General features: G+C 47.3%; 1 long non-coding RNA gene across 1 annotated transcript; it reads left to right on the top strand.

Moving 5' to 3' along the window:
• The first annotated feature begins 9545 nt into the window (after positions 1 to 9545).
• LOC149856546 (uncharacterized) lies at positions 9546 to 35791 on the top strand. The gene is made up of 3 exons (XR_016438371.1): positions 9546 to 25787; positions 27202 to 28715; positions 30249 to 35791. It is a non-coding gene; the product is annotated as an uncharacterized LOC149856546 (long non-coding RNA).
• Positions 35792 to 69935: the final 34144 nt, after the last annotated feature.

Below are 69935 nucleotides of genomic sequence, written 5' to 3'. Positions count from 1 at the left end.
CCTACATAATGGGTTTGTGCAGTTTGGTTCAGGGTGTCCTTTGGCTATTGCTAGCAGGTGCTAGGCCCCTCCAGGCACATGGTGTGAGCACCTTCAGCAAAGATTCTGTATGGAATGGAATAGAGGGCTCTTTTTCGGGCAGCACTGCTCTGTATATTGGTGACCACCCTGAGTGCAGACATGCCCTGCAATACCTCTAGAGAGCACATAGCTGTCCCTGAGGAAGAGCCAGGCCACATGTGAACTGATCACAGCAGAAATGAGGGCTCATGGGCACAAATGTGACTGGCATCAGATCTAGACCATGGCTGAGGTCTTAAAGATGTGTAAAGGAGCTCAAGATATCAACTGGATTTCAGGTGTCCATCGTATGACCTGCCTTTATGGTGAGGAGCTCTTACGGATACTAGTGGGTCATGATTCCATCAAAACTTGCTTAGCTGCTGACCCAGGGCTCTCCAATGACATGAATCTGGAGAACTGTGAGGAGGTTCCAGAACGAGCCCTGGCTCAGGGACTGTGAGAAGCCAGGGTAGCCAAATGGATAGCAGGCTAGCCAAATTGCCACAAGGTGGCATTGGTTATCTGCGCTCACTGGGTTGCCAGTGGTAAAAGTATTCACATCTGGTCCCAGTTGCCTGCTGGGGGTGGCTGCCTGCTTCTAAACAGAAGCCTTTTGAGTGTCCAAGAGGCTACTCAACAAGTCAGACACCTCTCTGTCTAGCACTGGGCTTTTGAGCAGTCTCTAGTTTCTTTGACATGCCTGTTTGTTTCTAGTGTCTTTGGTTCTGCTCATTTGTTCTTGTTTTTCCATCCCCTGGGTTCTGCCATTCGACTTCATCCTTGTTCCTGGTTCCTGCCTATCTGTTCCTGGTCCCAGACTCCAGCCTCGACTCTTGTGCTTCCACCCTGCCTTGCCAGCTCTTTGACCCCTTGTTCCTGATTTCCAGTCCGTACCCTTGTACTCTGATAGCCAGCTCATGGCTTAGCTAGGCAGTCACCCATATTCTAGTCCCACATAACTATAGCTGCTGGTTCCAGACCCCCTACCTGGTTATACCAGTCTGGATCTTTGTTCCCCCTACCCCCAACCTGTAGCTCTGCCCACATCCTACTCCTTTACAGACTGTGGCTTCCTAGCCCCCTGGGTTGTGACCCTCTGGACCCAATCCCTGAGTACATATAGCCTAGTCATGCCTTTGACAGGGGCCAGCCCAGGAGGGACAGGGGGATACTGAGGTTACCCCCCCGCAACCCCTAATCTCCCTGCCCCTTATTTAGGACTGTTGAGCAGGAGGTACCCACAGTGAGGACAGGACTACTTGGATGACATGAACACTGAGTAGATCCAGCCAACCATCCTGCCATCATTCCACCTGACTGCCTTGCCACTGTCCCATGCAACCCTCCCACACACCCAGGGCCCAGCTGCCTGGAGAGAAAATCTGTGCAACTAGAGACCAAGCTAACGGTGAGTAGCAGTGCACCTGTGCTTTGGGAACATCACTAATTTCCTTCCTCACTCTGCCCCTCAAAACAAGCCACTAACCTTTCCCTGGCATCCAGCCTTCCTATTGCCTGCTCCCCACTTAGTACTGCCCCTGGAAAAGCTTCAGCATGCCCCTGACCTCCAGTCACCACCCCCTCCCTCCAAGCTTAGGGGGCAAACAGGAGCCTGGGGGTTTGAGGCTTTTCTGTTTCCTCTCAACTGTCCTCAGAAACCTCAGTGGTTGTGGCATGTTGGGAACCCTGCTTACCCCACTCCCCAACTGTGGAGTGGCACAGGAGCATCAGCACTGTCACATGCAGAGCTGCTTGAGCTGGGAGGGGCCTTTATGTTTGTACTGTACCGATTATGCTCCAAATCAGAAGCCCTTCAGATGAGGATGGGGGATTTGAAGCTCTTCTACATGGGTATCTCTCCATACCTCAACTAACAGCTGATATAGGTTCTTCCTCCCATTTTAAATGGGCAGCTAGAATTATGCAGTGTTACCAGAAGTTATGCAAACACACGCAACTTTCTGGTTACCTTGTATGCTGCCCAGATGCTTCTGCTTGTGTTTTCACTTCTTGTATTCTAACATAATTCTGTATTGCAGCTTCTCTTGGGAGCTGGTTTTGTTCTACTTTTTTTTTTTTAAATATATCTCACAATGGAGCCCTGACCATTTATTGGGTCTCCAGATTCATTTTTGTTTTTGTTGTTGTTACAGTTGGTTGAAGGTACCTGTTGAATATATTTCAATGGGATATGATTTTTATATAAATACACCAGAAAAGGTAGACGGCAGGCCAGAAATGAAAGAAGAGAAGAAACAACATGGGAGGATACTGTTTGATTTTTCTGGGATGTGCATGTCTTGCTGCAGAGATGGAAATGTTTTGAGGGTTCGTGTTGGTGAGAGAAGTGATGATAATGGAACGTTTGAATTTGGGGGGAAAGCTGATGGGACTGGATGAAGTATGATATTATGGGGAGTTGAGCTCTAGTATAGTGGAGCAGTGAAACAATTTGTCTTACAGCAACTTGGCCACAGGTTTGCTGAAGACGGAACCTAAATAATACCATGGGAAAACATGGTGTACAGAACAGAAAAGAAAAATAAGCAAACCCTGTATTATTGGTGCAGGACCACTAGGGAGCAGCACGGTGCAAAGGAAAGCCAGGTGTGTCTGAGCAGTCTGGGTCAGAATTGTTGGGAAGGGAATGCAGCTAATGACATATGCAATTTCCTCTGAACTCAGGACTCTCTCTCATTTGTGGTCTCTAATTGATTTAAATGACCAGGTGTTTCCTTCAGAAGGCTGTACTGTTGGTTTTAACCACATCATAAAACTGCTCCAAATTCAGCTTTGTTTCCTTATATTTGAATGCTTCCTGGAAACATGCCCTGTCTCTAGAACTTTACAACTGATGGGCTATTTAGAGATGAATATCTTGGACAGAATCTTTCTGTTCCACCAGGGCAGGCCCTTGCCTTTATTTTGATTTCTTCTCATGAGCTTCTATAACCTGGGTGCACCCAAGTCTGTACTCCCTTCTCCAATTAGAAAGGATAGGTGGCCAGGCAGGAGTGCTGTGAGACGGATCTGTGATATTGCCCAGATCCCTCTATTCTCCATAGTCAGGCCAGGACAAAAATGGTTTAACTATATACAGATGTATTTAATATACAATGACAAATATATACAAAATACAAACAGAATATTATTATTGATATATACAACATATGCTCTACATAGGTGATTATATCCTATGATTAGTGTCCAGGAGATGATATCACTAGCCAAGGGCCCAGAGCCCAGCAGAGGTAAGTATCTGGTCTGAAACAGGTAAGCACAGGTAAGTCCATAAAACAGTTGAAATATAGGCAATTGGCAATAAATCTTATCAAACCATAAGAAGAGTATTAACAAGGAATTAACAGAACAGGTACCTATATCTAGCATATACAAGGTGTGTGTGTGTGTGTGTGTGTGTGTATTTATTTATATACAAATAAATAACATTTAAAAAACAAAATATGAGGTGTGCGCACACACTGTACAGTGTCACCACTCGAGAGTACCAACTCCCTGGTGTCACTGTGGGAACCTTGATACCACTACCAAAGCGGGGGGAGGGGGGGGAAGGAAAGGAGTCCCCAACACTCCCAGCCCCTCCTGGGCCTGACTGGGACCCTTTTCTGTCTGTTAATTCCCTCCAAGTCCAAGGGCTGCCTCCCTGTGGGAACCCTTTCCCTGGTAACTCACAGATCCTCTGTGTGAGGTGGGTTCTGCCTCGCGCAGCTGGGGGTTCCTCCTGCTGATGCAGACACAGGCTCTGGCTCTTGCAGCGCCGCCTATCCCCTTGCTGCCTGTGCTCCACTCTGGGCACCAAGGGCTCTGCACACTGCTCGCTGTTGGGGTCTTGGGTCACCTTCTGCGGCTCCAAGACCCAGGTCCCTGCCTGGGACCAGCTGTGCACTGGGCATGCATAAGTGTCCTGGCCACATGCCAGGAAAGGATTAGATATGAGCTGCCTTGTGTGGCTCCCAGGGTCTGGGTCCTGCTGGACTGTGCCGTGCTGCACTGCCAGCTCTGGATCCTGGACGCATGGTGGGAGGGGGGTGCTTACAGATCCGAGCCGCCTTGTGTCTCACCTTGTGTTGCTCTGTGCACTGCCAGGGACGGATGCTGTCCACCACTCTGAGTCCAGCGAAATGCCCCTTTTGAGGGGCTCTTCAGGGCAACTGGAACTACCCTGCTGGCCTGCTCACACCAGCTCTTCTTTGCCCCACTCTCTTCTCCATCCCACAATGGATCTGCTGCGTGCTGGGCATGCTGCTCCTTTTTATTTGCTCTAGAGGCTCCACCCCCAGAATGCTGCTGGACCTGCAAAGTGCAGCCGTTAGTCGGGTCTGGGGCTCTTTGCCCCCCAACCCCCTAGCAATTACCTGATCAGTGGATGTGCTCCACTAATCACAGTGGAACTTCTCCAAGCCCGGGTGGGCTGGGCTGCATCAGTAAGTCCACCACACTTCAAAATCATGAAATGAATTCAAACTGGGGTGATCATTTCTTGTCTTTTGCCTAGACAAAGTTGTGTATTGGGTCTTACTGGTGTGGAATAGAAAGAAGCTGAATGGTGCCAGATTGGGATACATGGAGTTTGCCCTACCACATGGAAAAACTCTTTGGAATTCTATAAACAGTTATCACTTCTCTACTGTTTTTGTTGTTGTTGTGTTTTTGTATTGTAATAGTAGCATGCAACAAAGAATAAGGGTCCATTGCACTAGGCATTCTAGGCAAAGACAGCCCTGCCCAAACATCTAAAGTAGTGGTTCTCAGTCTTGTTAGACTCAAGTCACCCATCAGAAAACACCAGCTCTCACTTTTCACTAGTTGTTGTTTTTTTAATCTAGAAATATCACAGAACAGTCCTTCTGTTGTAGGTAACTTAGAACAAACAGGGCAGAATATTTCTTACTCTCTGGCTTCCTATTTGCAGTCTCTGGGCTTATCCTGTGAATCATGTTGGTGTTCACATGCCTAAATGTGCTATGTTGTACAGAACCCTGAGATGCCCTTAAAAAGATCTCAAGGCACCCTGTGGTGATGCCATGGTACCATAGTTGAGAATCGCTGGTCTAAACAGACAAGACAAACGTTGGGTGGGATGGAGACAAAGCAACTGCAAAGTGACTTGCCTAAGGTGGCAGACTGAGGCAGAAGCCAATTCTCTTGTTAGTCTAGCCACAGCTATATTCATGCAGCCATGCTATTTCTGAACAAGCCCACAGCGGTAAAGGACAAAGTCTTGCCATTCTACAGAATTCTACAGGCTGCTCCAAAAATCCCAAGGAAAGGGTCTGTGCTGTTCCAAAGTTGTAGTGGTTTGAAGTGCTGCTGCTTCTCTGGTATTTTTCTCTTTCTGGGCTGGGTATCGAGACTTGAGCAAATCAACAGACTTTCTTGGATGAAGTGAAGAGCCTACTGCAAGTGCTTTTGATGGGGCAATATGTAGTTGCAGTAGTCTGGCTGCATCTTGACCCCCAGCCCTGCTAGTGCCACTCGCTCCCAGCCTACAGCCCCTGGCCCTGCCAGTGCGCCTCCCTCTGGAATACAGTGTGAAGCTTGGTTCCCCCTCCCTTGTGCACAGCACAGCTGCAGCGGAGCATGTGGGGTGGGGGGTGGAATGCAGGCTGCCTGCTTGGGCTTGGGGTCCCTGCCCTGCTTCCCTGCCCCCCGAGCCTCCATGGCCCAGCATGGCAGGGCAGAGCAGGGTGGGAAAGCTCAGTGCCACCACCAGGAACCTTGTGCTGCCATGGCAAGGTATCCTCTACCCACTTGGCAGTAGTGAGGGGCACAGCTCCACTCTACTGCCAGGCAGGCAGGGGGTGCCTTGCCATGTCAGTACAGGGCTCCTGGGAGCAGCACCAAACTTTATCACCCTGCTCTGCCTTGCTGTACTGGATCCCACCCACTGGGCTGCAGAGACCCCCAGGGGGAGGGCAGCAGGGCAGGAAGCCCTGAGACCACAGTGAGCTGCCTGCATCTGCCCTGCCTGACGCACAGATCTGGGGGACATCTGCCCCCCATCCTCTTCCCCTCTTCCAACCCCCCCCCCCCAGGGGTGTGAAGAGCAGTGGGAGATTGGCCCTCTGCCATGCCATGGAGCCTGTGGCTCCATCCTGCTTCCTGCCTGGGCCCTGTGGCCATGTATTCCCAGCCCAGCCCTGGGCCTCAGGCATTGCCCTGGCTGGGCTATGCCCCCAACCCTGCCCAATTCCCTCCCTCACTAAGGGGGCTTCAGTCCTCCCCCCTACCTCCCAGACTTACCTGGAGGGAGCTGCAGGAGCTGCCCTCCATGCTTCCTGACTGCTACATGCATGTTTGTGCATGCACATGTCTGTGGTGCCACCTGCCTAATTCCCCTCCTCCCTCTCCCCCCAGTCCCATGCAGCCCCTTGCAGGCTGGAACTCTACCAGCCTGCAAGTGGAAACCTGTGGTTCCCAATTTTTTTCCTCCTTTAAAGGGGAAAATGTGCATTTTTCCATGGTAAACAGAGAACCTGGATCCCTGGTAATGAGCAGGATCCAGGTTTTCCATTTCCCATGGAAAAATGTGGGTTTTCCCATCACCCAAGGAAAACACGGATTTCTTATTTTAATGGAGAAACCCGCAGATTTTGCAGTTTTACCACAAGCTTTCTGCAGTCTGGCAGATTTCCAGCCTGCAAAGGGCTGGGAGGGAGCAGGAGGAGGGCAATCAGGCAGGGGGTACCATGTGCATGAATATGCACATGGCCACCAGGCAGCCTGGAGAGCAGCTTCTGCAGGTAAGTAGGGGGGATATAGGCCCCCATAGGAAGGGAGGGAGGGAGGGTGTTAGGCAGGGCTGGAGTGGAGCTGAGACTGCTGTCCAGCTGGGCAGTGTGTGGGGCTTGGGGCTTGGAGCCGCAATGCGCGTCCACAGGGCCCCAGCAGGAAGCAGAATGGGGCTGTGGGCAGCTCATGGGGGCAGGGGAGGTGGGGCCAGCTCCCTACTGCTGCACACCACTCCTGAAGGGGCAGGGGGGACCTGTGCCCCCCAGATTTGTGTGGGGCAGGGATGGGCTTCTGCCCTCCTGCTCTCCCCCAGGGCCTCTGCAGCCCAGCAGGTGCAACCCAGCATGGCAGGGTAAAGCTGCATGGAGAAGCTGCTTGCCACTGTGACCTTTGTGCTGCCTTGGCAGCACATCCCCTTTGCACGCAGCACCAGCAGAAGAGGTGGCAGTGCAGGGTTGTGTCTTTTGCTGCTACTGCATTGGCAGGGGGCATGTCGCCAGGACATCATGGAGCTTGCAGCAGCAAGCAGCTTCCCCATGTGGCCCTGCTCTGCTCTGCTATACTGGGTCATACCAGCTAGGCTGTGAAGACCCTGGGGGAGGGCAACAGCGCAGGAGCCCGAGCCTGCAGTGGGTAGCCCACACCCACCACTGTCTTGCACACAGATCTTGAGGGCATGCCCTTCATCCCTGCCCTCAAGGAGTACATGCAGTGGTGGGGAGCTGGCCCTATCCCCTGCCTGAGCCCACAGCAGGCAGATAGTTGGCGGGGGGGGGCAGGTAGTGGAGAAGCTGTGCTCTGCTCCACTTCAGGAGCCACCACATCCTGCAGGGGGGCAGGGGGCTGTGGATCCAGGTCCCTAGTCTGGTAGGCCTGGCAGCTGAGGGCCCCCTCTGGCAGAGCTGGGGTGGCAGGGTGCTGTGGGTGGGGGGCAAGGGGCATCAGTAGGGGTGGGGGTGGGGGCTGGGGGTGGTGTCAGTGAAGGGCACAAGCAGGACCAGGGAGCTTTGGGGGGAGGACTGAGGGGCACATGAAGGGGAGTGAGAGGCCTTTCACTTTAATCACAGATTTTTGGGGGGTTTATTAGAGAATTTGCAATTTTTTTTATCGGGGAAAACCAGGATCCCAGGTGATGAGGGTGAGATGTGCTCCAAGTGGTGTTAGCAAATAAAAAGCTAGGATTCCAGACTAGCCCAGGGATTGACACAACACCTCGTTCAATGAATGACAGAAAGGCTTTATTTACTACAAGTATTTAAAATCAAGTCAAGTGAGCCCAAACCAAATCAAACTCCAGTAATTGGCTATAAGGTGATAATTTCTCACCAAACAGGCAAGGATGAGGTGGTCTGTTTCTCTTCAACTTCAAGTAAGTCCGGTGCATCAGCAACCAGTTTCAGAGCGATTTCTCACTCTTGAGGCGTGCACGTTGTTTGCTGGTTTACTGCCTTTTTATACCCTTAGTTTAGTATCTTCAAAGCATTCTTTTAGTTGTGTAAATCAAGAGAGAGTGCCAAGCAGTAATTGACAGGAAAAACCTGCTCATTACTGGCTATCAGAAATTCCTAATTTGAATGAGTTTCCTTCTTTAGTAACAAGAGGTTATCTGATTTGAAACATATCAAGAAACTGATTAACAGCCAGGAAAAACATACTAAATCAGGAGAAGACATCTATTATATATGGAGAATGTCTCTTCCTAGACATAAACATGAGCTAGTCGCAAAAGAAATATTTACCAGACTAATTAATCAAGGATAGACATTTCATATGGTTACACACCAGACAACCAAGAGCCTGCCTGAAATCATCCTGAATATAGCATGATCAGCTGGAAGAGAGAGTTCATTATTCCTTCTCAGATGGCCTAGCCATGAACTCGCATCCTCTTGCAATATGCAGTTAGCATCAGTATTCTGTATTTTAACTTTTGTGAGTAGGCCCAAGCTTAGGATGAGTTTCAGAGTCATCAGTGGTAAAGAGATGAAGTTTTTGTACTAGTGGCCTTGTGTGCCACAGCAGTGTCTGACTCCAAGACAGTGTGCTCTGGGTTCACATCACACCTAGAATACTGCTTGTAGCTATAACATATTTTGTTTTCCTGCCCTGCACTCTACCTGAGGTTCAGGCTGCTTCCTTTTAGTGTAGGGTGGGCATATTTGTGGCTGAGGGGTGAATATGAAAGAACAAACTAATGCAAGGTAGAAAGGTGGGTGGTCTACTACATGGTAACATAATCTTGTTTTACTCTTCCATTTCTACCTGTCCTTAGAAACATCGGGTGCAACTCCTAGCTGTAATTCAGAAGGTTTTTTGCACAGCGATCTGAGTTGCAACATTACCCCAGACCAAACAGAATTTCACTGTTGGTTCCAGGCAGGTGGGGAATGTAGCTGGGGCTGGGAGCCTGCAGCCAGTTTCCCATAGCAATGGCCAGGGCTCTCTGCCAGTGCTTTCTTTTTTTCAGAATGGGAGGGGGGAAAGGCAGTGGAGGGAGCTTGTGCTTGTGGCTCCTCAGTTGATGCTGAAGGTGGGGTGGGTAAATTGGACCCCTCACATCTTGGGCAGGGGGGGGACAATACACCTGCCCCATCCTCTAGGGGGTGCTGAAAAACCCACAGAATGAATGCCTTCCACTCCCTTTCCCCCCTCCCGTTCTGAAAACAGTGACAGGTTCCTAGGCAGACACAAGTTTACAAGTTACAGAAGATGCTACATTCTGAAATGAGTTTATCTGATACCTCATGCAATGGGGGGTCAGATTTTCATCCAATTGGCCATTTTTTTTTTTTTTTTAAGTGCACTTGTTCACTTGTGTTTGGTCACAGCTATAGACTGCTTTCCGTGGCCAAATCAGGCAAAAGTTGTCACTTCTGTGCCATTGTGCAGCCAAGGCAGTTGATTTTGATTAGGGTGAGCCAGTGTTCCTGCTGGGACTTAAACCCAGAGGTTCCTGGCTAAAAGGTCTTGCCCCTCTGCTCAGGATCAGACCAGTTGCCACATTTGTGGTCAGGAAGGATTTTACCCTGTGGCCAGATTGGTGTGGACGGTGGGAGTTTTTGCTTTCCTCTGCAGCATGGAGCATGTTGCTCTTCCTGGGATCTTTTGAGAGGATTTTAACAACTTCTGTAGAAGGAGAATGTTGGTTGCCATGGTCCACCTGCTTTACGTGTGGCAAATTAGAGTCTTTTGTCCTGTGGTGTGTTGTGTCTTGATTGGCTATATAGTTTTGCAAGGAGATTAGACAGTGGATGTGTATAGGATAGTTTGGATAGGGATAATCCTGCTTCAGGCAAGGGATTGGACTAGATGATCTCTAGAGGTTCCGTTCAGACGAGAGAAGCTTTGTTCCAATTGTATGGAGTCTTCCTTTGTACTTTAGTCAGCTGGGTTTCATAGTTTCTAGGGTCGGAAGGGACCTGAGTAGATCATCAAGTCCAACCCCCTGCCATGGCAGGAAAGAGTACTGGGGTCAAACGACCCTGGCAAGGTGTTCATCTAGCCTCCTCTTAAAGACCCCCAGGGTAGGAGCCTGCACCACTTCTCTTGGAAGTTGGTTCCAGATCCTAGCCGCCCTGACAGTGAAGTAGCGCTTCCTGATATCTAGCCTAAATCTACCCTCTACCAGCTTGTGACCGTTATTCCTGGTCACTCCTGGCAGTGCTCGGGGGAACAGGGACTTCCCCAGTGCCTGCTGATCCCCCCTGACTAGTTTGTAATAGGCTACTAGATCTCTCCCTCAGCCTTCTCTTCTGGAGGCTGAACAGGTTCAGGTCCTGCAGCCTCTCCTCGTAGGGCCTGCCCTGCTGTCCCCTGATCATATGAGTGGCCCTCCTCTGGACCCTCTCCATGTTGTCCACATCCCTCTTGAAGTGTGGCGCCCAGAACTGGACGCGATACTCCAGCTGCGGCTTGACCAGTGCTGCATAGAGGGGGAGGATCACCTCTTTGGACCTGCTTGAGATGTATCTGCGGACAAGGTACGGTTGGCCTTCCTGACATGGTGGCTTCCCCATACTGCTGACCCATGTTCATCTTGGAGTCAGTGATGACTCCAAGATCCTTTTCTGCCTCTGTACTGACGAGAAGGGAGTTCCCCAGCCTGTAGGTATGGTGCTGGTTGTTCCTCCCCAGGTGCATCACTTTGCACTTGTCAGTGTTGAATCCCATCCTGTTCTCACGTGCCCACCCTTGTAACCTGTCTAGGTCCGATTGTAGCCTATTGCTCCCTTCTAGAGTGCCCACATCCCTCCACATCTTAGTGTCATCAGCAAATTTGAACAGGGTGCTTTTTACCCCTTCATCCAAGTCACTGATGAAGATGTTGAACAGTGCGGGCCCGAGGACCGAGCCCTGTGGAACCCCACTGCCCACGTCCTTCCAGGTTGAGAAGGACCCATCCACTACCACCCTCTGGGTGCAGCCCTCCAGCCAGTTGGTGACCCAATTGACTGTGTGGATGTCAACACCACAGTCCCCCAGTTTCTTAATGAGAACAGGGTGAGAGACAATGTCGAAGGCCTTCCGAACGTCCAGGAAGACTATGTCTGCTGCTACCCTTGCATCTAATGATTTGGTGATCTGACCATAGAAGGCCACTAGGTTGGTCTGTCAGGACCTGCCACTGATGAACCCATGTTGGTTGCCCCTAAGCATGAAATCCCCTGCTGGCCCCTCATGCATGTGTGCCAGCATAATTTTCTCAAACAGCTTGCCTAGGATCTAAGTAAGACTAACTGGCCTATAGTTTCCCGGGTCCTCCTTCTTCCCCTTTTTGAAGATGGGAACCATGTTGGCCCTCTTCCAGTCCTCTGGCACCATACCAGAGCACCACGAGTGCCCGTGCCAAGGGTCCTGCAATGACCTCAGCCAATTCCTTTAGTACTCTAGGGTGGAGATCATCCAGAACAGCTGACTTGAATACGTCCAGCCCCTCCAGAAGTTCCCTAACTAGTTCCTCGCTAACCCTTGGCCCAGGTGTGCCTCCCCTGGGGCCTGAGGGGGACCCAGTGGGTGACAGAGATGTTCATAAATTTAAAAGTAAACCTGGCAATCAGTGGAAAATAATAATGAAAAAGCTATTGCAAAAGTAACCCACAAGTCTAGGACAGAAAGAAACTACTCCCTCGAATTTGCAGAAGGATGATATGTAGCCAGCATACCACTATGCTGCTTGCTAACATGCTGGATCTCTGGCTAGAGAACTGAGAGACATGGGATGATATGTTCCCCTTCATCTGCTAGATTCAATTATTCAACCAGATATATGATGTCCAAACCTACAGCCTTAATAAAGGGGCTCCTTCAGTGCTGTAGTCCTTAAAACTCTTCCCTGGAATCAACTCAAGGAACTTCTAATTATGAAGCAAGGGCCACCAAACTACACAGACCAGAACACAGATACCTACATGTTTGGGGAAGTATTCAGCTGATGTATTCTGTTTAGCTTGGACCTTTCTCTCCTGTCCCTAAATTCCCTTGTCCTCCCTGTCTGGCCAGCTTCTCACCTCCACAGTCTCTTGTAAAGATTCAGTGTTAACAGAAGCACCTGTCTGGTGCCATGTACCAATGAGTATAAGGACATCAGGGTGGAAGACAGTTAGAACTCTTTTGCTTGTTGTTCGTGAGTGCCAGATGTCCTGAGATGTGACTGGTTTCAAAACTGATGGAAGTCAAGGGTGCTCAGATCTTCAGAGTGGTGATACTTTATTAGAAGGAAGATACTAAATACATAAAGTAGGTTTGAATCCTGAATTACTGTCCCATGTTTGTGGGAGCCTCAGGTAAGGGATTTGACCTCTCTCTGCTCTGAAGAGCCTTGGTGATATGCTGTAGTTGATAGTATAAGTGTCTGGAGACTATTCAGTCAAAAGCACAAGTGGAAAGAGGGAGTAAAGGAGGGAAGTGACTGAGAGATGTCTTTCAGGTTATTAATAGGAGGCAAGACTGTAACCCAGGGCTTCAGGAGTATCACCAACCCCAAGTGAAAAATGTGATTTTTATTTGCCTTATGTTTTGTTTTTAGTCTTCAGGGTTCATACCTCTCAGTTTTTCCTGCAGTCCTGATGAGTGGAAACGTCCCTTTTTTAGCCAAAACTTGAGGTGCTTCATAATCACATGATTCCATGTCAATGAAAACAACTAATAGCATGGGACTTACAAAAAAGCACAAGGGTTTGTGGTGCTGCTATAAGCTTTCCCAGCCTTGTGCATAGGCTGTGTCCAGGGAGTTGCCATCTTGGACTGTTGCCTTTTTTGAGTTAGACCAGCCTCCTCTATCCTTGTTTAAGAAGCAGTAGAAGGAAGTCACCATCTGATTGTGTAGGCCCATACACTAGTGACAGACATGCACACTGTCTCTATACTTGGCATGTCTGCATGTGGGCTGAGCTTGCAGTATGTTATCATAGAAAGAAGGACCAGAAGGGACCTGTAAGATCATCAAGTCTGATCCCCTGCCATGGGCAGGAGGTAATTGGGTTCAAATGAGCTCAATGAGGTACTTGTCCAGCCTCTGCTGGATGACAACTGCACCACATCTGCTGGAAGTGTTCCAGATTCTAGTTACCCATATGGAAAAGAAGTTTTTCCTTATGTCTAGCCTAAATTTTTCCTCAACTAGCTTGTGTCCATTGGTGCTCATCCTAACAGGGGATGCTTTTCTAAAAAGTTGCTCTCCCAGATCCTGGTGTTCTCCGTTGACATATTTGCAGGCCGCTATCAAGTCACTCCTCAGCCTTCTTTTACTCACGCTGAACAAACCCAGATCCCAAAATCTCTCCTCATAAGGCCTATCCCCCAGGCCCTTGATCATGTGGGTAGCCCTTCTCTTCACCCTTTTGAGCTAGTCCACATCCTTCTTGAAGTGCGGTGCCCAGAACTGGACACAGAACTCCAGCTGTAGCTTTACCAATGTCAAACAGAAGGGGAGGAACGCCTCTCTGGATCTATTGGCGACGCATCTGCTGATACATGCCAGAATTTTATTTGCTGTATTGGCAACTTCATCACACTGGTGGATCATATTCATCCTCTCCTCAGTTGTCACCCCCACATCCCTTTCAGATGCAGTGCCAGCCAGTGGACCACCACCCATGGTATAAATATGCTGAGGTTTCTTCCTTCTCAGATGAATGACCTGGCACTGTTGAACCTCATCTGATTTCATTCAGCCCACAGGACCAGACTGTCAGGGTCATCCTGGATCTTTTTTTGTCCTGGCCTCAGACATGCCTCCTTGTCCCCACAGTTTGGTATCATCTGCAGACTTAATCATTGCACTTCTCACTACCTCATTGAGGTTATTGATAAAGCTGTTAAATAGCACAGGACCAAGCACTGATCCCTGGGGGACACCACTGGAGATGGCCCTCCAGCATGAGGCCATACCATCAATTACCGCTTGCTGGGATTGGCCACTGAGCCAGTTGCCAACCCACCTCGCTGTAGCCTGGCTTAGGCCAAGACTCTCCAACTTAATTGAGAGGATTTCATGGGAAACAGTATCAAAGACCTTGCTGAAACCTAGGTAGATGACATCCACCTCCTGTCCAATGTCCAGCTGGTTAGTTACCTGGTCATAAAAGGACATCAGGTTTGTTAGGCATGACCTCCCCTTGACAAAGCCATGCTGGTTGTTTCTCAGTACCCCACCCATGAACACCATGTGCCCATGGATGGCTGGTGCCTCTTGAGTCAAGGGGGCACGACTGCATTAGTTGGAGAGGGGAGGGGGTCCCCCACGGCCAATCTCACTTGCTGAGAAAGCAGCTGTGCCACTCCCAGAACTGTTGGGGCCACTTCTGGAAGTGGCGCGGCTGCTTTTGCTGGTGGCTCTGCTCCCTGGCCGGCACTTGCAGCAGAGGCACTGGTGCTCTCACCTGCCTCTTTGCCTGCTGGCTAAACAGGGAGAACAGCCTGACGGGGTGCACCAGGACTCTCAGGGGGTGCACATGCACTCCTGTGTACCCCCTACATGTTGCCCCTGAGTGTGCCCCCAGAGGCTGGGGAGGCAGGGTGACCACCCGCAGGCAGCAGCAACGGTGTTGGCAGCAGAGGCATGGCAGCGGCAAATAGGGAGCTCCCACAGGCAGCCACAGCGGTGTTGACAGCACCGGAGGGGAGGGGGGGGCTGGTCGGCTGGTCAGTGACCACCTGCAGATACCACTGGCAGCATTGGTGGCCAGTGGCAATTGGGGACCACCCGCAGACAACACCAGCAGCGTTGGCAGTGCTTTTCACAGGGGGTGCACCACCAATCTCAGTGTGCACCTGCATGCATCCCTTATGCATCACCAATGACCTCACCAGTTGCGAGCTTGTGGTTGATGGCTGCCTTGACAATTTTTTCAATAATTTTTCCTGACTGGTCTATAGTTAGCAGGGTCATCCCTCTTCCCTTTCTTAAAGATGGGTGCCATGTTAGGCCTCTTCCAGTCATTTAGGACCACTCCTGAGTTCCATGACTCTTCAAACAGCCTCACCAGAGGTACTGCTGTGAGCTCAGCCAGTTCCTTCAGCACTCTCAGATGCGGGTTGTCTTGCCCAGCCAACTTGAAAATGTCCATAAGATCTAAGAGTATCTTCACCTATTCGGGACTGATTTTATGTGGACTGCTGTCATCGCAGTATTCTCTACGTCCCCAGACAGGTGATGAGTTTTCACCTGGCTTCAGGAATACTGGCGCAAAGTAAATATTAAGGATCTCTGCCTTTTCACAGGGGTCAACTGTGGGCTGCCCCTCTATATTCAGTAGGGGTGCCACAGTGGAGCTTGATATTTTTTTTTTTCCTTGCTCCCTATGTACCTATAGAAGGATTTTTTGTTGTCTTTAACTTGGGTTGCCAGCTTGATTTCCATGTATGCCTTGGCTTTCCTTGTCTCATAGCTGCAGACCGTGACTGCATAAGTGCGCTCTTCTTTGGATGCTGAACCATTTTTTTCATTGCATGTACACTTCTTTTTTCTTTTTGAGAAGTTCCCTAATGTGTCTGTTGAGCCAGGCAGGTCTCTTGGCCCCTTTCCCTCTTTTTGACCACATGGGGATGGCCTCTTTTTGAGCAGTGAAAATAGCCTCCTTAAGGAAGGACCATCCAATCACTGGCTGTGAAGGGCCTTACCAGCTAGACTCCTGAGTTTACCAAAGTCTGCCCATCTGAAGTCTAGGACTTATGTTCTGCTGGTAGAATTCCCAGGCTTTCAGTGGATGGTGAATTTAATCAAATTACGATCACTGTCACCCGGAGCACGTCCAACCTTCAGGTTACCTACCACATCTTCCCCTTTGGTCAGCACCAAGTCCAGAGTGGCTTTACTCCTAGTCATCCCCTCCACAGCCTATGTCAAGTTCAGGTCATCTATAGTTGCCAAGAAGTTGGTTGGGGTAGAGAGGATTCCCCAGCTCATCTGACCCTCCAGCCGCCATCCCATGCTACTCATCCATGTGGACATGAGTGATACAGCATGGAGCAGCTTGAGCCAGGTCATGTGCAACTACAGGGCTCTGGGGGCTGGGCTTAGGGCTGGGGGTATGGATAGCTTTTTCTTCAATCCTCCCAATCACAGGACATGGGCTCTGGAGGGAAAGGTGCATTGGTGAGGTGAATAGAAGATTCTGGTGAAGGTGCCATCACAGGAGGTTTGGCTTTCTTTACTATGGTCCGCACTGCAGAGAGCGGAGTGTTGGGAAGAGATGGCCTCCACCTCACCTGGATAGAGAAGAAGCTCTTCTAAGCCAGAATGGCTGACCTTCATGGGGCTTTAAACTCAGACCACTGGGGGACGGGTGGTCTATTAACAATTCCAGCCCAGGTCACGTCAGCTGCATCAGTAATAATGCATCGGGCCAGGTGCCAGATGACTGGAAGATAGCTAATGTGGTCCCTATCTTCAAAAAAGGGAAGAGAGAGGACCCGGGCAGCTATAGGCCCATCAGTCTTACCTCTCTCCTTGGGAAACTATTTGAGAAGATCCTCCAAGGAGCACATCTGTGATAGGCCGGCTTCAAGGATGATGCTCAAGGGCAACCAGCACGGTTTCATTAGGGGCAGGTCATGTCAGACCAACCTGATTGCCTTTTATGCTCCGGTCACAAAGGCAATGGATGCAGGTGCCGCCATGGACGTAGTCTTTCTGGACTTCAGCAAGGCCTTTGACACCGTCTCCCACCCCATCCTCATTAAAAAACTAGGTGACTGTGGCATTGATGCCTACACAGTCAGATGGATTGCAGATTTGGCCCAAGGGTCATACTCAGAGGGTGGTGGTGGATGGGTCATATTCAACCTGGGGGGAATTGGGCAGTGGAGTCCCCCAGGGCTCGGTCCTTGGGCCTGCGCTGTTCAATTTCTTCATCAGCGATTTGGACGATGGAGTGAAATGCAACCTGTTTAAATTTGCTGATGATACCAAAATTTGGGGTGAGGTGAGCACGCTAGTAGGGAGAGAAAGATTGCAGCTAGATCTGGATAGGTTACAGGAGTGGGCTGACATAAAGAGGATGCGTTTCAATACTGACAAGTGCAGGGTGCTGCACTTAGGCAGTAGAAACCAGCAGCACACTTAGAATGGGAAACTCCCTTCTAGAGAGCACGGAGGCAGAAGGGGATCTTGGAGTCATTATTGACTCCAAGATGAACATGGGCCGACCATGCGAGGTCACAGTTGGCAGGGCTAACTGGACCTTGTCGTGCATTTACAGGTGCATCTCAAGTACAGCCAGGGAGGTGATCATCCCCCAATATGCGATGCTAGTCAGGCCACAGCTGGAGTACTGCATCCAGTTATGTGCACCCCATTTCAGGAAGGATGTGGACAACATTGAAAGGGTCCAGAGGAGGGCCATCTGCATGATCTGGGGACAACAGGGCAGACCTTACATTGAAAGACTGCGGGACCTAAACCTGTTCAGCCTTCACAAGAGAAGGCTGAGGGGGGACCTGGTGACTGTCTATAAACTCAGTAGGGGGGACCGAAAGGGTTTAGGGGAGACACTGTTTCCCCTAGCACCCCCTGGCATGACAAGGAACAATGGACACAAATTATTAGAGAGTAGGTTTAGATTAGACATCCGCAAGAACTACTTCACAGTTAGGGCGGCTAGGAGCTGGAACCAACTTCCTAGGGAAGTGGTGCTGGCTCCTACCCTGGGGATCTTTAAGAGGCTTGATGACTACCTGCCTGGACTCATTTGAGTCCAGTCTTTTCTCCCGCCCAGGCGGGGGGTTGGACTTGAAGATCTACAAGGTCCCTTCTGACCCTACTTCTATGATTCTATGATGATACGAATAACTTGGGCAGCCCAAGGAATCCGCTCTGACAACAACCCAAGGAAAGGTCCCACTTCACCCCATAGGGAAGCATTGGGCTTCTCATGGCAGACTTAACTGCCTGTACACAAATGCCAGGAGCTTGGGAAACAGACAAAAGGAACTGGTCCTTCTCCTGTGTGAAAATGACTATGACCTATGATTGGTTTCTTGCTTTAGAGGGTTACACCTTGTATAGGAGAGACTGTGTGGGGAAGAGGGGCGGGGGTGTTGCTCTTTACATCAAGGATAAGTTCACTTCCCTGCAAATTGAATTTTCTAACCAGGAGGGGCATCTTGAGACCCTCTGGGTCAAAATGCGGGGAGAACACAGGGAGGATGACATACTTGTAGGAGTCTACTATAGACCTCCCCACCAAGAGGAATAACTAGATTGGGAATTCAATAGAGAACTTGTTGAGGCTGCATGCTCCTGATGCATGATAGTCATGAGGGGCTTCAACTTCCCTGACATCTCTTGGGATGAGTGCACAGCCAAATCTGACAGGTCGTGTAGCTTTCTCACTTGCACTGATGACCTCTACCTAACGCAGGAGGTCTATGGGCCAACTAGGGGGGAGAGGCATTGTTTGATCTGGTCCTGGCCAAAGGGGAGTACCTGGTGAGCAATGTGAGGATTGAGGGAAAGCTTGGTGACAGCGACCATGAGTTGGTCACCTTCTTAGTTCACTGAGGAGCAGGCAAACCTGGGAGTACACAAGGAACGGGCAGCTCTCAAAAACATAATACTTGAAGCACAAGGGAAAGCCATTCCATCTCACAAAAAATGTAGTCAATGGGCAAGGAAGCCCCCTTGGCTGAACAGGGAACTGTTGGACCTCATTAAACTCAAAAGAGAAGCCTACACCAGTTGGAAAATGGGAAGCATCACAGAAGAGGACTGCTCAGCATTCACCTGTACCTGTAGAGAGCAGTCCAGAAAAGCCAAAGTACAAACCAAACTCAGGCTAGCTACGGTAATCAAGGACAACAAAAAGTTCTTCAGATATGTGGGAAGTCAAAAAAAAGAACAAAGATAGCATTGGGCCCCTGCAAGATCTAATGAGGCAACTGACTTCATTGCTCAAGAAAGGACCAATCTCCTAAATGACTTTTTTGCATCAGTTTTTCACCCTCCCAAGGGGATCACACTGTCAGAAAGGACACAAACATTCCTGGGAGCAGGTCATGGGCCCCAAATTGATGTGGATCGGGTAAGGGAACACCTCGAGAAACTGGAGATTCACAAATCCACAGGCCCAGATGGAGTGCACCCAAGAGTCTTGAAGGAGCTGGCAGACATCATTGCATCCCCCTTGGCAAAGATATTTGAAAACTCGTGGTACTTGGGTGAGGTCCCAGAAGACTGGAAAAGAGCCAACGTGGTCCCTATCTTCAAGAAAGGGAGGAGGGATGACCTGGGGAATTATAGACCAATCAGTCTGATGTCCATTCCTGGAAAAATCTTGGAGAAAATTGTGAAGGCATCCATAAACACCAGACTAATGGAAGACAAGCATCTGAATGCCAGCTAACATGGCTTTGTGCTGGTGGGTCTTGCCTAACCAACCTCATCTCCTTCTATGACCAGGTAACACATGCCCTGGACAAGGGAGATGATGTGGATGTCATATATCTGGATTTCAAGAAAGTCTTTGACCTAGTTCTCTGTGATGTCCTCATGGTTAAGCTGGGGAACTGTGGCCTTGATCATCTTATGGTCCGATGGTTAGGTAAATGACTACAGGTTTGGACCAAAGAGTACTAGCTGATGGGAGCAAATCAGTGTGGTGCAGGGTGACCAGTGGAGTCCCTCAGGGCTCGGTATTTGGGCCAGTACTCTTTAACATCTTCATTAATGATCTGGATTCAGGAATCGAATGCGAACTGGCAAAGTTCACAGATGACACCAAATTATGGGGGAGGATGGTCACACTGCAGGACTTCTGGGGATACAGGCCAACTTGGATATGCTCTCAAGGTGGGCTGACCTAAACCTGATGGCCTTCAATGTAGAGATGTGTAAAGTGCTGCACCTTGGTAGGAAGAATTTCCAACATACTTACAGACTTGGCAACGCTACACTCATTAGCACCATGACCGAAAGAGACTTGTGGGTCTTGATTGACCACAAGATGAATATGAGCAACCAATGCAATACTGTGGCTGGCAAAGCAAATCAAACGCTGGTGTGCATCCACCAACACATCTCAAGCAAAACCAGGAATGTCATCCTCCTGCTTTACTTGACCCTGGTGAGACTGCAGGTGGAGTACTGCATCCAGTTTTAGGCCCCCACTTCAGGAGGGATGTGGAAAAACTTGAGAGAGTCCAGAGGAGAGCCACTCATGATCCAAGGCCTGGAGGACAGGGTGTATGAGGAGAGACTGAGGGATTTGGGACACTTCAGTCTGGAAAAAAGAAGGCTCAGGGGGGACTAGCAGCCTACAATTACATAAGAGGAGTACATTATGACCTGGGAGAACAGCTGTTCACCAGAACTCCCCAAGGGATAACAAGGTCTAATGGCCATAAACTCCAGGAAGGCTGATTTAGACTAGACATAAGAAAACAGTTATTTATGGTGTGAGTGTCCAGGGTCTGGAACAGATTCCCCCAGAGGTGGTGCAAGCACCTACTCTGGACTCTTTCAAAAAACATGTGGATGTTTTTCTTTCTGGGGTCACTTGATCCCAGCTGACTTCCTGCCTATGGCAGAGGGGGAGGGGAGAGGCTGGACTCAATGATTTCACAAAGTCCCTTCCAGCCCCTAATATCTATGAAATCGATGGTTCATCTGCTGGAGTTGGCTGAATGGTCTTCCCAAAAGATGTCAGGGTAGTTGAAATCACCCATGACAATCAAGTTTTTAGTACCGGCTGCTTCAATCAGTTCACTGTAGAATGTCTGGTTGCTCTCCTCTTCTTGGTCCCCTTCTCCTGAGCCCCCTTGTATCTTGGCCCAGAGGTTCTCAAGGGACTTCCCACTGCCATCAAATGTAACCTGCAGGGTAGGGTACTGTTCTTTCACACAGAGGGTCACCCATCCACCCTTCTTCCCAACCCTGTCCTTCCTATAGTCTGTATCCTCCATATCCACTGCCTGGTTGTATGTATTGTCCCACCAAGTCTCCATCAGTCCAATGAGGTCAAATTCCTCATCTGCCAGAAGGCGTGCCAGTTTGTCCTGTTTGTTGCCTATGCTTCTGCCATTCCAATAAAGACAGCTGAGCTCATCCCTAGTTGTCTCATGTTTCCTGTCCCTCTGCAAGTGTCTCTGGGCATTGGTAGTTATCTGGATGTCCCCTATGTGAATACCCTCCTCTGGGTCCTCTTGGTCAAAGGATTTATGCCCAGCAGTGGATTTATGCTCAGCAACGGAATCTTCCCCCACTCCCCTGGGCTTGTCTAGTTTAAAGTCCTCTTCAGAAAATCTACAATTCTCATGGAAAAGAGTTTCTTTTCTCTGCCCGTGAGGTGGATACCATCTCTTGCATGCAGACCAGTGCTGTTGAACTACATACCAAGGTTGAAGAATCCAAAGCCAGCACAGTAACACCAACTCCAAAGCCTTTGGTTGACTTCTTTGCTGCATTCCTTCCTCTGATGGCCTCTGACTCTAATTGGGAAGATTGAGAAGAAGACCACTTGCTCTCCTAGTTCCTGGAACTTCACCCCCGTGGTCTTGTAATCACTCATGATTCTCCCAAGGTTGTTTCTTGCTGCGTCATTGGTGCCCACATAGACAAGGAGCATGGGGTAGTGGTCAGACCAGTTTTGGTAACCTTGCCATTACATCTCAAATCCTGGCTCCTGGAAGGCAGCAGACCTCTTGAGCAAAGGGGTCTGGATGACATATGGCACCTTCTGTTCCTTGCAGTAAGGAGTATCCCACAACAATTACCCTACGCTGCTTCAGTGGTGCTGGCTGTTCCTGTCTTGTCCTTGGTGTGTTGAACATGGATGCCTCTTCCGTTGATGGTGTGAGGGCTGCATAGTTTTTGTGTACAGCTATTGGTGGAGCAGCTGAGGCACATCATGGCTTTGGGCCTGATGTGACCAATCTCCACTGTCCATCATTAGGGGCATCTCACTGAAACTTGTTCTTCTTTCTGATCTCCGTGTCATATTTTTTCTAGGTGCAGTGTCTGGCAGTAAGCATTGATGTCCTCCTCATGCTTCCTTGTCTGCTCACATCCTCCCGGAGCTCCCTCACCTGGCCCTCCAGATAGGCTAGCCATTTGCCTAGTTTTAGAGAGGACAGTCTGGTTTTCTTGTCCTTTGTCCCCTGTCCTCTATTGATATGAAACCTGATGCCTTTATGTCCTCTATTTTTCACCTCTCGGCACCCCCTAGCCCCCACTGCCAACACTGCCTTGGCTGCCTGCAGGAGCTCACTGCTGCCACACCCCCACCACCCACACCTCTGCCGCTGCCAGCTGTGGGACCTTGCCATGCCCCCCCAGCCTTGGGAGGTACACAGCATTCATGGTGGTGGGGACAGTTGCACTAAATGCAACTGTCCTCTATTTTTGCGGTACTTCGATGGCCACCCTACCTCCAGAGTCTCCACCAGTGAGCACATCCCACAAGTGGGAGTGCCTGTACAGCAGGTCCCAGCCTCCAGCAGGTGTGCCAGGCAGCTCTCACAGCCTGGAGTCAAGGGCTCAGTTTGCATGGAGGCTGGGACAATGGACCTTATCTGGGTAGAGGCTCCAGAGGTACCAGGAGTGGGAGATCCAACCAGCTCAGGAAGTCTCAGGGTGTGGTGCATGCCTATCACCATGTTCCTGGGTGGGCCCTATTTGCCTGGCTCCTTAAGTGCTTGTTTGAATAACAGTCCAGGTGGGTATGATTACCCCATGTGGCCTTCTCCAGCAGCTGCTGCTGCTGCTGTGGCCTGGCAGAGAGGCTCAGGTAGCTGCCTAAAGGGGGTCTTCTGGCTTCCTGGCTACAAGAGCAGTCAGCTTTCTGGCATCTCGATCAGTTGGGGGATTCTCTGGGTCCCTTGGTGTCTCCCTGGAGTGGGAGTGTGTGGAAGGGCACCTTTGGTGCCTGCCACTTTAAGAACAGCAAACAGGCAGCAGCCAAGTGCCTGATGAGGGCAGCCATTTTGGCCCAGGGATATAAACTGGGCTGCAGTTTGCTGCAAGAAGGAAACATCAGGCTGAGAGGCTGCTGCAGCCAGAGTCAGGATGTAAGGGCAGGGGCTACAGGGAGGAGGTGACCCCTTGTCCTGGGCAAACTGCATCCTGCCAGGGAAGGGTGATCTTGTGGGGCTCCTACTGGCATGGGAGCCCCCAGGAAATGCCAGGCCTTTCCCTGGTGAAAGGCAGGTTGGGTAGCCTTAAGATTCCCCAACCCCACTTCCCTGGTGGTGTTCTAGTGAGCAAGGGGAGCCCAGAGCTCAGTTACAGAGCCATGAGGCAGAGCTCAGGCTGGAGGGGGGACCTAGGGCTGCACACAGGTGGCAGAGGAAAGCCTGGGAGCACAAGTCAGACCCTGTGTGAGAGGGGCAACGAGTAGAAAGACCCTGTGTGAGACAGTTGATGAGTAGAGTGGTCCATGAGTGTGAGCAAGTGAGGAGGCCCAGTGCAGGCATAGTGGCCAGTGAGGGACTAGGAGCAAAATAGGCCTACAGTTGTACAATCACTCAGTCAATGCTCAGGTGAGAGTAGCAAGAGATACCCAAAAGACTGCACTGGGGCCAACCAAGGTGAAGACACCTAAACCCGAAGCCAGGTGAGGCTGAGAAGGATGAATGTGGACCCTGAGGGAGGGCAGTTTGAAAGAGGCTGGGTGACAGCCAGTGGAGTGAGTGGAACCCCGGTGAGAGGTGTAGTGGGTAAGTGGCCTTCTGGGGCTGTAGAAAAGAGCTACAACTGTGTGCCCAGTTTGCTACGGCCATAGGCTGGAGAAATAACAGCAGAATAACATCTACAAGGCATGGGACCCATGGAGGGGAGGTCGGAGCCATCAATGTGATGCTGCAGCTAGTAAAGCGAGCAAAACACTGGCTTGTATCCATAGATGCTTCTCAAGCAAATCCCGGGATGTCATTCTCCCACTGTACTTAGCCTTGGTGAGGCCACAGCTGGAGTGCTGCATCCAGTTCTGGGCTCCACAGTTCAAAAAGGATGTGGAGAAGCTTGAGAGAGTCCAGAGGAGAGCCATGCTCATGATCAGAGGTCAGGAAAACAGACCTTATGATGACAGGCTGAGAGCTATGGGGCTCTTCAGCCTAGAAAAGTGCAGGCTCAGGGGTGATCTGGTGGCTACCTATAAGTTTATAAAGGTTGCTCACCAAGATCTGGGGGAACATCTGTTCACCAGAGTGCCCCAAGGGATGACGAGGTCAAACAGTCACAAACTCCTCCATGACTGTTTCAGGCTGGACATAAAGAAGAACTTCTTTACTGTCTGAGCCCCCAAGGTCTGGGATAGACTGCTGCTGGAGGTGGTTCAAGCACCTACTTTGAATGGCTTCAAGACACATTTGGATGCTTATCTTGCTCGGATCCTATGTCCCTGCTGACTTCCTGGCCCTGGGGCAGGGGGCTGGCCACAAAGATCTTCCGAGGTCCCTTCCAGCCCTAATGTCTATGAAATCTATGAAGTGGGTTTTAGGTCCTTGTCAACAGGGTATGTAATGGGTAGCCTGCAGCCTTTGTAATAACTCTCATATTTTTCCATCAAGGAGTGGCAGGAGAGCAAAGCAGGTAGTTACCCCAGGAGCAGGGCAGCCAGTGAAGATGTGATGAGGAGGCCACCCTGTTACAGGGGGGCTGATCCCTTGACCCCTTTACCAGGGTTCCAGTGCCAGAGGTCTATCTCATGGTGAGGGGGCCCTGGCTGCCCAGTGGTGCAACAGGCATGGGGTGTGCTGCGTACCTCTGCCAGGGGATAAGTTGGAGCCAAGAGCTTGCTGGTAGTCCTTCCACACACCCTCCTGTGCAAATTCCAGTGCTAACTCCATGTGCCAGAGCAGAGTATGCCTGTTTGCATGGCTCCCTAGGGGGCTGGGCTGGGCTAAGTAGACGCTGGTGTGACCACCCCCTCCCCTTGGCTCCTCTCAGCTGCATCCCACTCCTAAGTAGGGCCCTCCCACCATGGGCCCACTTACCTAGCAGCTCTGTAATGGAGGGGAGATTGGAGTCTGCCAGAAGGGTCTGCTGAGATCTTTGGCTTTGGCTCTCAGGGATGTGATGGGCTTGCACCTGTGCATCTCCTCCAGAGAGCTGTCCCAACTCTGCAAAATTTTAATAACGAAAGCCAGTGTGATGTCCTCTATGCTTTAGATCAGCAGGGGCCAATATTTTTGGTAGGAATGCCATAAATTAGCCCTGCACCCTCCCTAAGTGCCACTTGGATACCTCCCTCTGTTCTATCTGCCTCTCTGCTGTCTGCCCCCTGCCCTATCTGTTGTTGTACTGCCTGTCCCACAGAAGCTATCTCTACCACTAGTTGGCCACCTCTGCTTTAGATAGTTTCTCTAGGTTTACAGTCCGTGCTACGGCACATTTACTAGCACGCTGAGATATGGGTATAAATAATTAAACCTACATAAAAACTGAGATGGTATATAAACAAAGAACTCCTTGCTTTTCTCTTACACTTACAGAAATCATGATGAGAATGCTGTACAGCAATGTTCTGCCTATCCAGGTACTTTCATTGCTCGTATTTCTATAAGATTTGAGTACCTCACAGACATTATTGTATTTAAGCTCCCAGCATTCTTTGATGGTCAGTATTACTATTCCCAGCTTATGCATGTAGAAACATAGTCACAGAGAGGTTAAGTCATGGACTGTGTGGTACAGACAGAAGCAGAATGCAGATTTCCATAACACCCTTTTGGCTGTTTCACTGCTGCTACCTAGCATAGCTCAGTGCTTTGGAAGTGGTTGCTCAAATATGTTCTTTTTCCTGCAGCCTCTGAAACCCTTTGTTTATTCATAGGGAGATGCTGATCTTAAATGTTTTTTAAGTGAAAAAAGTTACAGACATTGGCTGTTTGCCCTCATCCCCAGCAGGAATATTTCCCAATCTGCTGCTTTTTTCTGTTTCAATTTTTAAAACAGTTCATACATCACAGAATGATTCTTGTAAAGCAGCATTTCCTTTTGGCCTATGGAAATAGCACTGGGCATCTTAACAAATCTAATTCTCTGTTCTGCACAGCCACCAAGTCCTTAAGTTTCATCAGGATCTCTGAGCTCCCCTCATGCACACTCTCAAGTAACTATTCAATTTATACCTGCGTGGAAAGATTTAAATGAAAACAGATCTATTATCATATCACTTCAGCAGCTGAGAACTGCTACTGGGGAATTTATTTTGCAGCAAACAAATCCCATGAAGATTTTCATGAAAAATAAAGGCTTAACCCTCAGTTTGCTGCTGCCTCTCATTGATCTTCAGGTTACCTTCCAGGGGAGGGGGAGTAGTGATAACTATGTTCAGTATGAATGTACACTGAGAACTAACAAAAATGAACTTGGTGGGGCAGTAGGCAATCTTACCAGATCCTTTGTCTGGGTATCACTCTCATTCATTCACTAGCTCCCTAACTGAGGGATCATCTCCCAATTACCAGCTTTCTTAGTCTTAGAGTTTGTTTTTGGAGACCACGCCCACCTCAGCATAGAGATGCTGTGTTTGAGGGGGTTTTATGGAGTCATGGCATTACTGGAAAGAGTTGCAAAGTTGCAGGGTGAACTGTTATTGGAGGGAGGTTGAATGCTTGTTAAGTGCTAGTTAGGGTGCAGCCAGCATTTCTTGTAAGAACCCCACCCACCTCCGGCTGCAAGCAGGCAATCTGCAAAACATCTACAGGCATGGACCTCCCAGGGCCTTTAGTCTTTAGCAAATCTTTAAAGACTTTAGCAAGTCCTTAACACCTTATAATGCATTTCATATGCATGGCCGCTGAGGGAGGTGTGGGGTTGGGGTTAATGCCTGCTGCCACAGCTCCAAAACAGCTGCTGCTTTGTTTCTGAGTGTTTTTCTTTGCAGGATATACTGTTATGGGAGGTGTGATGCAAAAATTATTTTCTTTTCAATGCTTTCTTTGCAGTGCAATGTTTTCTTTACAAAATCCTGCATGCAGCAACTTTTGTAGCCAGATTTGCAGACCCCCCTCCTCAAGCCCGCTGCAACCCATTCGCCTCCTGGAGGGAGCTCATCAGATTTTGTTCAGGACTGCTTTGTCCTCCCTTGCCATATTTCTCCTCTCAGTCTTCTCAAAGGACAGGGAGAAGGTGAGAGAGAATGAGGAGCCAGTCTCAAGGCAGCCCAAGGTAATGTGTTCAGCTACCTCTAGGCCTCTGCAGAATCAAGTGTATACAAAGAAAGCATCATTGTGGGAGAACTTCTTTCCATCCAAATTCAAGAAATTTGTAATGCTTCCTCCTACACTAGGTATTGACATTTCCTCATCAGATGAGTCTGTGCTAAGGGGGGAACTACTAATCAGCCATGGTCAGGGTTTCAAAAACCACTGCTCTCTATAGAAAAGCCAGAAGTGGCTATCCGCAGACATATATTATTGAGGTGCATAGAGGGGACCAGCTTTCTGTCCAGCCTGGGAAGCTACTGCACTCCCACCCCTGGCCAGCTGCAAACCTGTCCGCCACTCCCAAGTCCATGCCCTGAAATCAAGCAGGAGGAAGTACAAATCAGAATGTTTTGTTCCTCATATTTATTTTTTCACAATAAATTGAATTGCAATCAATTTGATTGAGAAATCACAATGAAGCTAAAACAGTATACACATTTTTGTTTTACACAACAATGCCATTGGTAATGGTGGTAATACCTTTTTTTTTACAGTACAGTTATTGCCAGAAAATGCAATACAATAGGATAAAACACTAATTCACAATATGCTCCCAAGGTCCCTTGAGTAATCCCTTCATATTGTTGGTGTCACTGGGCATAACCCTAGGTAACTCAGAGGGATGGAAGACCATGAGTGTTGATGAAGCCAGGGCCCCTCCCTTGCCCAACCTTTGTAACCCTTTCTTTGGCGCCTGTAATCTCCTGTCCTTCTGGAGAACAGGTAAGCTAAAACTGTTACCTGTGGAATGCAAGGGCACCGCTCGGAGAGAGAAGGGAGGAGGGAAAGGGGAGGAAGAGGGGGGCCAACTAGTGGAAAACCACTGCAGAAAATTGACCAGGGTATAAAAATACACTGTTGCAGGGCTAGGGGCACAGGATTTGAGACCATACAGTCTCCCTGCGCCTTTTATTTGAGCTCAAATAAACTCTGTCTACTTCTCCCCCCAGTGTGTTTATTGGCGCGACGCACACCAGGCAACGAACCCTATTGTTGCCTCCCTCGGGCACCCTGTGCTGGCAACAGTTTTTGGCGCCCAATGTGGGGCTCGAGGCTAATATTTCACCTTGCTGGATCCCTCCTGGGGTCAACAACTTGCGGCAACAACCGACGCCCAGCGCGCACCGGTGGTTTCATCGGGGGCCTCGGCAGAGACGTGGTTTGATCGACTCCGGAGGGCACAACGGTGCAACGCGCTCAAATAGTGGAGAAGCGATCGTGGGCGACGGTGTGGAACCAGTCCCTCGGACAAGGTAGGATAAGCTCAGCAGTCTGAGCATTGCCTGTTAAGACCTGGGGACACCCAGTGTCTCCCTGTAGGACCTGGGGACGCCCAGTGTCTCCCTGAAGTATAGGGCAGGGACAGAATACGGTTGGCAGGGCACGGTGTACACCCTTAGAATGCATTCTGACTAATTGGAAACTGTTTAAGTCAGATCTAATGACTAAAAATAATCTTAAAAGGTTCTGTACAGTGGAATGGCCTCACTATCAACTGGAGGATCAGGAAAGGTGGCCTCCGGAAGGGTCAATTAACTATAATACAATCCTCCAATTACTCCTGTTTTGTCAGCGGACGGCTAAGTGGAATGAACATTTGTATGCGCAATTGTTTATGGCTTTACAAAATAAGACGGATATTTTGCAGAAGTGTAATTTGACTCCGACAGGATCAGTAGTTGTCAGTGTTGAGTCTCAGCATTCCCCCCCCCCAACCACTGTAATGCTAGAGTCGGTGTCCCCTTCGGCTTTAACACCTCCACCATATAAAGATCAGATGCCCCCGGTTCCAGAGATCCCTCCCTCAGTGGGATTTTACCCTTTACTTACTGAAACTGTAATAGCCCAGCCTGGGGCAGATAGGCATGCAGCCCAGACCATGCAAGTATACACCCATGTACCTTTTAATCCGGTGGACCTGGCAGCTTTTAAGGCACAGGCTGGAGAATTTTCAACTAACCCGAGTAAGTTTATCTCTGTCTTTGAGGGATGTTTAGCTAGTCACAAGCCTGATTGGGACAATTGTAATATCCTTATGCGAACCTTATTATCTGAAGTAGAGCGGAATCAAGTTATTTCCAAAGCAAGGGAGGAAGCACAGTGGAGGCATGAAAGGGATCCCGTCGATGTTCCTGGTCCAGCAGATGTGGTTCCCCTAGCAGACCCTAGATGAAACCTAACAACCCTGAGGAACATACCTGTCTTACCTCTTACAAAAAAAGGAAGACTTAGTGGGTATGTCTGTAGCACAAATCCTGGAGCCTGCAAACAGGGCGTATACCCTCAGAAAGGAAGAAGAGGAAAAGAGACAAGTTAGAATGCTAGTAGCAGCAGTACAGGCTGGAGTCAGAGAAAGGCCACAAGAAGGTGGGAGAGGCAGGAGTACAAGGGGTCTTGGGCGCCCTGGCCCAGAAGAAAGATGCCTGGGACGGAACCAGTGTGCCTTATGCCGGCAAGAGGGACACTGGAAGAATGAATGCCCAGAGAAAGGGAGAGACTGTATTCCTGTAATGGCAGTGGAAGGACAGGGGTAGGGGTGTCGGGGAAACGGACCACCCCACCCCCGGAACCCCGAGTAAAAATGCGGGTGGGGAATTCAGAAACTGATTTTTTGGTAGACTCCAGGGCAGCACGGACTGCTGTAAATCAACCTCTTCAACTTTCTGTAGCAGACTCTCTCACCGTGGTGAGTGCCATGGGAAAAAAGACTCAGTGCCCAGTGTATGCTCCTGCAGAATGTGCTCTGGGAGACCGGGCTCTTTCTCACAAATTGGTCTACCTTCCAGATTGCCCAACACCCCTGCTAGGACGAGACCTGCTTTGTCGGTTAGGTGCATCACCGCATTTTACCCAGGATGAAATAACCCTCGCATTGCCCCCTGAAAATGCATGGATAATGACCCTCGCGATTGAACCCTCGGCTATGAACGCTCCCCCAGAGTGGAACCAGTGGGAAGACCAGGTATAACCTTTGGTGTGGGCAAGGGGGGTCCCTGGAAAGGCTACACATCAAACCCCCATTAATATCCAACTACAGCCAGGAAAAGGTCTGGTACGAATCAAGCAGTACCCAATCAAAAGGGAAGCCAGAGAGGGACTGCAAGAGACTATAGACAGTTTCCTAAAGTACGGCATACTGCGAGAGTGTCAGTCAGCCTGGAACACTCCTATCTTGCCTGTACTAAAGCCTGATGGCACATATCGACTGGTGCAGGACCTAAGGGCGGTTAACGAACGGGTTAAAACTATTCATCCCCTCATCCCAAACCCGTATACCTTGCTGGCCTCCATAGGGGGGGCAGTATACTCATTTCTCAGTTCTTGATTTGAAAGACGCTTTCTTTACGATTCCAGTTGACCACCACCCCCCCAGGAGATATTCTCTTTTGAATGGGAGGACAGAAAAAGGGTTAAGAAACAACTTTTTTGGACAGTATTAGCCCAGGGATTTAAGAACTCTCCCACCCTTTTCAGCCAGTCCTTAGCTAAAGACTTGGAGGAGTGGAATAATGAGCGTGAAGTCCTCCTGTTACAATATGTGGATAATTTATTAATTGCTGCTGTAGATTTAAACTCTTGCCTTAACGCCACTGTAAGCCTCCTGAACTTTATTGGACTTTGAGGATATCGGGTGGCTCAAAATAAAGCTCAAATTGCTCTCCCCGAAGTACGATTCCTGGGATTTCACATAAGACAGGTGGGCACCAGCTTTCAAGTGAGCGAAAGGAGGCTATGTGTCAGGTTCCCACCCCAAGCAACCGTAAGCGGCTCGGGGCGTTTCTCGGCATGGCAGGTTTTTGCAGAATATGGATCCCTGAAATTGGACTATGGGCAAAACCACTATATGACTGTGTAAAAGGGGCAGACCATGACCCCTTTTATTGGACTTCAGAAGCCAACAAGGCATTTAAAATACTAAAAAGGAAACTAATGGAAGCCCCCGCCCTGGGTTTACCGGACCTTTCTAATCCTTTCCAATTGTATGTGCATGAATAAAAAGGGATGGCTCTGGGAGTGCTTACTCAATTGTTGGGGGCATGGAAACGTCCTGTTGCTTATTTCTCCAAACAGCTTGATCCAGTTGCCAAGGGATGGCCAGCGTGTTTACGAGCAGTTGCGGCAACTGCCCTAGTACTTGAGGAAGTTGAAAAGTTAACGCTGGGAGGAGTCGTGCAGGTGTATACCCCTCATATGGTCCAGGCTCTGCTAGAAGCGAAGAGGGGTCTCTGGCTCACCCAGGCTCGGGTGGCTCAGTACCAAGCTAAGCTTTTAGAGAACCCTGAAGTGACTCTGCAAACCTGCCCCTCCCTTAACCTGGCTACTCTCTTACCTGAAACGGAAGAACGAGAGCATGATTGTTTAGACATCATAGATGCACAGTACTCCAGCCGTGCAGACCTACAGGATCAGCCATTTCTGAATGCTGATTGTGAGTGGTACACTGATGGCAGTAGCATTGTTGTAGAAGGGCAAAGGAGGGCAGGTTATGCTGTTGTGACCCTCTATGATGTTGTTGAGGCCAAGGGTTTGCCCACCGGAACATCTGCTCAACTTGCTGAACTGGTGGCCCTGACCCGGGTGCTAGTACTGTCAAAAGGGAAACGGGTCAACATCTATACCGACTCTAGGTATGCTTTTGGAGTACTGCATGCCCATGCTGGCCTATGGAAACAAAGGGGACTGCTGACAGCCCAAGGCTCCCCAGTGAAGCATTGACCCCAAATTCTCCGACTCCTGGAAGCTGTTCAACTTCCCTCGGCAGTGGCAGTAATGCACTGTAAGGTGCATCAGAAAGAGGATCAAGACGTAGCCAGGGGTAACGCCTGGGCGGACAGAGAAGCTAAAAATGCTGCCACCCTGAGGACGCCGAGACCTGCTGACATCCCTATGCATGCCCTCATTCCATCAGTGGGGGAGCTCCCGGATCCCCAGTACTCGTATGAAGAAAAAGAACTAGCCGATAAGCTTGGTCTCCAAGAAAAGAAGGGATGGCTCTGCTCCACGGACGGGAGGATCCTCCTACCAAAGAGCCTGACCCGGCTGGTGCTGCAGCGGCTACATCAAACTACTCACGCCAGAAGAGACACTTTCACTCAGTTAATGAACAAATATTTTCTAACCTCTGGACTTCGACCTCTGGCCTCCCAGATACAGGCCAGCTGTTCAATTTGTCAAAAGAATAATCCTCGACCTGGTCTCTCAGTACCTCCAGCCACTTTGGAACCTATCCCAGGCCCAGGACTAGTTTGGCAAATAGACTTTACTGAGTTCCCCCGAACTCAAGTGTTCAAGTATCTCCTCGTTATAGTAGATCTATTCAGCGGATGGCCTGAAGCCTTTCCATGTCTCAATTGTACAGCCAAAACTGTAGCTCTAAAATTCGTCCGGGAGATTATTCCCCGCTTCAGACTTCCCCAGTGGATGGAATCTGACAACGGAACACATTTCACTTCAAAGATCATCCAAAACATCTCAGATGCCTTACAGATCCCCTGGAAACTCCATACTGCATGGCGACCACAGGCTAGTGGTGTAGTAGAACGTACAAATCAGACCCTGAAACGTCATCTATCAAAGATCTGCCAGGAGGCCTCTGTGCGATGGCCTGATGCTTTGCCCCTTGCTTTGCTTCATATCCGTGCCCTCCCCAAGGGAAGATTAGGGCTTAGCCCCTTTGAGATTATGTCTGGAAGGGCATGGCCTATGAACGGGATGCCGGTTCCAGCAGGGGAGTGGGAAATAGGATGTAATATTTTGTCACGGTATATGTGCTCTCTGTCTGCTGTTCTTTCTTCTCTCCATAGGTACACTAAAGACTTGCGGCCTCTTCCGCTGGATGCTCCAGTCCACTCATTACAGCCGGGTGATTCCATGCTCGTCTGTACCTGGAAGGATGAGCCCCTCCAAGAGAAGTGGAAAGGACCTCATACTGTCCTACTAGTTTCCCACACAGCGGCAAAGGTCGACGGACACAAGAACTGGATTCATCACGAGACAGATTTGGCATGATCTTTCTCCCGTCGTATGGAGTGGGCCGGTTAGCCAAGCTGTATCGTCAACTTTCTGCGTTTCTTACAAAATTTGCCAATGACACTTCAGCTATTGAAAAGAGCCTTAACTCCGAGATTTATCAACTTCGTTTATTATCTCTTCAAAACCGTCAGGCTCTAGATTATGTTTTAGCATCTTGCAGGGGGGGGAGTATGTGCTCTAATTGGGAACAAATGTTGTACTTATATTCCAGAAAATTCCCAAGATATTAACAAACACATTTTGTCGGCCGAACAGGCTTTTAAGCAGTGGAAAAGTCAAGAACATAAACCCACTGTTTTTGATTCCCTCTGGAGCTGGTTGCCCATCCTCGGAGGCCTAGGAACGGGCATCCTTCACCTCCTGGTCACTGGTGTTGTGTTGTGTTTAATTACCCTCCTCTTATTTGCGTGCTGTAATGCCCTCCTGCGCAAAGTCTGTGTATCCTCCTCCCCGAGCGCTTCACTATACCCCTGCATTGAAGATCCCAGTTCCCAAACACTTAATCGTCTTTTATCTTCAGAATATGAGAAAACTCAGCCAAAACTTTGTTGAGTATTCTCAAAGCGGGGAGTTGTTGGTGTCACTGGGCATAACCCTAGGTAACTCAGAGGGATGGAAGACCACAAGTGTCGATGAAGCCCCCCTGCTCTAGGCCCAGGTGAGCCAGGGCCCCCCCCCCACCGAACTTTTTGTAACCTCCTGTAACACTGGAAAACAGGATGGGTAGCAAGCAAGCTGAAACTCCCTAAAAACTGTTATCTGTGGAATGCAAGGACACCGCTCAGCGAGAGGAGGGAAAGGGGGGGTGGGAGCCAACTAGTGGAAAAATACTGCTGGAAGTGACCAGGGTATAAATATACACCGTTGCAGGGCTAGGGGCGCAGGATTTGAGACCATACAGTCTCCCTGCGCCTTTTACTTGAGCTCAAATAAACTCTGTCTACTTCTCCCCCCAGTGTGTTTATTGGCACGACGCACACCAGGCAACGAACCCAATTGTTGCCTCCCTCGTGCACCTTGTGCCGGCAACACACCCCCAGTGATAAGCATGGACCTCCCAGGGCCTTTAGCCTTTAGCAACTCTATAAAGACTTTAGCAATGCATTAAAATGTCCTCCACCAGAACCTGGTTGGTTGGGTGAGTGGGGAAGAGGGACGGATGGAGGCAGGCATCCTGCACCCCTTCCTGTTTACTGAACAAGTCTCAGCAGGAAGACAGCTGGGTTCAAGGGGGGGCAGTCACAGTCCCCTAGGGGCCCCCCTCAGGTGGAGATGTATGGCCTTCTGGCCCAACTCAGCTGGCTGGCCACAAAGCTTAAGTAGAGAAGGAGGAGTCCCCTGGGGGGGGGGGAGGAGGGAGGGCAGGGGATTTCTACTTTCTGTTATCCTTATTTATTTAAAATCTTCCGTCCTTCCACAAGTCAGAGAAGAAACTCAAGGAGACAGAAGCCTCAAAGAGACAGTGTGGTGGGTGAGTGTCAGAAAACCTGTTCCTCAGTCCGAATTTACTGGGACATGACCAGTAACCAGGCAGAGGGAAAAAAGACTATGAAATGGGCCTGCAGAATTTGTGCAACTTGAGCTGATGCTCAGGCCAAAGCCAGTGAAGAAAGCTCAGCTTCTTTTTTGGCCAGCAATAATTCCAAAGTTACAAGGGTGCAATGGAGAGGTGTAAGACAAAGGTGGGCAAGTGGGGCGAAGAGCCCACAGGCCTGGGCCTACTACCCAGACCCCGGGAGGGAATTGCTGGAGGTCTTGGCCAGCAAGCAAGAAGAAAGCCTCCGCCTTTGTGGCTAGCACCAATCCTCTAACTACAATTCCATAATACGCTCAGTAGCCAGCAACCAGAAGGAGGGCTAGAATAATATGAAATGGACCTGCAGAACTTGCACAACTCTTACCATACTCAAGCTGATGCTCGGGCCAAAGCCTGCAAAGAAAGCCTCCACAATTCAAGTAGTACACAGAAGTATTGCTACTGTGCAGTAACACAATTCTACTACTATGCATTAACATAGATTTTACCCACTATGCTAATGTACAGCAGAATTAGCCTACTGCACTTGAAGCTTCATGTACAGGTGTGCTAAAGGAAATCTACATTGAATACTAGCAAGAACTTGAAAGTATGAGGGTGGTCAACTATTGGAGTGAGTTGCATAGAGATTGTAGAACCTGTGGATTGAGTTGCATAGATGAGGAATTGAACCATTATACATATTATTGACCATTAATAAATCATCATTAATATTACTATTCCTACAAACTCTTATTAATATATTACTATTGGAATTAATACTATTATTGACTCCTATTATTAGTATTACCTGTTATTACATTATAAGTCTATAGGATGAAAGGCAACTATAATTATAATGCATAATAGTTCAGTTGTTGAGAGAATCCTGAAGGAAGTGTTGTCATTCTCTTCATTTTTTCTTTCTTCCTTTCTCTTTCTGCCTCTTGTCATGCCAACAAGGATCAATCAGCCGACAGCTGGCAGTGGGATGGGATCTAAAAACCAGAGGGAGGGAGAATAGAAAGAGTACCAGAATTTGTATTGGTGCCTCTTGTGTACCTCATGTACCTTCCTTCATGCCCATAAAATTCCACCAGCCCCATTCATAGTAAATTTGTTTGAACTAAACAATGCATCCCTCACAACCAGAGATGACCCTATCAGAGTGCAAGGCAGTGACGTACTGATGGTGGCAGGCGGGCTGGCCACCCCAGGCATGGACGCAAATGGGACACTATTGGCAGGTGCAAAGGATCACTCTGGGCTCCTTGCCCTCTCTCCCTCCTCCCCCCTTGCCACCAAAAGCACCGCAGAAGGTGGCTTGTCTGGGGCATATGGGAGCGAGGGCAGTGGCACCCTGGGCTTGTCTCCTGCACCCTGGAGACCCACAGTATGCCACTGGTGCAGGGTCTTGGGCAAATTAGCGCCCCCCCCGCACGGTACTGATCCCACGTGCCATGGTGGTGGTGGCAGGGGAGGGGAGTTGGAAAATGTCTGGATGCAAGGTTGGCAGCAGCACTGAATCACCCTGACTGCTTTGCCCATCTCTGCAGGGCCCCCACAGCACTGAGTCTGAGGTGGTTGTATTCATGCCCCCCTAGGGATGACCCTGCCACCCTCAGGGCATGGTTGCCCTGCCCAGCCCCAGCATCCTGGCACTTTAAGAAAAAAAAAGCCTCGCCGGCTTCTGCAGTTGCCATTGGGCCTTCTGGGGGATCATTACAGAGCCTCCCATGCAGTGGGGGGCAGTGGGGATCAACCCCCACCTGACAAGAACCAATGAGTGCAGGACTTTTTTTTTTCTTCTTTTTTTTTTAAGAACTGGGAGCTGGGGCCAGGCAGGGCAGGCATGCAGGGGAGGGGGTCTGGGAGAGTAAGCGGAGGATGGAGGCTCATGGCAGAGCCCCCCAAGCAGCATGGGATAGTGGGGAGCAGCAGGGATTGCCCCCCGCACCTGGCAGCAGCCAGTGAGTATTGGGGTATTTTTTTAAAGAGCTGGGTCACTGGGGCTGGGTGGGGCAGCCATTATGTTCAGGGGTGTTCAGGGGGGCTAGGGGAGTAGGCATGGGATGGGACCATGGTCCCTTCCTCCATTCCCCTCCCCGCCCCCTACTTATTGGCACAGAGTCTGGGTCCAGCTCCCTGTGACGGTGAGTGGGGACTACCCAAATCTCCGAAATTCTCTGAATCTTTTCCGAATTGATTCAGAGAGCTTTAAGTTCAGACCTTTTTATTGGTCTCTCAATTTGATTCAGATTTGGAGGTTTGGTCACCAAATCAGGCTGAATTGCCTCCAAGTTGAAGCATCACCCAAAGCTTTGCACAGCCCTACAGGAAATCATGAGGTTTTATTGTTTGCAATACACTATTTTAGTTACTTGTGCTTCTTTGCCTTCACCTCACCATGACCCTGAACCACCCCTATCTCCCTGAAATGCATTGGTGCCCTGCTGGCAGTAATACGGCCCTCCTGTGACCCCACCGAGTTAGGGGGAACAGGCTTGGCCATAATTCTCTGTCTGAGTTTTTCCTGCACAGAGACAAATTGAATGGACTGACTTTTCTCTTTCGGATATGGTACCCATTTATTTAAAAAGTACTTCTGCATACTCTGAAAGACATCACTGAAAGTGTCCTGTGACCTGTAATTCAATATGGGACTTGTTGACCACATCTCTGAAATTCCATATGGTGTCTCGCACTTCCTCGAGGATGGGATCATCCTTACAGAGACTCACGGAGTTCATCCTGCCAGGCATCTGTGCATTCCACTCTGGCTACTGAGGACTCTGCCAAAAACTTCAGCTCAGTTTTGTGGTACCGTCTCTGCTTGCTGCAAAAACCTCTGCAGCGCTCTGCTGTAGTGTGAGTGGGGTGCAGTTCCAGCTGGTCATGGGTCATGGTGGCTGATAACGAAAAAAGCAATGGTTGTCTTCTCCCCAAGAGGAGGAAAGTACACACTCCCACCCTCACCATGCAGTGCACAAAATGCTGGCAGGCACAGAAACAGACCCTGGAACAGTGGGGCACCACTCGTACTGCCCAAAACGTACAAGTACTAGCTTTGGAAACAGGTCCATGGTTGCCACTGTCCGTGCTAGCTGCAAAAAATTAAAGCAAATTAGTTTGGCATCTGTTACATTGTGAGCTATCCAACCCATCATGCACCAGGACAAGAAGAACATGATGATCCACCTACAGCAACACATGAATTTCTCCCCTTCTCCCCCGGCCCCCCAAACCCAACCAACAAAAACCCAAGAGTTGCCTGTCAGTGGCAAGAGACACATTGCAAAATACTTACCAGGTCCAGCATGCTTTTGGGTCTCGGTAACAGTAGATGAGGTATCAACCGTATGGGTTTCTTTCTGACCCTCCACCTACTCTGCTTCATCATTTGTGCTAGTGATGTAGAAATTCAGACAGCATCAGTGTTTGGCTATCAGAAGTGCTTTATTTTGTGAGGCCATGGGAGAAAAAGCAAGGGGCAGCTAATTCTCAATGAGAGCAAAGCACAGACCCCTTTATATATTAGTAAGCTACGTACAGGTCAACCTGCCCCATAACATACTCTTGGCAGTCTGACAGCGACTCATCCTGTTGTTTGCTGAACCAAGCACAGTTTTTTCAAGCTGTCTCCTGATAAGGTTATCCTGAAGTCCGCCTTGTTGTTGCCACTCAGCCTTCACCCACATCCCCCATCCTGTCCTGACACATATATGCTTCTCCCGGTACTTTTCCATTCCTCATCACTAGTCTGTGGAATGGGGCTAAGTGGCACTAAGTGTATGGTGACCAACAGTTCTTCCTGACACTCATGGTCATCAAGGAGTGGTCATACTTCTGAGACATGCTGCTCATGGTTTCACCCTCAGGAGGAGCTGCCACCACCTCCTCCTGCCCAACTCTGGTGCTGAAAGTCTCCATACATGGGTTGTCACCCCCATCCTTGGAGAGAATGATGGACAGTTTGTCATAGAAGGGAGCAATTGTGCGACCTGCCCCAGAACTAGAGTTCACAACTTTGACTCTGTAAAACGCTGATCTCAGGGACTTGATCTTGCACCGGACCTGGATCCAGTCACAATTGTGCCCTCATGCCTGCATGCCTTTTGCGATCTCAACATAAACAGGCTTATTCCTCCTATTTTCAAGCCTGTCTATGATCCTTTGCTCTGACCAAATGTCAATTAAGTCCACCAGTTTTTCCCGGTGGTTCCACAGGCATTGGGCCTTCAGCACCATAGTTCTGGCCTTGGCTTTTTGAGACATGCTGAAGCAGTTCATGGTCAACAGCACAAGTGATTTGTGACAGGCTGTGCTTGCATGAGAGTCTGGGAAAATTCCAAGGATTGTGAAGTCATTACCTGTAAGTGTCAAAACACCCAAAGGTGATGAAGCACACCAACAAAGACCTGGTGATGGAGTAAATAAGGCCATTGTACTTTGGGATGGCTGCTCAAGAGCCCAGAATGTTGCAAAAATTGATACTTACCTGCCTGCTTGTGCAAAATAATTTTATTACAGAAGCACAGCCTGTTATTCCTAAAGTGGCAAAAGTTTTTAGTTGCCTACATTACTAGGACAGCAAACATTTTTTGTTTGCAAGCTTGATTACATCAGAACACCAGTGGCTGCTAAGCTCAAGATAAAAGGATGTAAGGATGTGCAAAGCCCCAATGCCCAAGGGTGAAGTGTTGAAAAAGCAGCTACACCAAGCTCCAGACCACACAACACCCCATGGTCACCACTCTGTATAGATACATTGGAAGTATGCCAGGGTAACACAGTTCAGATCCCTTCTCTTGCTCAAAATGCAGTCAGATCTTTAAGAGCCACTTATGGTCAGGTTATCAGTTTTATCTGGGAGAAAGTAACTCCACCAGTCAGTAGTTTAATTAAAATGGGGTGGCTGGGGCAGCTGGGTCTCAATTTAAGGGCATGGGGTGAAAAAAAATAAAGCTGCTGCTACAGCTGCAGCTGCAGCCAGTCGCTTACGCTGGTCGCACAGTGGCATCTGGAAATCACTGCTCCCCCAATGTGTCCTGCTGCCCCATATGCCCAACTGCCTTGTTTTGCCTTTGCCACCAGCAGAACTCCCCTTAACACTGCACTAGCTCAGGATTAGCTCAAAGAAATGAATGGCATCTCACATGGCACTGACAGGCCCCCATGTCCATGGCTCACAAGATGTGCTGAGGATTTCAGAAGGTGACAGACAGACCAGGAGCATGCCTACTCTACAGCAAACTGTTCAGCAATGCCAAGGTGACACACTCAAAAAAAAAGGAAGGACCTTTTTTCCCCTCCAGTATTTGTCAGAGATTGATGGCCTCTGCAGGATGCTGCTGCAGCTGCTCACTGAGATTCCAGGTTAGGCTTTTATTAACCCCTGGGAAGAATGATGCTGCGAACACAAAGGACCAAAGCTGGAATGGAGTCAAAGCCCTGTTCTCTTTCAGGTAAGAAAAGAAATCAGTCTGTTCTCCTCTAATATCATCATGGGAGTTTAATTTCCTAAATGCATTCAAAAAATAGGGTCTCCTGTACATTCTGCTACTAACTTGACCATCAAGCTTTGCAAACCCTGAGGACACCTGTTCTGAGCATGCTCACTGGGGCCTGTCCCCCCCCCAAAAAAAAAACAAACAAACAAAAACAAAAACAAAAGGCTGCAAACAGTAAATGTTCTGAGGAACATGTTGACTGTTTGGGACTTTACAAGGGCTGCCTGTTTGGGATCCTTCATATTCCAGGGAAACTAGAGCATAAATAATACATCAACACTCCTCTCAGAGAATGCTTTGAGTCCTTCAGACTATGAATATCCAGTATCATGATCTTCCTTTCCTCCCTGCGCTCACCATGCCCTCCAAGGCCTCGGAGAACAGCAACACTTCTCTGGTTGAAGGACTGGAAGGAGCTTCTTCAAGATGCTACCATATTTGAGTCAGCAAGAGGAGACATGGAACCTTAGTTCTATAGACTGAAAATACTGCTTGTGTACTTGGGGTACGGTTGAGGTATTAGAGGCCACTGCACCACCCAGAGGATCCAGATAACAACTAGCACAAGTAGGCTACCCATTGCATTGCTTATGTAGAGCTAGATGCAGTGAGAGACAGGTGCATATTACACTACAGCCTGTAATAGCCATAGCAGGCAGAAGGAGTCCTCTGCCTCTGCCACCAGAGTGCCAGATTCTTCTCTCGCTCCTGCTGACGTAAGGCCACGCAAACCAATAGGGTTCTTCCTGCAAGATGGCGGGAGCATTCCCTGGAGCTGATGAACCACAGCACCACAGGCTGTAGATGGCTAAGAAGAGAGCACAACTGTCAGCTGAATCCCTGAAGTAATAGCACCCCTCAGGGGATCCCAGAACGCTGTGTAAACCAGAAGTGACCATGCCCTCCAGCCCTGGGCCAACAGGAGCCAGGGGAAGTGTGATTTACTACTGGCAGCTCTATTACCTGAATCTGCTCCTCTCCACCACCCATGTATCACCCATGTTTGCCTTTTTTCACCCCAGTCCTTCTTTCTCATCCTGCCCAGGCTGCTACTAGAACCTCTCTGGTCTGTCTTCCTGCCTACTCCCTGCCTGGGCCATCCCCTGCAGCCACCCCCCTCTCTGGACTTTAGGACCAAGCAGCATACAGTAACATAATTCACCATCATGACATTTTCATGATGACTTGGGTGCACACCTTGTTTTTGGCAAAGCTGAATTGCATTTTTTAATGGTAAAACAAGATTCTCCATTAGAGAAGCTCCCCAGCAACACAGCACATGGCCACGTAATGCTAGCTACCTAGGTGAATTGATATGCTAGTATCAGTCCAGTTCCCAGTGTGACACCCTTTAAACCATCTTCTCAGTGCTTTGCTTCCTTGTTGGCATTCTGAGCTCTGACTGAATGGTGCTGTGTGTTTGGGTTTGCATGACATGACATTCATATTTGCATGAGCAGCACTTTTGAGTTAAGCCTCATGTGTCATTCCCTGCAGATTTCAGTAGGGCAAGTCAAATACCAGTTTACCCCCTGTAATGTCTTTCCTAATGTATTACAGCAGGAGGTGCATGTAATCCACCCCGCCTTCCCAGTCCCCTCTGGGCAGACTCTCACTGGGCAGTCCTGACTCTCACTGGGAGTCTCCCCTGGGCATAGTCGTGGTCACCCCATTTGCCAACAGAGTTCAAATGGTTGTTTCCTCTCCTCAGTCAAAAGAAGAAAGGTGTTTTCCCAGATACCTCTGCATGGTGATTACTGACAAAGCTTGATGATTTGATGGTGGTTCTTGATCCACGTTATTCTCTCTAGTTCCAATGGCTCTACTATTATTCAGTTCTTCCCCTATGTTGCTCTACAGTCTTGCTGTGTTCTGTAACTTTTATACTTCCTCCCCAGGAGTGGCTGGTTTTTTTACACTGAAAGATAAATATCTTCTACATATGAAGAGACAGGTCCTGAGCAGGTGGAAACTGGAAAAGCTCTAGGGACTTGAGCTGTGCAGCTTCGTACCAGCTGAAGGTCTCGTCCAAAGGCTCTGAAGCACTTTCAGTTCTTGGGGAGACTCAGCAGCCATTCACTTGGTGGAGTTTAGAATTAATTTGTGGTGCTGAGAAAAAGATCCTCAAATCATGTGATAGAAAGCTTCATCTGATTCTGCAGACTTTGGGCCTTGAAACTTTTTTGCCTGCTTTGCTGGGGGGCTGGGTGGCCTGGGGCTTCAGCTGTTTTGTCACCTTCCAGTGGAACCGATTCTCTCCAGATGAATAAGAGAAGTCCGTGTCTTCACCAACCTACCATTTGGCAAGGTTTCTGCTGCTAGTATTAATTAACAGAGCAAGTTGGTGACTACAGCAGGTTTGTTTGATTGCCTTATTTAAACAGGATTACAGTAATCATTTTGTGTACATGTAATCAGAGAGCTTCCTGCTGCTCCCTTGTATCCTCTGCATCCTCACAAATATTAGAAAGGTGTCTCCTGGCACATGAGGTGAATTCAGGGCTTTCAGGTGTGGGGACCCACAGTAAGTGAGAGCCATTTAACCTCAATAGTGCATGATAATCCTGGCACTTGAGATGGTCAGAGCAATGTATAAATTCTATTTATCTTCCCAGCATCTGCACTGTCTTCCTGAAGCCAATATTTAACAGGTACATTATCTTAATTTAAACATTATCTAACCCAGAACAATAAGCCTATTGGAAACTTCAGTCTTCCATGAAACAAGAACATCTTTTGAGAGGGATAGAGATAGAGCACTGCACACCCATAAGGGTGGAGAAATATCCTCATTGTAGATGGGAGAGAGACAGGCCCTGATGAGACCATCCATCCTGTCCATCACAGAAGATTCAGGTTCCTCCTCCTGTCTTCACTCCTCTGCAGTGTAGAGTCTTCCCACCCTATCTGTCTGAATGCAGCTCAGTACAACAATGCAAAGAAATGCCACCATTTAACTGCTGCTCAGTAGTATGTATACAGTGAATTGGTGGATCCCAGGGGGTATCACAACATCACCATTCATAACTGACTGGCTAGGACAGGTCCCAGGCAGGCCAAGTAAAGCTGATCCTTCAGGAGCCATGCTGTGGCAGGTTCACATGAATGGGAGCGGGGGAGCAGCACATGCTTTTGCTTTCCAAGCTGGACTGAAGATTTTGTTCTCCAGAGCTGTCGGGCCAGCTGCTTTCTTTAAACCGACAGTCTCTGTAAATGAGTATAAATAAATAAGACAAGGTTCTTTGGGTGAATCTGATATCTTTTATTAGGCCAACTTAAATAGTTGGAGAACAATTTTTAAGCAAGCTTTCGGGTTCAAAAACCCTTCATCAGGCTAAGGAAGTTTCAGCAGTTGGTGTGTGCTCTTCTTGGATGGAATGAAAAGTCATTGGGAGTATGCAACAGTGCATTTTGTAACTTACCACCTGGACATGAGAAATCAGGTTGACATTGTATACCTTGACTTCCAAACGGCCTTTGTTCTAGTATCCCATGATGCCCTCACAAGAAAATTGGAGGATTGTGGGCTTAACTTGGAAACAGTCAGGTGGGTGAGAAACTGGCTTCAGACTAGTACCCAGAGAGCCGTAGTGAAAGGATCTCTGTCATCCTGGCGAGAAGTGGGCAGCAGTGTCCCACAGGGGTCGGTGCTTGGTCCAGTACTTTTCAACAGCTTATTAATGAGTTGGATGTGGGGGTGAAGAGCTCACTGGCCAAGTTCGCGGATGACACCAAGTTATGAGGAAGTGTGGTCATGCATGAAGATAGGCTATAGATACAGGTGGACCTAGACAGGCTAACAAGTTGGGCGGATCAATATCTGATGAAGATCAATGTTGAGAAATATAAAGTACTCCACCTTGGGATGAGCAACTCCCAACACACCTACAGGCTTGGTGGCACCAAACTGACTAGCACCATGAATGAAAGGGACCTGGGGGTAATAATAGACCACAGCATGAATATGAGCTGGCAGTGCAATGCCAGTAGGGGAAATAATACTCTGGCAGCAAAACCAAGGAGGTGATTCTTCCACTTTACTCAGCACTGGTGAGACCTCAGCTGGAGTACTGCATTCAGTTCTGGGCACCACACTTCAACAAGGATATGGACAAGCTTGAGAGACTCCAAAGAAGAGCCACATGTATGATCAGAGTCTTACATGCCAAACCATATGAGGAAAGGCAGAGGGATCTGGGGCTCTTCAGCCTGAAGAAAAGAAAGCTGAGAGGGGACCTGGTAGCATCTTAGTGCTACACTAGAGTACATCAAGGGCTCAGTGAGCAATTGTTCACCAGGACACCCAAGGGGAAAACTAGGAATAATCTCCAGAAATTCCTGGAAGACTGATTCAGGCTCAACAATAGGAAAAACTTCTTCAGAGTCAGAGTGTCCAGACTGTGGAATAAGCTCCCTCCAGAGGTGGTGCAATCACCTACCCTGGCAATCTTCAAAAGGAGACTAGACAGTCACCTTGCTGGGGTCACCTGACCCCCAGTTATCTTTCCTGCTTGGTGCAGGGGGTTGGACCCTATGATCTTCCAAGGTTCTCTGTGGCCTTACAATCCGTGAATCTATTGATCTATTTTATTATTGTCTGGTAGCTTTTTGGCCTCTGGTGTGAACTGAGTTGATCTTAGTCTGGATCCAATTCTAGTATCCAGAATTGATGAAGGCTATTAATGCAATTGAAAGACGGAGGATTTGTTCAGGAATATCTTTTACAGGACAGATGACACAGTTGGAAGACATGTTAGACAGTAGGGCTGTGTGAAGCTTCAGTCCCTGATTTGATTTGTCAGAGATTCGGCCCATTTCGGTGGCCGAATCTTTGAATCCAAATCGAATCAGAGGGCCCTTTAATCTCTTCAAATTGAATTGGAACCCTCCAAATCAATTTGGAGAGATTTGGAAAGATTCAGTGATTCAGACATAGACACAGCTTTAAATGTTTTTTCTACCTACCTCTAGGTACCAGGTGGCTCGTGAATGCTGCGATGCTGGGGCGCATGGATTGTCCCAAAGAAGTGTGGGTGGCTCCCCACTGCACTCAGCAGCAGACCCAGAAGTGGACCAGAAGCACTTCTGGTCCACTTCCGGGTCTGCCGAAGAGTGCACTGGGACCCCCCCACACATCCCCCTGGCTTGGTCACTGGTGCCTCCTGGGTCTGGGGAGGCACCCGGGGCCCCCCACCATGGCTGATTGCCGAGCCAGGGACGCAAGGGGGGGAGGGCAGGGCGCTTCTCAGTGGACGCAGAAGCGGACCAGAAGTGCTTCCAATCCACTTCTGGGTTCACCACCGTGCATACAGGGACCACCCCCCTGCACTTCTGTGGGATGCTCCATCTGCCCCAGCATCACAGCGTTCATGAGCTATGCCTGGTACCTCAAGGTATGTAGAAAAAACATTTAAAGCTGTGTCTATAACTGAATCTCTGATTCTCTGAATCAGCATTGAATCTTCAGATTTGGATTTGGCCGAATTGAATTGGGGACAGTGATCCAAATCGATTAATGGAATCACTGTCTCCAATTTTGACTGAATCTGAATCGAATAGGGCCCATTTCGCACACCCCTATTAGGCAAGCTGCAGACACAAAATGCCCAACCTAAGGAAAAACATTTTGTGCCCAGAAGCTTGTCTAAAATGTCTCCCAATTATATAGCTGGAACAATAAAAGATATTACCAAAAAAAAAAAAATCCTGTTTCTCACATATTCCCTGGACTATGAAAGCTACAATACAACTACAGCAGGATAAATTTGGGAACACACAGAGAAAAGCCACAAGAATGCCCAAAGTGTGGGAAACAGCCTTGTAGTAAAAAACCCAAGCAATTTGATCTGTTTAGCTTAGCTAAGTGAAGTTTAAAGGTGGCTTAATTATAGTCTGTAAACCTCTATATAGACAACACGTTCAGGGGCTCTACAGTCTAGCAGATAAAGGTGTAACAGGAATAAATGACTGAATGTTGAAGCTAGACTAATTAAAACTAAAAATAAAGCACAGCTTTTTAATAGTGAGGGTAAAGAAATATTGGGACCATTCACCAAGGGCTGAACTGGACTTTCAATCAAAGGAAATATTTAATACATGATTGAACATTTTTCTAAATGATATGATCTAAATCAATGACATTCAACATACAGCCCATTAATCAGATCTACCCTTTGGAGTTGTATCATCCATTCCCACAGATCCAGAAACTTGGCAGTGGGAGAGAGGTGTCGGTGCTAATTGTGGTAGAAGCTGTGGCAAAAAAGGCTGCTATCGCTCTCCTGACACCTAATTTCTGGATCTGTGCAGAGACGTGCAGGTGGGATGAGAAGCACCAACACATGGAGTTGCTTCATGGCTGGATCCAGCATGTGGGGCCAGCACACCAGATCGCACCCAAAGACCATTTGCCCCACACTGCGTGTGTCTACACAAGACACTGACTGCATAGTAACGTCTCATGGCAAAAACTGTGCCAGGATGCTACTGTGCAGTAGTATTAGGTTTATACAAGCACTAAATAAATGTGCAGTAACCTCTGTGCCGTAATATCTCATGTAGATACACCCACTGAGCCTGAGCTAGATTAGGTCCACAGACTGACCTCACACCATTCCTCTGGCCTACGGGGCCAGATAGGTTGAGCACCACTGCTACAGATTAAATGCGGATTAATGCTGGAAGCTCCTATGACACAACTGTACTGTGTAGAATGTCAGACTAGATGTTCACAGGGTCTTTCTGCCTTTGGAATATAAGGCTTCCTACTGGAAAGCAATCCATATCACAAGCCATAACCTTGTTGACAAACTTGGCTGGCAGGCCAAGGGCAGGATGGGCCACAGACACTTGGCATGCCTCTTTTCCTCAGTTCCCAGCTACAGTGTTGTGGAGCAATCTCCCTGCCCCCCCCTACACTGAACAAGGGCTCCAGGACTAACCGTCCAGCACTTACTTTCCTTCTGTTTTTGTTAGTACTGCTCACCTCCTGTTTCTGCATGGTTTCCTGCTTGTCATTGTTTAAATAGGCTGATAAATATTTTACTCCAAACTCCATTACATAAACCTCACAATGCTGCCCTGGGTTTTACATCTAATTGGAGCCCTAATTTTTAGTCTGATGTCTAATGCACTTACACAGCCATGTTGCCTAACAAGTGTAACTGGGAGGGACAAAGCAATGGTAGCTCTCTGAAGGCCCATGTTTGAGTGTCACAGTTATGTGGGGAGCTGGCATGGTGGTAAATCCCTACTATCAGCCAAGAGTGGGACTGGTGGTGTGTGCGGTATGTGCTCTTGCTGGGGATGAAATGGCTGGGAGCAATTCAGTGGTTTTGAACCCCCCACTGGGGGAGCCTTAGTGCATCTGAGACATCTGAACAGCAAAACACATGGGACCTACTGATGGGAAAATTCTAGGGAAAGGCTTGAGTGTCATATCTTGCTCCTTGCTGCTTGCACTATGGGAGAGATGGGGGTTATGGAGCTGACAGTTACTTGCAGTGGTTAAAAGAGATGGCAGGTGAATCAGGAACAACTGCAGTACTCATATCTCTTGTTAAGCTGGCCTTGAGTCCTGCAAAGATAGTTTAGAAATCCCTCTGATATAGAAAGGGAGACTTTCCACCGTGAAGGGTATGGAATTGTTCTACAGACTTTGGGAACAAGGATGTCACCTCCCATAACTAAAGCACAGCCACTTCTGGGGTAGAGACATGGTAACAGTTCTGTAGCCACAATAAAAAGGGCCAGAATATTCAGCTGATGGATATTGCTGTAGCACCACTGATTTATGCCTGCTGGGGATCTGGCCACTTTTCTGCATCTATTATAAGTGAGAAAAGGCAAAGGAGACTAGGTTTGCAAATCAGCACATGGTGAATTTGGATCACCAGTATACAAATGGTTGGGCTAGAACTTGGCCAAAATATTGGATCAACTTCCCTGCCCTATTGTAAGGTTCCCTGGGGTATGGAATGAACTCACTGAGTATTACATTTTCTGTATACAGAGAGCTGCCCTGGACTTTTCTGTCTGAATGACTTTTATGTTAGCTTAAACAAAAATGACAAAACATGGTGCAGCTAGAGTATAATCTCCATAAGAACAAGGGAACACAGCATGAGGGTCCTGTATCATATGCTATGTCAACTCTGCCTCTCAGAAAGGCAGCCATGCTTGTTGGCAGCAGAACACAATATCACAACAGTCACATCCACCATTGCCAGGGTCACAGCTCCTTCCTTTAAATGCAAGATTGACAGCCCTGCCTTTAGCTCCCCCACCAGGCATCAGGCTGGTGTGATGGCATCCTCCAGAAAGACAAGTTTGGCCCATGAAAGACAAAGGCCAGGCCATTGTTTTTAGTTAAGATAGTCTCCTAGAAATAGAAGCCTGTTAGTATGGATACAGAGGAAGCAGGGTTCTAATCCATGAACAGATGACTGTGGTTTTTACTATGAATGGTCATTGCCTCTGTCATCTGCAGCAAATGGATTAATCACACAAGGACACCAGTTTATTATAGACCCTTTGGGAAGAAACTGGCCAATAGCCAATGTCTATGGCAGCCCTATGGGGTTGCATTGAGAGGGCTCCCATTGAAACATATACCAGGGTTTGTTTTGCTCAGCTTTCAAGATCCAACAAGAAAGCAAAAAAGGAGCAGAAATTTGGCAGCTCCCTACCTTCCTCTTTCTTGAAAGTGGTAGCTAGACATTCCTAGCAGTGCATGGAGCCCTTTCACTTCTGTGAGCATGCAGGGGGCAGATTAAAGCTGTGATTGTACTAGAGTTGCATGGTATGTTTATCTTCACTACAAGCCTGAGCCCACAGCTGAGACATATTCTCTGCCCACTCACTCCCACACCACATGCTCTGTCTGTTGAGAAAAGGACATATAGTCACCATTCAAATGTGCTCCCAGAGCTCCTCTTAGTAGCCTTCCCAAGACTGAGGTCTTGAGAGCATCACTGGGCATGCAGGACCTCACTTTGTTCTGGTAAGCAGCACATGTGGAAGGGGAATTTGTTAGAGCTTGTTTCTTGGTAGTTGTCTTGGGATGGCCATGGTGGTAGCACCAAACACCCAGAATGGGATAGTGCTGTCTACCGTTGTCCTGTCCAACTCAGTTGTTCCTTACTGCAAGGCACATTGCTCACTGCAGCACCACATTTATCTCCTTTCTGTATTAACCATGCTGCTACTTATTATCACAGTATACTGACAACAGAAATGCCAGGTCTGGGCACAAGGGTGATTGGACACTCCATGCACTAAACCAAGGAAACCCACTTCAGTTCCAGCTCCCTCCATTTCAGGTTGGACCTTTGTCTTATTTGTAAAGGCAAGGGCCCACCCCTTTAAGCCTTGTTAAGGGAACTACTATTATCACAACTTCTTTCTTGAGGAGAAAGAAGGAGGGTAGAAGATGAAAAGAACTAGGATAGAGGTAAATGTGAGCCCAGAGACAAAGAAATGTAGCAGAAGACGAAGCCCCTGTCTTACGTGAAGCTGCTTGAGAGATACAACTCTAAGTTGGAATCTCTAAGGTAGGAAACCCCGAGCAGAGTTCAGGCCTGCTGCTTGCTCCCAATCATATTATTCAGTTACTTACTAGGATTCCTCATACCTCCCAGCATGATAATTTGGTTCTTCTAAGTGAACTGCAGGAATCCCTTTTAATTACTCTCTTTTTAATTACACACTAAGCCCCAAGCAAGCTGGCTGGGGTCTGTCATCTGTAGGTAATGTGCTGCCTGGAATGGAAAGTACTCGCTTTTAATGAATGCTGCAGTATGGAAGATGTGAGGCTGACAGCCCTGGGGAACATGGTTCCATAGTTACCCACAGTAGTTTGCAAGATTCCTAGTGCTATCCTAACAATCTGCTTTTCCCTGACCTGGAAGGACCATCTCCATCTTGGCCATGCTCTTGCACACAGTAATGAGGGGAGAAAGGGTATTAGGAGGGGTGTATTTTTATTCTCAGGGCTGAGACAACAATACACATCATATAGGGTACCTATGAATTGACACCACCACCCAACAGCTGTCCAGGACTAAAACCGAATTAGTAAACTGCTCTGCAGCCTATTCACAAGGAATCACCTGGGGTCTATACAGCCGCACCTCATATACCATGATGAAAAGAAACAGGTCCCACTTGTGGTGACGACCACCCACCTGTGAGGAGGCTAGGGGCACTGGAACACTAAGGACCCACAGCATTTGAATGGAGAACTGCTGCACTGCTGACCCTGATATGACTTCCAATCACTGTGCAGAAGTATCTGTCTACTCAATCCTGCTCTCATGTCTCAACTGAAATCACTGTAGCTTTGGAGAGCAAGCATCCAGACAGGGAGGGAAGTTAGATAACAGGTCAACGAAGAGTGAACTAATGCCACTACTCTAATTTGATCATCGCTGGCTCTGTTTCATAGCCCATTCAGTTGTACCAATAAGTGCTGTGTTTACAAATGTAACTCATGCTTAGGGAGAGCTCTCCCCAGCCTTTGTAGGGTGGACTTCCTGGATCAGCTACATTTTAGCTTGGGATCCCCATATATCTGAGCTGTGTTTTGGCAATGCTCTTTGCTGTAATGTGCTTTAGGATCCTCTGGGATGGACTATGCAATGAAAATGTATAACATAATTAAAATTGGAACTATAAAGATATCATCTAGGGGTCAGAGAGTGGACTGGGGGGTTGATCGAGAAATCATGCACTTTGTAGAAATACAGTGGTAAGGTTGAGACCACAAAGGACTTAAGTGCTTAGATACCAAGTATTATAGTAATATCCTTTCAGGTACCCTGCCAACTATTGGAATCCACAGCCCCATCCCTATGCATGGGCATGTGCCTGGGCATGTAAGAACAAGACTTCTTTCAAGTTAAGCCAATAGGAAACTAGCCAGTAGGAAATGCTGAGAAGAGAAGCCCTCCTCTTCAAAGGTTGTTGGTTGTCCATCTCAGGGCCAGAGGGCAATGCCTATATTTCACTTGGATTCTGGGGCCATGCCCCCCCCCCGGAGTTAGGTGCCCAAGCAAAGCCAGCCCTGTCTCACCAAAACTCAGAGAGACAGTGCCACCTGTGCCTCCTAGCCAAGATCTCAGTGGGTAGGAAACTCAGCTGGGAGAAAGGAGAAGTCTTTGCATAACCCCACTCTCTAAATGCGTTTGGATTTTATCAGGACACCCAACAAGGACTGTCAAATGAAATAGATCTGTTAGCAGAAGAAAATGCTACATCTTTACTAACTCTACCCAAAGGGGTTAGAACTTCTCCCAGCTACACCTAATGTATCCCTTGGGAAACAGGGTTTTGTCAGGCTTTCAAGAGCATATATCTGTTTCTCCTAAATCTTCAGAGACAGGAAATCCACAAGGAAAAGAAGAATAAAGTGGATATGTGAGGATATGTCACCTTTGGAATAGATGATATGGGGAAATTAGCAAACTAGTCATGAATCAATAAGGGATCTGACCAAATAATTTGAAGGGATTAAAATGTTTTCATGGAAAACTTTGAGGACAATTAATGTCATGGAGTGCATGTACATGCCATGAGATTTGCCCTCTAAGGCACTGCAACTGTGTTTCTGTTTTCACAAGCTGGATTTCCTGCCGCTTTAAAAGTCTTTTCAGTGCATTTAAGTAACACTGCTGGTACATAGTTTAGTTTGCGTTGCCGCCAATTATTTTGACTTATCTATGAACTCATCACGTGCAAACACAAAGGCACTCAAAGACTTGTAATTACCCCCTTTTCCACCAGGTGGCACTGCACTATTTCTGTAGTTCAGTCTTTTGTCCACTAGGTGATGATTTGGATTGCTGCTGTTATTTTTATTTTTTTTGGCCCCTGCTCATCCCTCCCTCCCCCTTCTCCCACAGCTGAGTGTAGGCAGGTAACAGTGTGGGGGATCTCATTTGCTCTGTCCTGTAACAGAGTAAGTAGTTATGCAGAAAGAAAAAAAAGGAGGCGCAACCAAATAAATTCCCAATGCACACTGTGGTGTACTACCCCCTGGTAGTGGTCATGCCCATACCACCACCACAACCAGTGGTCCTTTATGCACTTTCCCCCCCACCCCCTCCTGAGCCCCCACCCACCCCCTATGCCCAGCACAGTGTTGTAAACGGCGTGGCACAGCAGCAGCAGCAGCACCAAAATGGTAAATGTGCAATTGAGAGAGTGGCACCTTTTCTTCACACTTAAATATTTCAGGAGTACATTCCCTATTTTTTATAATTGCTGTTGCCATTCCAGAAACATGATGAATAGTCCAGGTGGATGCTGCATGCCAGACCTGCCCCCCAGGATATGCAGCGTCCTGGGTGATACATAGGTAGTATCAGAACTATCCCACCACCTTTGTAGCCTCTATAGTGGGGAGGTAGGTGAAGAGGGTGGTGGTTGGACTCTGGGCCATAACCCATCCTCTTCTTCTTTCTTCCCCTGCAGAAGACTTTTGAGATCAGAACTTTAAAAGAATGACTGAATGAAAGAAGGAATGCATAACAACAGTACTAGAAATAGAACACAGTAAATACTAAAGAAATAGAATAGAAATAGATATACATAGGTAGCAATAGTTATTAATACTTAAATAGTGTATAAGTTTAAATAGTATATATAGTGTATAAATGAATAGGTAAGTAATAGATGGTGTATAAATAGATAATATATACGTGATAAATTGTGCATAGATAGTAAAGAAATAAATACAGGGTTGCAGGGAAGGAAAATCCTGACTACTTTTTTTTTCCTACTAACTTAACATTTTTTAAAAATAATAACTTGTTTTTCATGAGAATAAATCATGTGAATGCACTATCATTTTAATGTTGAAATAAAGATCTGAAATTCATATAGTTCCTTCCAGGTGTGGCATTTTTTCTTTCATAGAGAGATTGGCATGGCAGTCCATGCAGGCTGGGGGTGGGTGGGAGAGGTGATGACCACCACGCCTTAGCATGTGGATCCCTTGTTTGGGGGCATTTTGTGATTGACAGGATTACTGGAAGACAGCAGCAGGGTGGATTGGTATGGGAGGTCAAATACTTTTACAATTCTTGTACAGTGCTTGTGTTACCCCCAGTCCCACTGTACAGGGATCCTGGAAAGCCAGACTTCTGAGGGGGCAGCACATTTTGGTAGCTTTCCATGAAAGACTGCCCCCGTTGTCTGTTGTTTCACATGAGGATACAAAAGATAGGAGGCAGATCATTCATTATAGTCATTTACATAGAAATCCTTTAATGTTTTATTCAACCTTTTATTTTTTTTATTAGTAAATACACAAGCGAGTTAAATTTGTAGAAATCCAAGCATAGAAGTATTCACAGTTCCATCCAGCCCCCTCCCACCCGCCCAGCTGCAGGACATTCAACAGACAGGGGATCGGGCAGTGGTACCCCATAGTTTGTGGCAGGCACCCCTGCAGGGCAGAGACAATTAACAGGGGGCGAGGGGGGGTATGAGAAAAAGACATGTAACTGGAGCACCATTTTAATGTTGAAATACAGTTTAGAAATTCATACAGTTCCTAAATTGATGTTTTTTCTTTCATAGGCAGACTGGTGGGTGGGAGGGGGAGGGGCACTTATCCTGCTGTCCTGTGATTATTTCTAGTGATTACTATGACACAGGGCAGACACCCACCTGGTTCATCACCAGCACCTTGACACTGGCAGTATTTCTCCTTGAATCTTAGTTTTTGTTTTTGTGTTATTGTGTTTGTGTTTGTTTGCATTTTTGTGCTTGTGTTTTTTGTGTGTTTGTTTTCATGCTTTCTGTCCTTTTGTTTGTGTGTTTGCAATTTTTCCTTGCTTGTGTTTGTGTGATTGCATGCTTTCTGAATGCTTATTTATAGTAATAGTCACTTCATCAGAATGTATGGGATGTAGTCCTTATACAGAAAGAGAAAAATGGAGGACCAAGCCAAAACCTGCCCAGCCCTCATGCGCAGTATGGTGTACTACCACCACCACCTCTTTCTGTGCTCCCCCTGCCACCCCTCAACCCAGCCCCTTGCCTGACATGTAAAATACATTTGTTTTATCCAACAACACATACAACACATTACAATAAGCATTCTTCCAATTACTATAAAGAAGATGATAATAGGATGTAACATGATATTTAGGACCACCATACGTGAGATTTGTGGGGAGGACCTCCACCAGTCATCCCAGGAAAAGTATGATGGCATTTGTGGTCAGGGGCTCCAACAGACTGGATACTGTAATGACCCCTTAACCATTTCTCAAATGTCACCCATACCCAGTCTGACTCTGTCTCTTGCCTCAGCATTCCCTAGCCTGGCAACCAAGTGTTAGCCGATTAGGTTTAAATAGGCCTCCCATACTGGAACTGGGGCACGTACAGCCCAAGATGCCTATCAAACCTTTTATTCAGCACTTCAGGTAGCATGTCACTCAGCAGTCAGTGTCTTATATGATTGTTAAGATGGCTATTCAGATCAGAGAAACATTGTCATGGTCAATTACCCTTTCTGTATACCCAGCAATAATTTCTCATTGTCTCAGCTGGATGCTTGGTGTCATTGTAGTACTACCATTGCCCCTTCATCCTATAAAAGGCTGGAGAAATGGCAAGGTTTAGGACTTTCCTAACCAACCATGAAAACCAAATATGCTGTCTGCACAAGAAGGACCTGGCTTTGGTCTTCCTTAGGATCCTATCATTTTACTCTGTGTTCCCAATCTCTACACAAATTTTGGGAATTAATAAAACTACATTACAATACTATTAATCTAATCTTAAACATAGAAAAGACTGCTAAAAATCAGTACTATTAATCTATTGATAATAAAACAAACAATCAATCCAGCCGTCTCAATCTTTGTCATGGTCAAACTTTTTGAGGCTCTGGAGGCAATGCTTCAAGTGATACACCATTTTCTATAGCCACTTTGCAAATCTTTTATAGCCTATCAAGAAGTTCTGCTTACATTTCATTGTTTAGTACAGTTAATGTTACTGCCACTTGTAATAATAATTACCTAATCACCAGAACTGAAGCCAACTTCCTACAGCTCAAAACACAAAACCTGCCAACTATCTCCAGTACCCGCACAAATTGCACACCAGCATCTATAAAAGACAATACCCAACTACCTGTGGGGGCATATTCCTCACCAAAAAAAACACTCTGCCTCCAGTCCCTCAGGCTTGATCCTGATAGGGAACAAATTACAAACCACTTTTCATAGCTGGGCCTATGAACATCACTTCATCAGCCTCCTAGGTACAGAAACTCATGGACTCAATACAGACACCGGAATTCTGAAACACAGCAACCTGCTGGACATCTGACTCCCCAGGTACCTCTGCACTTTTACCTGCGCTGCTACATACCCATTCTCCCCCTGCCCACGCCAGCCTGTTCCACCCCCCCGACACCTTCATTTCCTTTTTCACTGACTGGCTTTCTTGCCTGTATTGTGTGCCAGGCCAGCCTCTGGCTTCTTTACTATTCCTGCCATCCAGGAGCAGGAGACACACAAACTGCATGTACTTCCTCAGCCTGACAAAGGGTTCTTTAACCTGAAAGCTTCCTAAGATATATTTTTCCAACTATTCCAGTTTTTTCATAATAAGCATACAAACTTAAAAACACAAGATAAGCCATCACACACCACGGGTAACATATATCCAACACAACACCTTTACTTCTTGGTGTCAATTCCTTTATAAAAAGAAAGGCTCCATGACAGCTTCATCTGGGTTATCTTTGATGCTTCTGGTGCTATTGGTGTTGAGCCAACTAAGATATTTTCACCTGCCTTCATTTACAGTGGTGGGCTGGACCAAGGCTGTAGGAGAGGAGGAGCCTCATGGGGGCACACTGACATGTTGTGCCGAGGCCCCAGCACCAGGAAGGGCGCACCTGAATGCGCACACATTCCCACAAACAACCATGTCCTGAATTTTGCCTGCCTGCAGCCAGAGGTGCAGGGGCCTAGAACCCAGACTCCCCCTGCACCTATCTCCTTGACAGCTGGCAGGCTTTCTGGCCTGAGCAAGAGCTACCATCTCTGCAGTTTTCACCCTGCTGTGGCTTAACACACAGACGTAACATGAGTTTTGCTTTCAGGATTTTGAGGTGCAGTTTCCCAGAAACCCCTGCACCTATCCCCTTGAAACTTATCTTCATGACCTTAGCAGAGGCTACCACCTCTGCAAGTTTCATCTGAATCAGGCAAAAACCAACAAAGTTATAGATAGTTCATTGATTCCCCATTATACCCAAGGCTGAAGCTCCAAATCTCTCTGAATCTTTTCCAAATCTTTTCTGAATCGATTCAGCTGAATCAAATTGGAAAAGCGATTCAAATTTCTGAGTTGAACTTGCTGAATCCGAATCAGCCAAATCCAAATCCAAAATGAATTCGTACAGGCCTAATGTGTACCCTGCCACACATTCTTCCTCCTTGGCCTTCACCAAGGGTTTTTCTGTCAGTGTATGCTCCCCCTAGGATTATCCCATTAAAGGGTGACCCACAAGACAGTGGGAGCCAGGGGTTTCAGGTACCTTGCACACCTTTCTTTGGGGTGGCCGTGTGTGGCAGTTTGTAGATATTACTTCGCCACAAGTAGCTCCATTATATTAACCACTCCAAGGATGGTTTAGTTTTCAGGTCTTACCCAGGACCAATTTTCAGGCTTTTTTCCCCCGGTTATCTTTACTCTTCATGGGAACCGTCTTTTAGTTCTTGGGTTTTTGGCCCCTCCTCAGCTAGCTGAGATCTCAGGCTTTTAGCTCTGGCAGTTTTAGCAGTGGTCACTTTTAACCTTTTGACCTTTTTAGGGTTCTGCCTTTGGATTGCCAGACTCCTTGGCTTTTCAGGGCTTTGCAACACCCCTCATTAGATCTTCTACTCTCTCAGCTCCACTTTTAGCCTTCTGACCCATCTAGTATTTTTTTCTAGCGGTCCTTTAAAGACTCCATACTTTTAAAAAACCCCATATTATGTGTTAATATACATTTAACGTTTCCTGTTATCATTAAGATTGTATCTGACATTTATTATAGCTATCTAAAAGACACTATACCATTGCTGAACCAAATTTAGCTTTGATTTTAACCATCTTTTTTTTTAAAACACTGAAGTTTGAAGTTCAGGAAACCCTGAACTTGAAAATTGTTGTTTCCTGTAAAACAATGGGTTAATGCAGTTTTTTTTACACACATCCTGCCTAGCTGGTGTTAAAAATAGCATTTAAATATGAACAAGATTTCTTTTGATAGTTTTGAAAACATTTCATTAGGTTGTTTGCTAAGAACACACGTTAGCTTTTCATAAATACCATTTTGCTAAGAAAGTGGGATTTATAACTTAAAACTTTCACATGAATTGCTCCCCTTTGTTTCAAACATTAGAACAACTTTCCATTCCAAACTGGATGGAAGTGTTCTGGTTTGGGATCCATAGACAAATTCAATTATTAAAAGGGTTACTACCAATGATTTTTATTATATTTTATGATATTCATTAAGGTTGTGCGAAATGGCACTGTTCCATTCCAGCTTCAGTTTTGAGGTCTGGACAGAACAGTGTTTTGCACCAAATTTCAAGTTGAAACAGCCTCACTGCTTTCCTTCATTGAAACAGTGAGGTTGTTTTGATGCTGTTTCAATGTTTCACCCAACCATCAGGCTGGGGAAAGAAGTCAGCCCAGCTGAGCTGACTTCCCAGCCCCTGCACTAGATCGCATCAGAGGTGGGGATGGTGAGTCTGCCCAGCTGGGCTGCTTTCCCACCCCCGGCATGATCTAGCGCTGGGGATGACTTCCCATTCCCAGTGCTATGGTTGAAGTGTTTTGACTTTTGAAATGTTTCAACTAGCTTTGTTTTGTTTTGAGACTATTTTGATGCCCTTTGTTTCACTTTGATTTTGCTGTTTTGACCTCAAAATGAGTCGAACTAGTGTTGAAATGAAAAAGCAGGTGAAATTTCACACAGCCCCAATATTCATATTCATTTAAGCTTTTGACAACTTAAAAAAACCAAATAAATAAACAAAAACCATACAACAAGACAAACAACACAAATCAGACAAACCAGTTTTTGCTATGGTGGTAAAATAAAGCCATGGTTTAGGTGAAGAAGATGCTGTTGATGGTAATGAGGCCTTGTGGTCTATCAGTCACCTTTATAACTGAATTGAATCTTACACTATAGCTTCTGGAAGAAAAAAACCCAAACATACACAAACCTGCCAAAGAAAACTTCTCATAATAAAATCATATTTACAACATGTGCAGTGATAATACACACATATTTCTTTATACCTACATACATACACACATGCTCCGTGTAGCGTTGCTTGCATGAAAATCCAATGAGCCAATTTTTGCTTGAGATCAGATTTTATTGCACTTCAACAGCTTCACAACACTTTCACATGCACAAAATCCTGAAACATGTCACACTTTCTTACTGTAAGAGCTTTACAACACTCCCATATACACAACATTCCTGGTTTTGTTACTTAAGTCAGCTGTCACTGCAAATCAAATTTTTTTGGTTGGGAGATTCTGGAAGAAACTACATATAGTTGTCTATAGGTGAAGACAGGAACACTCCTACTCTTTTTAATGTTTTCCCCTGGGCTTTATTGATGGTCATGCTGAATGCCACCTGCACAGGCAACTGTTGACGTGTCCATGTGAAAGGAAATGTGTCGTCAGACAGCTTCAGTGCTATCCGAGGAATTAGTACTGTTCTTTCTGATCCAACAGTTTTTGCCTCAAGTAGTCTGCTGTTGATGACTGAGTGTACCAATAGCCGCGTTCCATTGCACAGACCATCCTTAGGGGTAAGATTTCACAGAAGCATGATGAGCATCCCAGGCTTAAAGTGGAGCTGATGTTGAGGCAAACATGTCACCTCCATGGAATTCATGTACTCAGTTAGCATAGCCATAACACTTTCATTCTCTGAAAGAGCATCTGTGCTTGTTAAAATCCATTCTTGGCCTAGAAATTTTGCCATAATAGCATTGCTGATGTCCTGTACAATGAAGTAATGTGGCACCAAAATATCTCTTTCAGACATCCATCCTGGATTTTGAGAATTATTCAATAGATTTGGAAATGTACATTCTATCATTGCTGAGAGATCCAGAGGTATGCAGAGCTCAGGAGGCAGGGTAATGATTTCGTCAATATTTGGAACTTCACCATTTCCCAGATCCAAAAGCCATTGAGCATATTTTGCACTTCATGCATCAAAACCTCCCTTACATATTCACATGTTCTCATGAAATTAGAAAATCTGGAAGTAGTTCCACAACTCAGATCGCTTCAAGCATGCCTCTACTATTTATGGCCGTGAGGCATTTTTCACACCAGGCAGGATTTTCTGAAAATCACCCCTAAGCACTATCACCTTGCAACCAAAAGCTAAATTGCTCCGCAGTAAATCTCGCAGCATCCAGCCTCCAGCATGTACCGATGAGCCATTGGTTCTTCATCCCAGATGATAATAGCTGCTTCTTGAATCATCTCAGCAAGGTCAGATTGTGCTGATATGCTGCAGGTGCTGGTTTTCAACACCTTCAGAAGTACCTTGAACCTTGAGTGTACAGTCCTACCTCCCATAAGCATGGTAGCAGCAATTCCACTGGATGCTACAGCCAATGCAATCTTTCCTTCCCCATGCACTGCTGAAAGAATCATGTTGAAGCAGAATGTTTTTCCTGTACCACCAGGTGCATCAGCAAATGCACAGAGTGGCTCTTGATCCTCCACTGCTTTCAAGATTGCATCCACCATTTGTCACTGAGCTGGAAGCATACATGGCAGTGAATCTTGGGCAATTTGGTGTTGCTCCTGCTGGTTATAGTACAGCTCCTCTGCTAATACATTGACAGCTGTTGAGTGGGGATATCTTCCAAGAATGAGCAAGGCATGAGAATATGTATGCCCCGTGCAGCGTTGCCCCATGCAGCATCTTCCCAGAGAAAGGCATGAGAATATTAATATGTAAGGGTCTCTCACCCAACTCCCTCTCTGAACAATTTTATCTATCTCAGTGAGGCTCCATACTAACTAATGGAGGCGGCAAGCGGTACATGCAATAGTATAGATATGTATGTATCTAAATAAAATAATAGAAATCATCCACATTTAATGGCCTATTGCACCATTTTGGCAATTAAAATGGGAAACTTTATAGTTTTAGTTTTTTTCCTTTTAGAGGGACATGGTAAAATCTTTAAGAGATTTGGATAAAACAATACTATTGTTTCCATGAATATCAGTTCCAAATTATACCAGCACTTTTGTGCCAAGGAAATAACCAAAATACTACATTAACCAAATTCAATATTAAAAATATTTTATTCTTCCTGCTATAGCTGCTGGAATTCCAGAGTGTTTTACTGTACCAGGATCTACAACAGTTGTTATTGTATTCAAAGCGCTGAAGTTTATTGTTAGTTTCCAGGGTTTTTGTTTGCCCTCAAAACAGACCAAAATCAGAGAATCAAACACAATAAACATTTATATTATCATTTCCTAACTTAACAAATTATCTATTATAAGTTATAATTCTATTTCAGCCTCTAATAAATATTAGGGCTGTGCGAAGTTTTGGGTGCTGATTTGATTCAGAAGAAATTCAGCTGGATTCGGTGGCTGAATCTCCAAAGCCGAATTGAATCAGGGGACCAATTAAAAGGTCCAAATTGATTTGAAGCTCTCTGAATCAATTCAGAAAAGATTTGTGGGGCTTCAGCATTTTGGGCAGTCCCTGCTCACTGCAGCAGGGAGCTGGATCCAGAGTCTATGCTGGTAAGTAGGTGGTGGAGGGAGGTCAGAGCAGTGGGGAGGGAACCATGGGGGGATCCGTGCCAGGCCTTATCCCCTGTCGGCTCCCCTACGGCCCCTGAGTGCCCCTCAAACCCTGCCCACTCTCCCCGCCCTCCCATGGCTGCCCTGCCCCGCTCCAGGTCCTGGTTCTTTAAATAAAAGCCCCCACTCACCAGCTGCTGCCAGGTGGGGGTGGCGGGGGTGATCCTGGGGCCTGCTTGGAGAGCGGGCGGGGCAGCCATTGAAAGCAAGCAGAGGATGGGGCTGATTTGGAGATGCGGCCAAATCTCCAAATCAAATTCAGCTGAATCAATTCAGGACAGTGATTCAAATCACCAGACTGAATCACTGTCCCCTGAATAGGCCAAATCCAAAGCGAATACTAGCCATTTTGCACAGGCCTTGTAAATACTTACACTGCCTTTATGGGGGAAAGTTTGATTCCTCATTCAAAACACGTGCCTATATTCTGCTACATTTAACTTTTTCTGCCTGTGCTATAAGAAATGCCTTCATTTACTTGTCTGATTTTCAGGAAATGGGGGTGTTGAGTTACCCAATGGAAAATCCACTGCCACTCTTTTACATATGCAATGTCCTTTCCATCTGTACTTTTCATTATTTCTTTCCCAATCGTACATCCAGTACTAAATCTCTTTCACACAAAAGTTACTGTCAGTGTAAGTATACACTGATCAGGGAGTTTCTTCATATAACTTTCAAATCTAAATAGCATGCAATTCTGTATGCTGAGCAGATCCATGGTCTACATAACTTTCCAAAAATTCCTCCTCTAAGTTTATAGCTTCATATTTGATGCATCTTTTCCCATTTATTATCATTGAACTTCCGTTTATGAATCACACATGATTTTCCTGCCCTTCAGTGTCTAATTCCTCTAATAGTGATCCTTCTACTATGGCTATACTCTGTTCTTAAGTGACTTCAGGGCACGCATGTTGTTTTCCCTTTTCAATTAAGGCACGAGTTAGCACATCAGGTTTAGACACTGTTTCAGTACTGACTCCTCTGTTGATTAATATCAGAGTCCATTGTGCCATGTGGGTGTTAGACACCTTTCCTCCCTCTAATTTGCCAGATAAAATGTATTTGAGGGAAGTGTGTGAGCTCTGAATAGTGATATGAGCAGTACCAGTAAGGGGCTCAAAAGATTGAACTGCCCAAGCTGCTGCTAAGCATTCTCAGTCACAGGGATTGAAATTCAGCTCTGCTTCCTGAAGCTTTCTGGATTCATAAACTTGGCACTAATTTGCCTTCCTCATTAGTTCGAAGTAATGTTGCAGCTAGAGCCCCTTCACTTGCTGCTAAGTGCATTACAAATGGCCTTGATTCATCGGGGAAACTCAAAGCTGGAGCTGTTAAGGCTTTTTGTTTTAAGATACTCAGGGTTTGTTCTTGTTTGGGTCCCCAATGCCATGGAGTCCTTTTCTTTAACAGTTTCCACAATGGTAGAGTGATTTCTGCATACTTGTAAATGTGAGGTCTTAGAAAATTAAATCCTCCAAGCAGGACCCACACAGAATGGATATCTGTGGGTGCTGGCATCTCTATTAGGTTCCCCACTTTTCACTCATCTACCAGTCTCCCCTATAATTTTAACACAGAATTTGATTTTACCACATTCTGTTTTCTTATGCATCCAGACCAAGGGGAATTTTAAGTGTCATTCTTTGACTTGTTTTGCCAAGACAGCTGCAAATTGTTTCTCACCCCCTTTTGTTATTTTTTTTTATTTTTTGAAAATTCAGTCAGTTCCTAGGATGACATCCTCTGTCCTGCTGGGGATATGAATCAATTCCCCCTCAGTCTGGGAACCTTGTACTGAAAGGGGCACTTGATTCCATTCCAATACTGGAACGATCTCAGGGTGACTTGTCCTGACTTCTTTATCATTGTGCAGTGAATTTTATTAGTGAAACTGCTGCAGTGTCAATTAAAGCTATAACAGGAATGCCACCTCCCTGCTGGACATAATTTTGAGGTATCCCTCTGGGATCCCAAATATTTTTACCTATGATAAGCTCACTTCTCTTTCCTGTGCCCAAAGTAACTTCTGGGCCCTGATTTCTGTTTACACAGCTGTAACCTGGTGTTTCCCAAAACAAGGTATTACACTTTCTCCTATTTAGGTTCTTCACTGTTCCTGGAGAGTTGGGGGGAAAACCAAGTTTCCCCCTTACTTTCCAATCACAAATTCTTTGCCACTTTCTGAACAGATGTCCAGTAACATACCCTATTTCTCTCTGTGCCCTCTTGCTGGTTCTGTTTTCTGGTGCACACAGGATCCCAGAGTATCAGTAACCAGTAACATGTCTCCCAGCTGCCTCTGATCTCTCTGAAGCTGCACTGTGTGGATAACACTTTGCCTTGCCATAACCTATACCTGTAACCTACACCTTACAAACTCCACAGAAAACACGCAACATTGCTCTTGTAACCATCCGCAAAAGACTGTAACCCTTCCCAAGGACCTTATAGTCAAATAACCCTGTTCATTTACATAGCCTTTCCAGCAGAGAGATGACTTTCTCTGATCTCTAGCTTCCTATTGCAGACACAGCAGGAGGTTCTTACCTAATCCTAAATGGACCACAGCATGTAACCATGTCCACTACTCTGCCTGACCTAGGCAAACAGAGTCTCCTGGTCAGCAGTAATAAACAACTTCTGCACATAAGGTAAAGCTGGTGCAACAACTTCCTCACCAGGTTTCTGTTTCTTAAAGTCCTCCTTTCTCCTGAAAACAAATCTCTGAATCTCTTAATTGGTGAGAATCTAACTTCTCCTGTAAGCTTGGGGAATTCTACAGCCTGACTTGTTGCAACAAATAATAGGTGCCATTACAAAATTCCACTCTCTTTGCAGCAGGGGAGATCTAACTCTCCTCCTCCAAGATTCAGGGGATTCTACAGCCCAAGGGTGTGCACACCAGAAGAACAATAAACACAGAGCTTTCTCTGTAACCTCCTTTTCCAATTCTCCACCATTTAGATGTTAGCCAATTAGCTCAAAATAAAAAGCAAGACCTTTGTAAGAGGGGGAAAGGCTTATTTATTGATTAAGCCTTAGTACACACACACACACACACACACACTCATACCCTGATTTCTGTTCTGCGCTGGAATACTGTGGGAGGGTGGTTCCGAGGTAGCCACCCCTTCCTGTGCTGGGGACCGCCTCCTGTTGGCTAAGGATATCTCACCTGTGGTTGCACGCGTCCAACTTTCCTGCCACAACTTTGATTGTAATCCAGTTCAGTTTTTGAATGTGCCAGTCCAGAAGTGAGACTCCTCCCGTACACAGGGTCCCGTTGATGAGGGCTCCGCCTCCCCTACACCCTCACCCGTACCGCCGGGGTAGTGACCACCTATCTGGGCTGGTCACTTGTCAGGATAACACTCAAAACGTCCATAAAAGAACTGTAAAGGTCAACACAAAGTTAACAGCCAGCGATTCCCTAGAGCGAGGGGCGGCTTTGTCCCTCAGCTGCCTTCCGCAATATTACCCTATATGCTGGGGTGTCGTCACCCTTTCTCTGGCTCCATCTGAGCTCTTCAGCCCTCCCTAGGGCTTCCAGAGGCCATGCAGTCCTCCTGATTGCAGGCGAGGCAGCCTCACCGTCTGTGAGTGCCCCTGTATCAACGTATATACGGTTCCCAGCTCCTTCTGAATTCAGCCACTCCCGGCGGCATCAAACAGTCTGCGGCCTCACTGGGCCACCTGATTCGGCTCCCGTGTCCCGCTGGGGCTTACCCTTACCCCAGAAGGTCCTGCCGCGTCTCAGGGCAGCTCGTATCTGCCTGCGTGTGCTCCCACCGGCATCGGCTCCTCCTCAGCCCTCTTCCGGTCCCGCCCTGCTTGCTGCCGGCACCTCTTTTATGTCAGGCCTCTCTGTCCCGGCCCCACCTTCCTCCCTGCACCTGGCAGAGACAAGAGTTCATCCCACGCTCTCGGTCTGAGAGCGGGGCTTGAGTGGGATTACGCCGGGGTGAGGAGCCTTGGAGCCTGCCGGCTCCTTCCCTCCTTCACATATACGTTACCAGTCTCATTGGTGCTCAAGTCAGCTTAGTGAATAGCTAAGTTGATCACAAGTGGGAGCCAAGCTTCTGCCAGTCCCTCGTCAGGCGAACCAATGCTCCAGAATGATATCCAGAAAAAAGACCCAAAATTGACATGTCTCGCCCCATCTTTTACAGCCTTGCCAATTCATTCAGTCCTCTGGGTTTTTGCTGTGTTATCACTGTATTCCTCCTTGAAGGTCAGTTGATGTTATTCTCTTGCTGTTCTGGTGTGGATTCTTCTTGTTTTGGGTTTTTTTCTGTCTGCTTTCTTCAGCCAGTCACTAACTGGTGTTTTCCTTTTCCACAAACACACTCTCACCCATTTCCTCACACCTGCAGTGTACAAAGGAGTGAAAGGTTAAGCACTTAGGTTAAGCTACAGAGGAATACAAAATGAAGTTTCTTAAGGCAGTGCAAAACTCAAGAAAATACACACACAAAAAAGCATCAAGATAATACACAAGATGAAGGCAATAGGCAAAAGTCTATCTCCATGTTATTTACCTATCCTAATGCTGGTATTTATGCCATTTGCATAACACTGCATCCTTGAAGAGAATGACAGCCAGCTGGTTGTAAAAAGGAGCAATTGTGCACCCTGTCCCAGAACAAGAGTTTTGATCTTTGGCTCAGTATTATGCATATCTCAGGGCCTTTGATCTTGCACTGGCAGTGGGTACAGTCCCAGTTGTGCCCTCACTCTGTCATTTGTTTTGCAATGGTGGCATAGATGAGCTTATTCCTCTTACTTATCAGTTGGTCTATGATCTTTTGATCTGACCAAATGTCAGTTAAGTCCTACAATTCTTCCTGGGTCCTTTTGGGGCCCTGGGTGTTGGAGGTATCAGCCTCCTGCTCTGTTGCCCGCATACTGCTCAACTTGGTTTTCTGAGACATCAGGAAGCAGTTTGAGGCCAACAGCAACTGATTTATGAAAGGTCCTTGGTAAAATTTGTGGGCTGGCTATATACACATGCCTTGCCTGAGCAGTTTGGAAAATTCCATGTTCTCAAGATTGTGAAGGCATCACCTGTCTCTCACAACACCCAATGTCATGAAGCACCCCATTTATCAACAAAGACATAGTGATGGGGTTGATCATGGGCCAAATAAACTCATTGTCCATTTGGATGGTTGGTTAATGTCCTGTGATGTTGCAAAAATCAATCACACCTGCTTGTGTCTGTGGCTGTTTACCCTAGCCTCACACAATCAAGGCCAATTTTTTATTGCTGCAACTAGAGAACCACAGACTGTTTTTGCTGACCTCGCAAAAGTATTCAGCTGATACTGGCTCATCTGGACATGGAGTCTGAAGAGTTTGTCTGGTCATACATTAATATGAGAGCAGTATTTTATCTGTCTCATTGCAGAATTAAGTTTGATGACAGTTGTCTTGAACAAAGGCTTGATGCATCAGAGCTTTTCCGTTATAACTTTTTCTTATTTCAGCCTATTTACTGTTTTTGCTCTGTAGGACACAGTAAGAGCAAGCAAAAGTTTTAAAAGGATGAGATCCTGTGCATCCAAAACATCACTTTTAACTTTAAATACTGTGCCTGGCCTGACAGAGCAAATGCTTTTTCTCTTGGAGAACCTTGTTTTTTTAGCCAGGAGCAGAGTGTTACTGGATGTCAGGCCTCTTCAGAATGAGGAGGCACACCTGACAACTATGCTCCATTTTCTGGGTATATTGTTCTCAGGTGTGGTTATCCATTGATATGGTATACAGTTATCCTGAAGCTAAGGTGCCATTGTTCACCATGGTAAACACCAACACCCACCACAAAACAAAGGCTCTGCTGTGCAAATGCCCAGTGCCCCAGGGTTACTTGTTGAAATGCAGATAAGAGTTAAAATGCAATGGTCATTGATTGAATACATCTGGACAGAGCTTCAGATCACAATGCCCACCCCGACCCACTTGGTGAGAAGTGGCCCTGCTGTGTACAATCAATCACCTTTGCTTGCTAGAATCCATATGGGATGATGGAGGAGGACCAAATGCAGAATAAAATGCATGAAGAATGGGAAGTGGGGAAGAATGGAGTTAAGACTCCAACATGGAGGATCTGGAGGACATGGGTGAGTAGGAGGAGGAGGTGGTAATAGTACTGCTGATTACTGTTCTGCTGGCCTTGAAATTATTACAAGACAGGCAGGTGCAGCTAAAGATGGCAGTGTATGCATTGATAGTGTTGCTCAATGCTTGCGATGAGGAGATGCCTTCACACACACACACCTTGCAAAAAGGGGACATAGATATGCAGTGGAGTGGGACAGCTGAGAACTATGCAAAGAAGTGGAAGCTGACTGGGGTCTGTGGATAAACCTCAGGAGCAGCAACTGCACAGTCTGGGCCCATGACAGCAGCTCTGACTGGTGGGAATGAATCATGCTGACCTCTTGCAATGATCAGCAGTTGTTGGAGATGTTCCAAATGACCAGGGAGATGTTTTATCATATCATCTTGATGCTGGGGCCACAAATTGCAAGGCAGGACACTAACATGCATCAGACAATCCCACTGAATGAGAGGGTGGTCATAGGCATCATGAAACTGGCCACCCCATCCAGCCTCTACCACATTGTGAAACAGTTCTGCGTAGCTCCCTGCACAGCCAGGCTGGCAATTTGCAAGGTATGCCAAGTGCTGCAGGACATCATGGCAAACAATTTTATTTGCCTCAGGAATTCTCAGGGTGGCCGGGGCAGGGCTGATTAATGGATTCGCTTGCTCAGGGACTCTTCTGCCATGTTAACCTGTTGAGAGAATGAGAAAATTATTTACGCCCAAGAATTAGACTAGTTAATCACCCGAGTCACAAGATAAACAAAAATTTGTTTTATTGTGCTCCCAAGTTCATGATTACAATCACAACTATCCACAGCATTCCTTGGCTCTACTTCTCCCCCATTTGTTTCTTGCCTCGTTTGGTAGGGACTTCCTCTCTGATCTGACCTTTCCTCTGTTTCTTCCTTTCCCTTCAGGTACCATTGGTGTCCGTCAACCCCTGGTGACTCCTGTCTCCTTGAACCCAGAAGGTAAGTAATCTTTTCTTCCTCACCTTTTCTTGTCCTGGTCTCTTGCTATGGTTTTCCTCACCCAGATGATTGGTTCCACAGGTCTCCAATCTCATATTGCCCTGAGGGCAAAGTCCCTTCCCCAAACCTCCATTTTTATACCACTTGCCGTTTAACTTTCCCCCAGTGTTTAACTTCTCCCAGCAGTGTATAAAAGTTCAATTACTCTTGCCCGCATCCTGACCTCACTCTCTGCCCCCCTACTCAGGGTTACTCCCTCCAGTACAGGGTTATCTTTCACCCTGTTCCACATCTCCCCCCTTTAGTTCCACCCAGAGAGACAAAAGGAACTAAAAAAACCAAGGGACAGTGAGGGAAAACAACAGGTGGATTACTGAAATGGGGTTTTCACATGATCTTCTCCATCAGTAATATCATTTTGGCCTATACAGGGTCATCCATCGAGTCCCAAGAGGAAGTCAGCATTTATGTTTGCTCTTCCTGCTCGGTATTCCACCGAAAAAGAAAATGGTTGTAAAGGTAAAGACCGTCGCGTCAGTCTGGCATTATCCATTTTAGTGGATTGGAGTCACTTGAGGGGGGCATGATGGGTTATTAACATAAATTGCCTTCCTAGTAAATAGTATCTAAATAGTTTGATTCCCCATTGAATGGCTAAACATTCTCTCTCAATTGTTGAGTAGTGAGTTTCTGCTGCTGACAATTTCTTGCAGGCATAAGCTATGGGTCTCTCCTCCTCTGATGCCTCTGGAAAAGCATTGTCCTCAAGGCTGTGCTGCATGTATCCATCTGTAAGTAGAAGGTCTTCCTGAAATTTGGGGTGTATAACACCAGTTTTTGGCATAGTGCCTGCTTGATGTCCTCAAACGCCTGTACTGCTTCAGGATGCCAGTGCACCAGGGTTTTTTTTTTCCTTTTGTAAGGTCGGTCAAAGGGGTTACAATCTGTGAAAACCCTTGTATGAACCAGTGATAATAGTTTGTGAATCCCGGGAAGGATCTTAATTGCTTCATGGTCTTTGGGTCTTTGGTATTGCTGGATGGCTTTGACTTTGTTTGCTACCGGCCATATTGGCCTTGCCCGACCATGAAACCCAGATGCTGGTTTCCCTTTTTTGCAAGGCACATTTATGGGGGTTGGCAATCAGTCCTGCCTGTCATAATTCTGTGAGGACTGCTCAGAGGGCTTGGCAGTGGGATTCCCACTCCTCTGAGAATACAGTGATGTCATTGATGTAGAGTAATGCATATCTCTGATGAGGTGTGAGCAGGGAGTCCATTAACCATTGAAATGAAGCAGCTGCCCTATGAAACCCGAAGAGCATCTTTTTAAAATTAAACAGACCCAATGTGGTACTGAAAGCCATTTCCTTCCTGTCCTGGGCTGCCATTGGTATCTGCCAGTGAGGTCCAATGTCAAGATGTATTTGGCAGTACC

This window comes from Crocodylus siamensis, chromosome 10 (genome assembly GCF_052110815.1).
Source record: "Crocodylus siamensis isolate JL-2025a chromosome 10, ASM5211081v1, whole genome shotgun sequence".
NCBI classification, from domain to species: Eukaryota; Metazoa; Chordata; order Crocodylia; family Crocodylidae; genus Crocodylus; species Crocodylus siamensis.
This window is presented reverse-complemented; position numbering and strand designations above follow the sequence as displayed.